The 72089-nt window shown below is 37.0% G+C and overlaps 1 long non-coding RNA gene across 1 annotated transcript; it reads left to right on the top strand.

Annotated features, from left to right (window-relative positions):
• Nucleotides 1-26178: 26178 nt before the first annotated feature.
• LOC149196334 (uncharacterized) lies at nt 26179-29726 on the top strand. The gene is made up of 3 exons (XR_016254634.1): nt 26179-26513; nt 26639-29132; nt 29257-29726. It is a non-coding gene; the product is annotated as an uncharacterized LOC149196334 (long non-coding RNA).
• The last annotated feature ends 42363 nt before the right edge of the window (nt 29727-72089 follow it).

The following is a 72089-nucleotide window of genomic DNA, read 5'->3' as shown; positions in this document are numbered from 1 at the left end:
AATTCGAAACATTGTTATACTAATACTACTAGGCGATTCAGTTATAACAAAATGGAAAAATAACCTTCTATGGACTACCGCTATGCAGTTGTTCTTGTTTTTAAAACAAATTTGAAACATCGTTATACTAATACTACTAGGCGATTCAATTATAACAAAATGGAAAAATAACATTCTATAGACTACCGCTACGCAGTTGCTCTTGTTTTTAAAACAAATTTGAAACATCGCTATACTAGTACTAGGCGATTCGAAAAATAACATTCTATGCACCGGGGATAATAATAATGAAATGCATAAAAAAATTAAGATAACCTCTCGAGTTAAAAGTGATAACATTACTTCATGCACTGTGGTTGTGGATTTCTGTGGAAGGATCAATCATAAAGGACACATTTTGTTTCTTTAAAAGACTTAGGATTCGATGGACACTCAACTTCTTCCTACGATTCTCCACTAACGTTGAGTTTGACAATGTACTATAGGTTTTGTGTGAATATGTTTTGAGCTTAGTTTAAACAATTCACAAAATAATTTAGAAATTTTGGTAAGATTATGAAAAGTTTTGGCAGATATTTTTGAAAAATTGGATTATAGTTGTTAAACTTGAGTGTCTTAGAGCTTTTGATGGTGCTGAATTCATTTTCCCCGTGATAAAAATCATTAAAAACCATTTGTAAACTCTAACTATCTGATTTTTTGAAATTTGTCAGATTCAACAAAAAAAGCTATAGACAAGACTATTTTATTGTATTGGGTTGGTCGACAACGCCTTTATTTTATAATAGAAAACGTATTAGGTCATTTGTTTTGTGATTCATATTTGATTTTTCAAGAGAATTTTTGAAAATTATGAATGTGTTGATTCAACCTTCTAAATATTTTAATTTTTTATTCATCTAACACATTTTTAATCCTAAAACATATTAGGATTAAGTTTTAATGATTGAAATAACTAATATGTAAAATTAATGTGCTTAAATAAGTTATTATCATAGTCAAATATTAAATCAACTTAGTTAATAAATAAACTTTTCCTTTTACTTCAATTTTTTAGGGGTAAACCAACTATTTTTGCCTATTAATTTGTCATTCAATTTTAAAATCAATCTTTTAATTTATTTTTTTAAATGTTGAAAATTTTAAATTTATATTAATATATTTAATAAAATAAAATAAATTCACATATTATTTTATTTTATTTAATAAATTAAATTAAATTAAAATTTATTTAATTAATATATATTATTATACACTAATTAATTTACATAAGAGAATTTGATCATTTTAAATATTAAAAAAAAAAACAAAAACAAAAACCTAGTTTTAAATTAATTCATATAACTTAATTTGACCGATTTAAATAAAGTTTTATCAAAAAAACTTATTTTTTTAATCAAATAAATAATTAAAGAAAACTTATCTTCCTCCTTTTATATTTCTAAAATATAAATGGCAATTTTTATAATTTTATGATACATATAGAAAACACAGAGTACTCCAAGGTGAATTCAAAAGACATTTTTATATATATATATATATATATATATATATATATAAAGGCAGAGTATTCCAAGTTGAATTCAAAAGTCATTATTTGTAAATCATTTTTGAAAAATCTTATCTATACAGATTATAAATTTATTTCAATTATAGATTTTAAAAAACTAGAGTTTTTGAAAAAAAAATTTACAGCGAAAATAGATTCACCATTATGAAGAACTCTTAAAGAATCTAAAATCCTGAAATTTAACAACTATAATCTAAAATTTCAAAATATTCTACAAATTTTATCATAATCTTTCTAAAATTTCCCCTATTTTCCAAACTAATTTATAAATTATTTAGATTAAACTTACTACTAATATCTCTCTAGTTCATGAAAATACCTATCCCATCAATATGGTTCTGGATATTCATACCTTTCTCATCAAATTAAATTTGGAATTTGAAAACTCTCAAAAAAATTAGATCGCATGAATCCGATCGACAAATAAAGACAGTTTCCTACACGAATACCGTAAGCCAAATGGAAGAGGCACTGCCAACCAATCGGTCTGATCCCATGAGTCTAACGTATCAGGCTTCTTAATTAATCTCCAGCAGAAATGTATGATCAACAGAAAATATGATTGCATAATAAATCTCAAGTTGATTTAATAAAAATATACAATTAACATTAAAAAAATTATGATGGTACAATAAGGTTCAAGTTAATTTAATTAATTAGAGACTAAAAGATAAAATTATATAAGAGGTGACTTAAACGTAACATTAAGCCCTGATGAATGCTGGGGATGTTGCAGAAAAAGTGATCCGCTTGCAGATCGTATAAAGTTTGAACTTCTGAACAAGAATCTTGTGGATATTGCTCCATCGAAAATGATGCCTACGTGGGATAATGGTAGAGCAAAAAAGGCGTATATTGCCAAAAGGATTGATCGGTTTATAGTGCATGTAAGCATTATAGATAAAATGGGCATGCCATACTCGTCCATTGGGAATGCATTTGTATCTGACCATAGGCCAATTTTCCTCAGCTGGCGGGAAAAAGGATTCAGAAAGGGGTACCCATTCAAATTCAATAGAACATGTTTAGAAGATCCAGACTTCAATGAAGTCATATCCAAAGCATGGAAGGATTTATCTGCTAGAGATATGTCTCCCCCGTTTATGACTTTTAGAGACAAGCTGTCTGCTTTGAGAAAGGTGGTAAAAGAGTGGCAACTTGAAAAAAGGAAAAGGGACAGACAGGCGCTTCAGGAAACACAGTGGGAGCTGGACAGCATTTTAAAGGCTATGGATGCAAATTCCTTTCCTTTCAACATGAAGTGCCGCATAAAAGAGCTCAAAAGAAAAAAAAATATTTTGCTGGAGCAGGAAGAATTTTCATGGAGGCTCAAAAGCAGGGCAATATGGCTCAAAGAAGGGGACAAAAACACAAAGTTTTTTCATAAGTATGCAAACGCCATGTGCGAGAAAAACACCATATGGAAAATAAGTGATGGAAAGGGTGCTTTTTTCGTCTCTCAACAAGATATCTCAAAGGAAGCTGTAAGACATTTTAAAAGTCAATATAAAAGAAGGGATGGCGGTGCTTTTCAGGACATTCTATGGGGTATCGACTTGGTTCCTCAAATGTTTGATGATGAAAAAAATGAGTCCCTGTTTCAGCCAGTAACAGAGAATGAACTTCTAGGAGTGATGAAGGCCTTTAAAAAGGACAAATGCCCAGGCCCGGACGGCTGGACAATAGAATTTTTTACTCATTTTTTTGATATCATCAAGCAAGATTTACTGAGGATGGTTGAAGCATCTAGAATTTCAGGCAGTATTCATCAACTCACATCATCCACTCAGATTGCTCTAATTCCTAAAAAGGTGGAAGCAGAATCCTTTCATGATTTCAGGCCGATCTCATTATGCAATATAACTTTTAAAATCATCACAAAAATTATTGCTGAAAGAATAAAAGCGACTTTGGCCACCTTTCTCACTAAGGATCAACATGCTTTTCTAAAAGGGCGGAATATTTTGGATGTCGTGGCTAATACTCAGGAGTGTCTGTTTTCTATGATATCAAAAAAATCAGATGCGGCCATCTTGAAAATTGACTTACAAAAAGCCTATGATTATTTAGACTGGGGGTTTATTAGATGTTTATTGGCAAAGATAGGTATGAGATCAAATTCCATCAGGTGAATCATGGCATGCGTAGAAAATGTGAACTACGCGGTCATTATTAATGGAATGCCTTCCCCTTTCTTTCCAGCTGAAAGAGGGCTTCGTCAAGGATGCCCCCTCTCGCCTCTCTTGTTTATCCTGGCAATGAACTCTCTCAGCATCCATATAAACAAAGCAGTTTCCGAAAATAGATGCAAGCCTGTCAAGATTTGCAGAAATAACTCCATATTGCACAACCTCTTTGTTGATGATGTGCTCATATTTGCAATGCTTTGCAGGGTTTCGTGGATATGTCTAAATGACATTCTTAACAGATTCCAAAGATCCACTGGGTTACAAATTAATAAGGCGAAATCCATCCTCTTCCACAATGATACCGACATGGAATTGGTGAAATGGATCTCTGAGTTGTTTGGTATAGACACGACATCACTCAAGGATGGCTTGAAATATTTGGGTTTTCAGCTAAAAGCTAAGGGATATTCCAAGATTGATTTGCAATGGTTAATAGAAAGGTATTACAAAAAGATTTCGGCCTGGGAATATAGGAGTCTATCATTGGCAGGCAGAATTATTTTAACTCAAGCAGTTTTATCGCAGCTGGCTGTTTATTGGGCTCATATATTCTTCCTTCCTGCAAGTATCATTCACAAGATGAACAAGGTTTCTGCTAATTTTATTTGGGGCGGTAAGTCAGATCAGAGGAAATTCCATCTCGCCAAAATGGAAAGGTTTTCTTTACCCAAGCGCCTTGGCGGCTGGGGATTAATGGATTTAAGGGCTTTTGGTAAAGCGCTCCTATGAAAATCGCTGTGGAGAGGTATTTTCGGGGAAGGGCCATGGAGTATCACTGTTAAAATGAAATACATGAAAGGTAAAGATTTGGAATTCTGGTACAGAACAGGAACGATTGGAGCCAAGCATGGATCTGCTATTTGGCTTAGTCTTCGGAAAATTGAGCAATACTTTTTAAAGAATCTGAAGTGGAGGCTCCATTCTGGTAGCAGAATATTAATTGGTATCGACCCCATTTTGTGTGGCCGTGAAAACATATCCTTTCCTGAGAAACTTTTGTCCTTCTTCCACAGGAAAGGTATCTTTACGTGGGACAAGTTCATGACAGCCTGGCATGGCCCAGCCCCTTTATGGAAGGATGTCATTGATCTTCGTATGCCAGAGTCTATGGTTATATTATGGAATTCTGTCAAAGATGCTCTCGGTAGTTGTGGGTTTCATCGCTTCGGGTCGGCTGACCACTTAATATGGATAGTGCCAAATGCTTAACTGCCGGTCCAGGTAAAAGATATTTACTCTGATATGATTAATTTAAAGGTCTCTCACTCTAGCTCTAAATATCCTTCGATTCTCTGGAAGTCGGGATGCCCTCTTAAATTAATCTTTTTCTCGTGGTTGGTGTTTCACAACAAGAATTTGACATGGGATAATTTAAGGAAAAGGAACTGGCACGGTCCAAGCAGGTTCTCGATGTGCGAATCACTTGAGGAGTCCAATTATCACATGTTCTTTCAGTGCAAATCCTCTCTGCAAATCTGGTATGATCTGGCAATTCTTTATGGTTTTCCTCATGTTGTTTTTGTTTCTACCCATGCAGCTTTTGAATGGTGGAGTGGGCAAAGAGAGCCGTGGAGATCTCTCATTATTATTGTCCTATGGTGCGCATGGAAGTGGAGGAATTGTAAAATCTTCAAAGATTCAAAGGAACCCCTAAAGTCTATTCTGCAACATATCATAGCCATCTATGATTCTGTGCCAAAAAAGCAGCCCAAAATGAAGAAAGCCATCATGAAAGAGAAAGAATGTTTCCTCAACAGGTTTCCTAGAGCATTCTTTGACGGTGCTGAACAACAAAACATATGTGGCTGCGGAGTTCACATTATTATGGACGAGAAGCTTCAATATTTAATTTCATGGAACGGAGGAAAAGGCTCTAATAGTATGGCTGAGGCAAGAGCTCTAGCGGGTCTTCTTGCCTTCTGTGTGTTTTTTGATATACAGGCTATTTCAATCTATGGTGATTCCAAATCAGTGATCGATCATGTAAAAGGAGCTTGCCACATAAGAAGCCCTCACCTGGCAGGCTGGATGGACAGGATAATGTTCTTATGGGGGCTCATGAGAGACTGTTCCATGCAACACATTTTTCGTGCTCAGAATCTCCAAGCTGGCTGCCTATCTAAGAAGGGTCTGCTCTTAGGCACAAGGTCATGGTCTATGGAAGTAAGAGAGGGAGAGAATTCCTGTTTTATCCAGGATTTCTTTATCCCTGGATCTTGATGCTCCTTAGTTTTTTGACATGTTCTTTGGTATTATCCTTTTGTTGGTGCATTTGACATGCTTTATGGCTGACCTGCAAATCCTCAGTTCAAATCTGTCATGATCTGGCTTGTGATGTACAGATGTCTGTCTATTTGTTTCTTCTGATGTTTTTTTATGGATCTGCGATGTTGTATATGTCCTCGGTGCTTCTAATCGTGGCTGCATCTTTTGCACCACTTTTTTGTATCATCCGGAGCTTTTATATTGACTCAATATAATACAATGAAGCTTTTTCTCTCTGAAAAAAAAAAAAAATTTAAAAATGAATGTTACAAATTATGATTTGATTTTAATTAAATGAACGATTAATAAAAAAATAGGCGCCCATTATACCTTAGTAATAGGGGATAAATGATAGGTTGAATCTTTGTGTGTAATGTATTTTACCATTATTTAAAAAAATATATATATATATATAATTTTTTATTAAATAAAGTAAATTTAATAAAATTTTATTAAATAAATAAATTTAATAAAAAATTAAAAATAACATATCAAAATTTTTATCATTATTAAAATTCACTAAAACATCGGTTATCCGTAACATAACACATAAAATTAACGGTGTAGTCTATGAATTGGCTTTGCCGGCTATCGTTTTTCTCATGTTCTCCAGCAACACATTGACTCGTTCCATAAACAACTCAACCATTAAAATTTAATTCCAGAAAAATATCAAATATTAAGTAATTGCAGGTCTTATCTCTCCTCACAATTAATAAATTTGGAAAAGGTATTTAAAGTTGAGAGATTTATTAATTGTTATCAGCATTGATTATTTATAATTTTTATTGTGATTTGATTTTGTTATTTTATTTAAGAATAATTGTATTTAAATTTTAAACTTTAAAAAAAAAATAGTTAATTAGTTTTTGTTTGTTTGGTTAGGTTATGTGAGACTTGTGATTACTCACACATTTAACTTATGACATGAGTCATCGGAATCAGGGGCAATTAAGTCATCAAAATCACCTAGTAATCCTAGCAGATCTCGGCCACAAAAACCTTTAGCATGGCTAGATTTTTGCCCACATAATTTTGAATCAATGAAATTTACACCAGAAAATGCTTTAACAAAAAACTCCATAGAAATCTACAATAAACCCTATGGGAAAAAATAGTAAACTATTAATAAAAAATAAATTGGTATTTATTTTTCTATTTTCTTGATTCTTAATCAATACAAATACATCTATCTACATTAGCTTTATAATAATTAACAATTTTCAATAAATATAATAACATTCTTGTATTGAAAGAAATTATTAAACTCTATTTTATATTCTTCCACAAAGCTAGATAATTTATGTCAACATCCAAACACCATATTGTTAAGTAACAATACATGGTATATGAATAAATAGCATTCAAGTTATATTATTAAGTGGCATTACATACATTAAAACACTGATTTATACATACAAGTTTTATTGAGCTATGTAGGGATTCAGTAGAGGCCATAAAAGGGCCTTCTTATGTTGTTGGGAGGTAAACCAAGTACCCAATACCTTGCCTTATCCCAAACAATGAACATAGCAACAACTGCCCCAAACCCTATCCCAATTCCCATCCCTAATGCTATCAAAGACATATTCTCATTTACATGGCTCAACCACCCTCTCTTGATATTACTTTCACTGCCACTGTCTCCACTGGTTGTCTTCATATATTTTTTATTGCATCCTGGAAGAGGATATCCACATAAGCACTTATTCCTTTGAAATGAAGACTCATTAAAGGTGTAAAATTGTGTCCCTCCTGGAATTGGTCCACATAGGTTATTAGATGAAACATCTAGATAAGCCAACATTGATAATTGAGAGAGCTCTTGAGGAATTGCTCCATCCAAATTATTTTTGGACAAGTCCAATTGCTCCAAAGTAGGTATCTCACTAAAAGACGATGGTATGTTTCCTTCCAATTGGTTCCCAGAGAAATTTAGTAATCCCAAGCTTCTCTTGTTGCCTATGCTTTTGGGGATTTCTCTAGAAAGATTATTTCTAAACAAATCAAATATAACATTTGTAATCAAGATATATTAAAGATTATACTCAATCCCTTTTATGTATTCTTTGGTTTGGAAATAAAGCTCAAAGAAATAAAATTGATGTATTGCAAACCCTTGTAGTCTTTCAAGATCATATGGTATGCTTCCATTAAAATCATTGTCTAATAAATCCAACAAAAACAAGTTGGTAAAATTTGTGATCCATTGGGGAATAATACCTTGAAAATTATTATAACTAAGACTTAAAAATCCCAATTTACTCAAATTTGCCAGGGTTGAAGGAAGCTCACCTCTAAATCCACAATTCTTTAAATCCAATATTATAAGCTGGGTAATTTGCAAATGATGAGGTTAGAGTCCCAGAAAAATTGTTAGAATGAGCGGAGAAAATATTTAAAGAAGTGGAGTTATAGATGCAGATACTAGGAATAGGTCCCTCCAAATTGTTTTCTGATAAATATAATGCATTAAGCGAAACCAAATTATTAACATTATTAGGAATCTTCCCAGTGAAATTGTTTGAATTTGAATATAATTCATTCAAAGAATGAAGGTCTCTTATAGCTTTGGGAATTGTCCCTTCAAGATTCTTGTTTGAGAATTTTAAGTATATAAGCTTCTTTAAATTGACAAGGGTTTTAGAAATGTGACCTATGAGTTTATTTTGAGACAGAACTAGGTATGACAAATTAGTCAAATTGAAAATTGTTTTAAATATGTTACTACTCAGATTATTGTGAAAGAGATTTAATTCTGTCAACTGAGATAAAGCGGCAATGTTTTCATTTAAGTGAGTGATGTTGTTTTTAAAAAGATCTAAGTACTCTAACTTAACCAAATTGGCAATACCTTCCAGTATGGTAGTGAGTTTGTTACTAGAGAAATCTAAGTCAGTCAACCAGGTCAAATTGCTAATGCCCTCAGGGATGTGAGTGAGCCCACATTCATAAATTTGTAAGGCAGTTAATTTGGTCAAATTAGCAATGTAATTAGGTATCCTCCCTGTGAGGTTAAAACTAAGAGACAGAGTAGAGAGCGGAAGTCTAAATATTTCAGAGGGAATAAAACCTGAAATACTACGACTAGAAATGGATAGATCTGAAATTTGTGTCAAATTACCCAATTCACATGGAATTCTGCCTGACAAGCTGTTGTCGTCCAGATACAGGGACTCTAGCTTCTATAGCAGGCCCAACTCCACTGGAATAGGACCGCGGAGCGTATTGGAGCTGAGGTCAAGGTATGCTAGTTTCTGTAGCATGCCCAATTGGACTGGAATAAGAGCGTTGAGCGTATTTCTGCTGAGGTCAAGCTCCTCTAGTTTCTGGAGCAGGCCCAACTCGACAGGAATAGGACCGCTAAGCATATTGTCTTCGACGTGCAGGTGCTCTAGCTTTTGCTTTTGTAGCATGTCGAACTGGACTGGAATAGGACCGCTCAGCATATTGTTGCTGAAGCCAAGGTGCTCTACTTTGTGTAGCAGGCCCAACTCCATTAGAATAGAACCATTGATCGAATTGTTGTTGAGGTCAAAGTACTTTAAGTTCTGGAGTAGGCCTAACTCGACAGGGACCGTTGAGTGTATTGTTGCTGAAGCCAAGGTACTCTACTTTGTGTAGCAGGCCCAACTCCATTGGAATAGAACCATCGATTGAATTGGCGCTGAAGTCAAGGTACTTTAGATTTTGGAGCAGGCCCAACTCGACAGGAATAGGATCGCTGAGCATATTGAGGCCGAGGTACAGGTGCTCTAGCTTCTGTAGCATGCCCAACTCAACTGGAATAGGGCCGTTGAGTATATTGTTGGTGAGGTCTAGTGTTTGTAGTGCTTTAAGGTGGCCAAACTCGGCCGTAATTCCTCCACTGAAAGCATTAACGGAAAGAATCAATGTGTTCAATAATGAGAGATTGCCGATAGACAGGGAAAATTTACCTCGCAATGCTCCATCATATGGAGATAGGTCAATGGCCACCACTCTTTTGGTGTTTGCTCTGCAGCGAATACCGAACTGTGAGCACATGTTATCAAAGTTTTCTGCCATCCAGTTGGATAGCAAACCATCGGGATCATGTCAAGATCGTGTGTGATAGAATTTCTGAATGATAAGAGAGCATGGAGGTCACTTTTATGGCGGGCGTCCATTGAAGATACATTGAATTCACGTTCCTCCACCAACATGCATTCAGAATTAGAATTCCTCCGCCTCGCTAGACGACTACAAAGAAATTGGGCATCGCGATTCGCATGCAAAAAAATTGGTGAATAACTCCATTCAAAATTATTGGTGTGGGTAATCCATCCGTACATGATGGTTGTAATGAAGAAATTGGGCATCGCATGCAAAGAAATTGGTGAATAACTCCATTCAAAATTATTGGTGTGGGTAGTCCATCCGTACATGGCAACGGTAATGAAGAAATTGGGCATCGCATGCAAAGAAATTGGTGAATAACTCCATTCAAAATTATTGGTGTGGGTAATCCATCCGTACACGGCGGCGGTAATGAAGAAATTGAGCATCGCATGCAAAGAAATTGGTGAATAACTCCATTCAAAATTATTGGTGTGGATAATCCATCCGTACACGGCGGCTGTAATAAAGAAATTGGGCATCGCATGCAAAGACATGGAGTAGTCTAACAAGGCGGAGGAATTGCCCAGTTTCCGTCGCCGCCCGGAAAAACGTCCGGCTCCGGCCATCGGCAATTCCTCCGCCATCCGCCACCCTTCGCCAGCTCCGCCACCGTTCCACATTAATTGCCAATGGAATCTCGTCTGACAGATTTTCAGATTCCGCTAGATTCTATGATCCATTCCTTTTGAATTTGGACCAAACCGCGGGTTCTACAGCTCCCCTCACCAGCTCGACTCCCGCAGAAACTCCATCCTGGCTCTACAGCTCCCCTCACCAGCTCAACTCCTGCAGAAACTCCATCCCCACTCTGTAGCTCACCAATTGCCTCCACGCAGAAACTCCATCCCGTGCTCTGCAGCTCACCACCATTGACTCATCACCAGGCGACAAATAGGCAGTAAACCAAGCTCCACATCACCAGGCGATAGACAAAGGCAGGTTCAATCATCTGGTTCATTTTTCTACTCTTTTTCGTTGTGTGCATGTATGATCGAGGAACAGGGTCTTACTCTTTTGCTTAGTTCCTAGTGGATTGTTGTTGTTGTCTCAGCTTTACGACTTCCATCATTAAAACGATTTTGTCCCTTCTAAGCCCTTTAATTTCTCCTAGCATACTGTCTAACCTCAACGCAGGCTCCCATGCCCTGTTGCTGGTCCTGCTGGTGATGATGATGAACATTATCACACTGAGGTACCAAATTGTTCGACATAACAACGTTGCAATAAAATCACTGAACCCCAAAAGCTAAAAACTAATTCAATAATTAATTGTGTGGAGGGGTTCGTAGGCAAATGATCCATCGGGGGTCTAAAACTAACATTTGGAATTAGGTAACTTGATGATTTACAACGCTCTCCCTTCAAGCAAGATCTAAAGCCATGTCGATTGGTCTGGTCTGTTGATTCGAAAAATCTTATCATATGTGTGTTTTATTATATATAACCTGTCGTTTCCATGGGTCAAGGAAAATCCATCGCGCTATCGAACTATCAATTTTATGTAAGCAAGTCAATGAGGCAGGATATGCAAACATTGGGGACGAGGAGAAGGCACTTGGTTATTTTGTCTGAATGCTGAGGCCAGACCGGATCAGTTTTGAAAATATTCTAAATTGCATGGTTTCTTTTATCAAATCCAAAAACTATTGAGGAGGATAATGCCCTACTTGATGGATACGATTAAAAGTAGACAAAATATTCTACCAAAATATTTGAGCAAGTCTTTTGTTTCCTATGCAGTGGCTGTAGCTTTATTTCCTAATAGGAAGGCTTCTTTTCATAGTTGTCACTTTCACATAGGTGTAGCCAAACATGGTTTATCAAATATCTAGTGATTCTTGTAGTTTGATTTATTGCCACTACCTGGAAAACTATATTATTAGAAGATTTTTACTGTAGACCTAGAGCACAAAACATTTTGGGGGTTACCATCAGTCACATGACTTGGACTAGGGAATCGACGGGGCAAAGCCAAAGAGCAAGAGTTTGAATCGGTCAGGCCAGAATAGGTAACTCCATGATGGTATTTTCATTAATGTGCAATCAGAGATATACAATGGTGCAACCCTTTGTTTCATTTTCAAAGGGTCCCTTCATCTTTGCATTCTCCTACTTTATTTATTTATAATTTTATTTATAGGGAAGAAATCCCGGAATATTATGTCCAACATAATCGAATTGTGAAAACTCAAGGTTAACATGAGTTACCTTCTTCACATAAGAGTACCATAATACCAGTGGAAGTGGAAGGGATTGCCTAGAATTATATTGATGAGGAACAACACATTTTCAATACATCCACAATTGAGGTGAATTTCAGGAAATTCTAAAACTCAAAAACAACTTAAAATAGGTAAATGTTGGTTGAACATAGTCAAACTTGCTGAGTAAATTTCGTAAGATCAGTCAAACTTGTTGAGTTCTGGTGACTTTGACAAGATTTAACTGAGTTTTGCTAAAATGAGAAGACTTGGCTTGTATTGGAGTTGAGCTGAGTGAACTCACTGAGCAGTCGACAAATTTGACAATCTTGTAAAATTGGTTAGCATGCAACATATTGTACAGAATCAACCCCAGGGAGTATATTCATTAAGTTAATGTATTGTTTGCACAATGTAGAACCTTGCATCATCAAGGAAAGCAAAATGATTGACTGCTAGAATCCAATCTTCTTGTGGAGACCGCCTTCCATAGGTCAAACACCATGTTTTCATAACTAATAAATCAAACCGGCAAGTAGCTTGACATGACTAGACACTCCACCATATAACCATGGGCACGGGATGACTCTTTGATGCCTTACTAGCACTGAACACTTAACCTAGATGGAATTTCATGCTACCTGTTATGCAGCAAATGGGAGCAACAAATACAATCATATATCAATTTTTGGCACTCGTGTGGGTTGACCCTATATGAACTTTGTGGAAAAAAATCAATTGCAATAGACACACACATCAATTTCGACTAGCTAGGTGCTCCATGTGATTAGCAGGGATATTACTATGATGATTGATCTTCCATACCCGTTATATATTCTGGACTTAATAGATCACCCCATGGACTTTCAACCATGGCACATAGTGAAGCATGATGGATGCAAGAAGTTAAAGTGAGATAATTACAATGGTACCAATCAATATTAGCACATGGTGATGATGATGATGTCTACATCCGTACACAAGAACATGGAAATTAGACACAAATGAACCATACTAGTAAACAATAAGTAAAACGGAAAGAATAAAACAATAGGTAAACAATAAGTAAAGGGGAAATAATACCCACTATTTCATAAAAGGTTAAATGCTAGAATGCTGAAGAAAACTGAAATATTATCGTTCATATCTAAAATCATCTTTCCATGTTGGCTTTATGTGGTTGCCATTGCAAATTTGGCTCTTCTGAAACTGGTATGTCTCATTTTAACTTCAAATCTTATGCACGACCAAAGAAATTCCATGTAAGACTACAAATATTCCCAGGTAGCCATAGAAACCGTGTTCTAGATCATGTAAAAATTCCAGATCTAATTCAATTATTCAGCCCATAAAAATTACTAAGATTGAAAGTTCAGTTCTGATGTCCTTGTATATTGTTTGACCAGATCAGTTCAAAATGGGCAAGCAAAGAAAATGGCAATATATCATGGATCTTGAGGTGCAAGACCTCAAAGGCAAAATGACGTTCTCTAGTAAAGACTTGGTTTGGACAGAAATAAATAGAAAAAACAATAGTATTGATCGAGTTTTTGTAATCCCATTACGACGAGTTGCTGACTTTATCAAAGGAGAGGAAGAAAATCCTATTTCTCCATGTAAATTCATACAAAAAAACAAAAAAAGAACCAAAAGAAAGAGCTACCGTTGCATTGCAATATGAGATGTGAATATTTAAAATATGTATTGTTTAGATCTTTTGAAACCACGATTATCTTTCTTTGTATGTACTAACATTTTAAATTTTTGGTGTAGTTATCATTGTTCATTTGGCCCAGAGGACAAAAGAGAAAATCTTCCAACTAAACAAAGGACCTCATTTGTGCAGAAGAGGGGTTGCCAATGCCACTTTATTGTGAAAGTTATGCACGAAATTCTTGATAGAGCAATATTAACTTTCAATATGTATGAACCTGAAGATGGAGAAGGTTGGGCTTGTCATGGTCAATGTGACACTTCAGGTGAGACCAAGACCTTGCATAGGCAAAAGCTTTCAAGTGACGTTGTTGCATATGTAGAGAGTTGTTTCTTTTTGGGAGTCCCTCTTGATGTAGTGTATAGAACCCACATTAAGAGACATGTGGACATCGATGTGGCAGCTTGAGATAGAGATTTCTTCTTATGCAGGAAAGATATTGTAAACATCTATAATAGGTTGGCGAAGGGAAATTATCAATTTCACAAAAAGGATGAAATGAGTGTAAACCTTTGGTATCAAAAGCATCGGGAAGATTTTTTCTTTTACCAAAAGCCAAATGGTGTGGAGGTCCCTTTTATAATAGGGATTCAAACAAAGTGGATGTTGGAGACAATGGTCAAGCTATCGCACAATAGCTTAATAGCCATGGATTCAACATTTAACACAAATAAATACGGGGTAAGTCAGATGCCAATCATTGATTGAATATATTTATTTAAGTTGTATACATTTAGAATGATTAATAACTTGTATTTGACTTTATGTAATGTTGAAAATGACAGTATCAGTTGTATAAACTTGTGGCATTTGATGAACAACAAAGCGGGGTGCCTGTTGCATGGGTCGTGGCATCACGAAACACATCAGATGATATTGCAATATGGCTGGAGCAGCTCATGCGCAAGTGTTTCCAAACCCATCCTGATTGGAAAGTCAATGCTTTCATGGTTGATGATGCACTGGCTGAAATCAGTGCCTTGAGGTAACTTTAACATTGTCATGATATAACCAAACTTGCATTGTTTTCTAAAAATAGCACACTAAAATGCATTGAATATAGCAGGAGGATCACAGGTTGTGATGTGATCTTATGCGTTTGGCATGTATGGAGGGCTTGGTTAAAAAATGTCAATCGGTTGGCCACTAGTTCCATAAAAGCCAATGAGATGTTCAGTGAGTTAGGTTTCATCATGAAATACACTCTCAATTATGAAGTGGAAGATGCAATCAATCAATTTTTTTATCAAATTTGCAGATGAAGAGAAGTTCTTAGACTATTTCAACAAGAATTGGGTCACTGGAGATAAGATTCGTAATTAAACATTTTTTTCTTCTATAAATGTAATATAATGAGACTGACATCATTCTATTTGAAATTAGGTATGTGGGTGAAAGGTTGTCGGGAGTTTCTTCATGCAAATCAGGAGACCAATAATGTTGTTGACTCATACCATTGTTACCTAAAAACAACATTTCTATCTGATAGAAGGAAAAAATGTGCCCGGAGGATGGATTGGTTATTGCATATGCTACTAACAACAGTTGAACCTTGCTATCAGTTTAAGGAAATCTTAAAAGAAGAAGGATTTCTAAACAACTACAAGAGAGAAAAGTAGCTAGAATCATCAGTGGAACAAGCGAGAAAAATTCTGGATACTGATTGTTGTCCTCATGAGAGCATAACCCGTGCTTATTGGGTGAGAAGTGAGACAGATCAAGGTAAAAAATACCTTGTCACCTGGTATCTTACAGATTTTATAACGTGTGAATGTCCATGGTCTATCTGTGGAAACATTTGCAAGCATGCCATAAAGGTTAATTGGTTGTATTTCCACTCGGATAATTCAAATCCATTGCTTCATTAGCATGCAGAGGATAACATATGCAATGACCCACCGAAGATCAATATAGAGCCTCAAAACCACGATGTAGATGTCGATGTTACTCTTATGGCCACAAATATTGTTGATGCAGATGTCGAGGCACTTCATTTGGCAAGGGAGGAGTTGTTTAGCTATACACATCTCATTTTAGATAACCCTCCTACTACTTTGACGAACACAATCCAGTTGACTGGTATGCTTAAAAAAATGTTGGATAAAGCCAATAATTTGCACGTTACTGATTTTGACTTCACAATTGGATTGGGTTATCTTGATCCATCTTTGAAGAGGAAGAAGAGTTTCCTCAACCCCACAAAGAAAAGAAGAAGCAACAGAAAAAACAATGGTTTGGAAATTGATTTAAATGTTGATCCATCAGAATATGAACCATTTGAGTTTCGATACCTCAATAAGCGACGACGTCATCGATCAAATAACGCCCTATCTATGGTTCCAAGTTAGTTTCATGTGTTGAATAGAGTCATGGTTTTAGATTTAAGTATTTAATCATCACCATTCTTTAACATGTGGTATGTTTATTTTTATAGCAATGCAACAATCCCCAACCATGGCGATAACCCAAGACCAAAGAGAGATGCGAGACCATCCAGCTTTACCTGCCATACCAGGTACATTTGACACTCTTTCATTGTGTGTGCACATATACCTTGATGCTCTAGCAAATTTCTTTGCAATAATGTTTGACACTTTTCTAGGTAACTATAAAATAAGTGGAGAAGCATCATCTTCTACCATGACTGATCATTTATGGAAGGACTTCAACTCTAGTGGGAATCAATGAGGTATGCACAAAGAATAGATAAGCTAGGTTTTCATGGCCTCGTTAGGTGGGTTTCCCTTTTTCATATGATAAGTATATTTATGTTTTCCTATTGTTATGTTGTTATGAAAATACCTTTTCATAATCTGTTCATGGTCACTTAAAAATTAGGATTGCCAAATGTGGTCATTGTGAGTGCTTATGTTTCTTCCCATGCATTTCTCACTGAAACAAAGTTCATCCATCAACACCTTTCCCCCACTAAGGTGTTAATTGTATTTCCTATGCCAAAGTCAAGGGCTTTACGTGCCTTTTTATGCTTGTTCATGGTTGAGGAGAAGGACCATCATATGGGTTCATTGCTCATGCTGTTATTTTTTCCCTATCCATCATGCTGGCTGTCAAATATAATCTCTTTACTTATTTATGTTCATGAAACATGTTTGATTTTTATACTTAAACATGTAGTTACTATGTTCTCATACCTATGTTCATGGTTCGGTGTTTATTAGATTTATAGATCTTTATATTTTACATCTTTATAAATTTATGGTTAGATGGTTAAAGGCCAATGAGGTTTGAACCTTATCATTGCGTTTTTTGTTGTTGGATTTTTTATTCCTTGCCTCCAGTCAGAGATCTCGTTGGATTTTCATGACTTCATCAAGCTGATTTTGCCTTCATGGAATATTATATGATAGCGTAGTATATTGTTATGTTATTTTGAACATGCCCTCTTCATGATTTGTTGATGTTCACTGAACATTGTTCTGTCCTTTTATGCCTGCGATAAAGTGTTAACTGTCCTATTACCCAAATCAACGTCGATTGTTATCTTTTAGTTGTGTGTTCGGTGAAAGTGTTTATTTAGATCTTGTGTGCTTGTGTATATATGTGTGTTGAAGTTCTTGGTCAAATATAGTTTATGGGTTGCTGGGATAATGATGGTGTTGATTAATTTTCAAAATTTTAACGTGGATGCCCTTTTTTTCAAGTTGTTCTATAGTTCTGCTTCCAACCAAGATTGTCCATGCATTGAACCTCAATGTGGAAGACATAAATTCTCAGCCAAGCACACAATGTGGTATTTTTCCAAGCATGTAATTCTCATCCAAGCACACACTGTGGTCTTTTGCCAAGCACACAATGTCTATCTATACAAATATTTTTTGTTGTAAAACGCATCATGGAAGTGATGGTCATGGTTGAAGGCTTGTATTTTATCTAGTCCATGGTTTTCCAACTTCCAGTTGTACAGCAATTGATAAAGCTGTGATAGATTAATTTATCTTTTGTATAAGCATCATTACATGAAATGATGCTCTAGAAGCACGAGGGGAGTATTATTCAATATTGTGGTAGTTTCCACAGTCTTGAGGAAACAGTTCTAGCATTTTGTAATAAATTGAATATAATGAAATCCATTGCAGTGAATTTCTTGCTAGCAATCTGTTATATTTCCAAACTTTTGATGTTCAGCTCCACTCCATTTTGGTATCTTCCTTTTTATGTCAGTAAAGCAGATCCGTTGCAATCACTATACTTATCATTCCAATGGTAACCCCTTTAAATTATTAATTAACCAATTTAAGCTAATAAGGAAGATCCTTGCAAGTGTCCACTCTATTCCATCTATGTTCCTCGAACATGCCAATGAAAACACTGATTCATTCTTTGAAATCTGCTCCCTTCACCATATTTCTGTTGTTGATCAAATTGTTTTTTGATGCATATAGTAATGACATTATTCCTATACCCACCTGTCGCTGATAGTTGAAAGGGCTTAGGCATTTTCTAGGAACTAAAAAATCCCATGTTACATTACACTTTATAAATGTTCCAAGAATTTTTGTCCTTGCTCATTTCCCTTAACATAATTTATAAAATTTGACAGCATTTAAAAATATCGATGGGGTTCAATTATTTGAAACAAAGTATTAGGTTCTAGAATTCCACAGAAGGTACATTTAATGAGCTTTTTTCATCATTTTTTTATATTCTGGAGTACCCAAAAATGTGACATTTATGTTGGATTCATTCTGAATCCAAATGAATCCATCTTCCCCAGAATAATTAGTCTCGGGGAAATCATAGACATCTCTGCATTGTCATGAATTTGACATGGCTTAGGCCTAGAAATGGCATTGGTTCTAACATAATTTATAAACTTTTTCATGCCCACAGTGCACAAAAGACAAGTAGAATCCCCAAATATATGGATCCTATGATCTAATCACTTCCAGAATTGTAAAACTCTTAGCCACTTCATAAAAGCAGAGTCTAACTGTTCTATGTGTTTACCCTTTTATAGGCATATTTTCTGGTCATTTACAATATGCTAGTTGTAGGATCCAAATACAAATCCATCATATTAAACCCATCTTTTAAGCTGCAATTTGTACAATAGATTTAGATTCAGTGTAATACGAAAAGATATTGATGGAGAAAATGATAATGGTATTTAATTATTCATGTCCATTTTCAAGACTCAAAACTAAAACTACATGCCTGGAATATCCATGAAATCTTCCCAGAGCATCCCTAAAATGGCCAGCAAGTCCCTGAGTCCCTGATGAAGTTCTCAGCAGTTTGTGTACATTTATTAAGGCTCCCCAAGTTCCTGAAATGGCAGAACAACGGGCAACAGGTCCCTGTTCAACATAATGATTAAGCTATTAATTCTTTCAATGAGTTCAGATGTCAACCAAAATTTGTTTAGAGATTCTGGAACGACTCTTGTTGCTCAAGAAGCTAAGCAGCACTATTAGACCATTTGTAAACAAGGAGTATCTCAACCAGCCTATGTGGATGCTCTTCTAGAACCATGTCTTCATCGAATGCGGTGACACAGCTTCGTAGAGGAATTTCATATCTCCTTTCACTATTAGCTTTTGATATCTTCTTTCAATGCCTAACTTGAGACCCATAAGGAGGCCTTTTGTGACTTGTCTTTACCACATTTTTAAAAATTTTACTCGGGCATTGACAAAAAATATGTGTCCCTCCTCTCATCCTTTAGGAATTTCCTCCACTCTTCGACTTTCCCCTTTGCTGCTTTGTCAAATTTTAATTTTACTCAACTTGTTGGGTGGTTTCAAATGAAATCCTTTCTGGTTTATGAGAACCAGATTTTTTCGACCCTTAAGCATAGATTGAAAACAACTTTCCAAGCTCTTGTTTTTTATGAGATCCCTTTCTACCTTCTCCATGTGCCACATACCTTTGATATGTTCATGTCTTCTATAGTCTCTCTAATCACTTCTTTGATTTTTAGCTTCACTTGTTTCTCTGAATTACTCTGCCCTCCAAAGAACCTATGTTTATCATTGAAGATCTTAATGGATGCTCCTTGAAGATGCTTGACCTGATTCATTGTAGTTTATTTTTTTAATAATATATGCTTTCCCTTTTTCAAGATGCATCAGTAAAGATTTGTAGTCTCTTTATCCTTACATAAGTACATGAAAGTCTATTAACTTATGTTCTCATGTCACATTTTTCCTTCTGTTGACTTTTCAAATAACCTTAGAATTTGGGAGAAGGCTTAACTAGCCTAATGTTTTTGATAATGTAGATGTAATGTTGTTTGGAGAACATCAGTTAACTGTTGTGATGTTTTTGTGAGCTGTAAATACAATGGAGCTCAGAATTGTTTGGAACATGTAACCACTCCTTATTTACGAGGGATTCTAATGGATTATTAGAGCTTTGGTTCCACATTTCCTCTTTTTTGGTTGTCCACGCTTAAAGTTTTTATATTCCTTTGAATATTGGTCATCAGTGTAGGGCAATCTATGTTATGTGTGGAATTGCCTAATATATACAAGCATTGGCAAATTAAAATGGTAATTTGTATGTCAACTACTTTATTGTAGATTGGCTTTTTCCTTAACTTTTTTTGTTTAGGAGATAAGATAAGATTACAATAAGATAAAATGGGAGAAGGCAACAATTATTGATTGTCTTGAAGTTTCTTTGTTTATTCAATCATTGTACCTAAATGAATCTATTTATCTTTTAATTATGTTGAAATGGGATGAGACCAGATAGTTTGCATTTGGTGCATCTACATGCAGTTTATTGGGTCAAATCCTACAATATATTTTTGCACAGACAGATTTGTCTTTGTCGTCCTTTGATGACCACCTTGAATTTGCCTTGGAAACACCACAACTTGCTATTATTAGCCTTAAATATAGTTTTAGGGGATTTACTTAGTTGTCTCTCTCCATGAATGTCAATTGTTTTACTTTTGCTTAAACAACTCTGCTTAACTTATTGCTGTCTATTATGTCCTTGCCTAACGACAAATTACTCTCTATCTCATATATTAAGGAAAAGAAATAAAATAACTAATGGTTATGTGTGTCTGTGTGAGAGAGAGAAAGATTATGTGTGTGTGATAGCCATTCATACTCTAACCCAAGAAATAACAAACAAGGATACAAATAATTATTGTTTTGTCATGAAGGCTTTTACAGGAAGTGAACTTTGGGCCTTATTATGTTGGCATGCAGGTGTCAAGGCTCAAGTTGCATCAACTGAACAAGCAACTGCTGAAACTCCTAAAAAGGTTGAAGCCCTAGTGGCTATTGTAACTGGAGCTTCGAGAGGAATTGACAAAGCCATTTCTCTGTCAGTAGGTAGAGCAGGCTATAAGGTGCATACTTATATCATTGCCTACTTAATAGATGCAATTACAATCGCTGTTTGCACTCATTTATGATAAATTGTTTACAGATTTATTTACTAGAAAAGGAAGAGGGGACAAATGATGCAGCAATTGACGTGATGTAACTTTCTCTCTTGTTGCTTTCGATGAATATAATGCATGAGGAATAAGGCGAGTTGTTTTTTCACTATTAGGAGATGCAATATTTTATTGTTGTAGATGGTATCTGTTTAATACATGACCTTTTTTCATTGTGTATTCATACAAGTCATGTATGACATGACAAAGGAAATGCCTTGTAATTGTAAGAAGGGAAAAGCAGAGCAGAGGGATTTAATGTAATAAAGTTTATCATCTTGAACATCCACTAAGGTCAACGATAACACATGGTAACTGGTACCCTTCGAAGAAGTCCAAGAAAAGTGCAACAAAGAAAAGATGATAAGTTAGTATAAAAGCCTACCATCCCGAATTTTAATGTCTTATGTAATAAATGATGCATTGCTAAAGGAAGAGAGAATAATTTAGTAATCTTCAAGATTAGTTTCAACAATGCTGTTTCATAATCTTGTAACCCCCCATACTGAATTCATAATAGTTTTTTTTGGCAGGTTTTATGGGCCTTATTTATGGTACTTATTTACTACTTTCAATGTATCTTGAGCATGGCATATTGACTGGTTGTGGATTTCATTCTTTATTTGATTTGCATTGTACTTTAAATAGTCCAACAGCTGACTTTTGTTAGGTGCGACTTGAACTTTTCTCTTAAGTTTTAACAGGCGATGTGTGCCATCTCCCTTTGGAAGTTTGTATTCTTATATATGTCTGGGAAATTTCTTTTGTTATAGATATTGGGTTCATTTGTTTTAGCCCTACCATGTATGTACTTTTGCAATTTTCTTTTAAAAGTTGTCTTGAGATATTTTTATACGGCTGGGCAATTGTCTTATGTTATAAGCTATTGTATTATCAAATCTGTTGCATTTAATGCCCCGTTTCTGGTAAAATTTGCTTGCAAGCATTCTTGATTAGGTAAGAAAACGATTTTTGCTTGTTTCTATTTTTCTTTGTCATCTCCCTTTGGAGTCTGCATTCTTATATGTGGTCAGAAATGTTTTTGTTAAATATTTTGTTCTTTGTTAAACCTACCATGTCTGTAGTTTTGCATTTTTCTTTTGAAAGCTATCTCAAAAACTTGTGTTACAATTGGACAGTTATCTTGTGTTATATTCTACTTAATTATCAAATCAGTTGCATTTAGTGCCCCATTTTTTATAAAAATTGCATGCAAGAATTCTTGATCACATAAGAAAGTGATATTTTTCCTGTTTCTTTATTTATATACCTCTATTACAGGCACTAAGTGCTTTATGCTTAATTTGTTTCGTAGCGTTGTCATCGAACTTGTTTGACATGGGTTGGTTATTTTCTAACTGCTTGTGTCTTTCAAATCTATATGTATGTTGACTACCTTCTACTGTTTGAATGAAAAGTTTAATCTCAAAATTGGGCAAGTGTGTAGCAGCAAGTAGTGTAGGATTTTCTTAGTCTTTGATTTGCAGAATTATGTATCATATGTTTCTTCTTTTGAAAATGCACATGATGCATCTATAATAGTAGACTTCTTTCACTCAATAGACATGTTCTTCCTCAATCTGTTATAATGAAATTCATTATACTCCAGAGTCCATACACGAAGAAATACACATGGCAATAATGATATCATTTTGTTGATAGGCTAGGACCCCATACAATTGATTAACACGTTATGTATTTGTACCACTCAGATTCTATTCATATTGCACCTACAACACAAGCATTTAAATTTAGGGTGTGGCTTCATACTTTGAACATATGAAAAATAGACACTCTGACCACTTTCAAGTACCATCCATTAAACTCAGTTACTATTGTTGAATTTGCCAATTATAGTCTTGTATCTGTATGTTTCTAACATGGCATAGCTCTCAAGATGTTTGACATGTCATCATATGATATAACTTTTGATTGCAAGTGATTTCATTATGAACTCTGAATTATCATAATCCTACACCTACCATTTTTTAGATTAAAATGATTGCTGACCATTTATACTTAAGATGATAGTGATTTCTCGAAGGTATCCCAGCATCCTAATCTCTTAAATAATAAAAACTATCCAAAACTCAAATCTGGGTTATTATAATTAGTGATCACTGATCATAGTTCTTATTCCAGTTTAAGAGAATGCAATATACACTATACCGTTAATATATCTCAGTATCTAGTATTAGCGTTGCCCATCAGTTTGTAACTTTGTATTATCGATGTGTGGTATCATGTTGTTTGTATGAAGGTTTAACTTTTATCGTACTTAGATTTCGTTGTGTCATGTTTAAGGAAAATCTTTCATAATAGTCGTGTAGAAATGTGTCTTCTTGGTTTCATATACTTCTTAGTTGCAACTATCATGACAAGAAACAAACAAATTCACAATACCATCATTACTTTGATAAGTAAAGTGAGACAACTCACAATTTTAATTCCTTTCAGTTCAAATGTTTTCTCTGTGAAACATATATTCACTTGAGTCTTGATTAATCATTTTTCTGTGAAGATGCCAAGAAGGATCAATAGGATGAACATGACCATTAAATGCAATCAATGTTTGTGGTAGAGTCCCTAAATGCCAGAGAGTTAGATTGGAATTTAGATTCTAAAAAAGTACCATGTGCATGCTTAGCGAACTGTCAACTTGTAGATCTAGATATAAAATACCAATATATTATGAAAAAATACCATGTGCATGCTTAGTGAACTATTAACTTGTAGATCTAGATATAAAATACCCATGGTAATCCAAAATTTTTAAGTTAAGCTTGACCAAATATTTGTACAAACAAGGATAGTGTTCGACTTAAGTCTTAAGCCAACAATGATTACTTTCATCGATGTTTGTCTTTCTCCAAGCGTGCAAATCCATGATGTTCATTCCATATGCCCATTTACTTTACTCTAGATTAATATTATTTGATATAAGGGTATGAGAGAAATTTAGATAAGTTTCTTATGTAATATTTTTAAACCATTTGGTCATCATAAATCATAAATTTAAAATGCACAGTTAAACTTGCAAATAGAATTGAACAAACTGGAATGTAATATAATCCATGGCACATAATCACAAGTTACGAACACTTATATTTGTAGGACGTATCTACTAACTAATTGTGAAAAAGGGACACTCCACCCAACCATAGGCTCCTTGTTGCACCAACTCTCATTGTAATAGAGGTCGTCCTTTAAGCTAAAATTATAAATCCACCAATTTGATTTAACTATGGTTGAGTTAAACTCTCTTCATATAGTCCAATTCCTCTATTCATAATCAATTCTCAACCTACAACAACCCCAATCCACAACATTCTTTCCTGTCTACTTGTAATCCAAGGAATGGGATCAGTTTCACCAATCAACAATCCATTAGGCTAATGCACTTTCTTTTAGGGCTCCAACATATGATGGCCAACAATTTTCACTGTTGGAATTCCAAACATTTTGAATTGTAGATAACTTTCACAATGATATCAATTTTCATTACAGGTAGTCTTTATTACATTCATAAATATTGCACTATAACTCAACATAATTTCTACATCGATTATATGGTTGGTTATATAGTCAGTTTGTTGTGTCCTTAAGTGGATATACTCTATATACTATCTACTTTCACCTTAGGCTATAAAAAACTAGATTCCTTATCCAAATAGTTCCACCAACTTAAAATTTCTTTTTAAATAAAATAATTCAAATTTATAATTTAAATATTCAATTAAATAGCATAACATATACTCTTTCCTATGCTACAGACTTAAGACGTTTCTTTTGTAACATATTGTCCAATCGGTGGTATTAATATTATTAGATTTAATAACTTTGGATTAATAATTTGAGGAAAGGTTTGTATCTAGATGGATTTAATCCCTTTCTAGGAATTGATAGATTTGTGGTTAGATGGATCTAGGCTCGTTTAAAAACTCTATTAATTAATATTTATCACATCTTCAAAATATATTAAAATAATAACATTCATAAAATAGAAAATCATTTCTTTGATAAAAATAATACATATTTATGTAAACCACCAAATTCTGAGTCCGAATCTCGTGTGCCAGACCAACAAAGAATGTAAACATTTATAACTCATAAATTTTATATATATCAGTACTTATACGCATCAATTAAGAGAGTTTCATATAACGTTTTTTTAATTAATCAATTTAATTAAAATGATGAAAAGAACATAACTATTTTTGAGATAAATCTCAATCTTTTATTTGTGATTATTAAAATATTTTAGAATATTCCAATAAAGTTTCAAATCTCTATCACCCATCTACTTATTATTGATAATTAAATTAATATGTAAATGGATCGTCGCTACACTACCCGTTACAATAAAAATTCTAAAAAACAAAGTGATTTCTTTTCAAGTTGGGATGTCATAAAATAGTAGAATTAGATCTTGTCAAAATATCCCAATTGCCTCCCCTATCACTTAAATTCTCCAATATTACATAATAAAAAACTTTACATCAAATCATTTGCATAATTATAACAACGCCACCTAAAAAAAATTCTAATATACAGTCACATTAAAAGAAATTACTGTGATTAACAACTCGTCTAATACTGCTGTTCCAATGTCATTAATACCCGGCTTAATGTCAGAGGGTTTGATTTTATGGTTGCATACCACGTGGCTTGATTTCCAATACCGATTTGTGTTTTCCTTGTCGCTGTCATCACATGGAATGACATGTCTGATACGGTTGATATTAATTCTTCCTGCCCATCCTGTACGTGGCCCGGTCAGGCCATCCGTCCTCACCTGCTCCACTTGGATACCCCGCCTCATCAACGGAGCAGCTCGTTCCTCGCGATCCAACGGTGGAGCTCTTCTCGGGCTTCCCTCTTCTCCGGATTGCTATGAGATTGACCTCATTCGCTATGCTTTCCGTCATTAGCTTAGAACATATGGATGCTCGGTTCAACGCTGATGAAGTCTTTACTGTTTCTACCTTAGAGTCCGGCAGTGGATAGTTATCTACAGGTAATTAGTTTGTTTCTTTTTTGTAACAGGTTATTCTTTTCTTCCTTAACATTCTTTAGCTGTATGCGATATTTACCTCGCCAGACCCTCTAATCGATTTTCTTGTGACTGCATTTACCACGCAGGTTGTTTGGTTGCAGAAATGTGGCTCTCGGCCTTACCCAGTGGGAAGGCGCTTCTTCAACGTCGGTCTTCATCCACATCCGGGTAAGATCATACTCCGGTTGGGTGTTCTCTGGCTGAAAGTGGAAGACTTAGAGCGTAGGTTTGGCCTCAGCCTTCTGCTATTATTATGGTGTCCGCTAGTTTGACAGCATTTTGGTCTTTTAAATGTTAGGGCTTTAAGGGGTTTTGCCCCCTAGGTTGTATATATCTTGTACTATGAGGCTACGACCTCGCTTCTATCTCGGAGTTTGCTACTATTCAGTACAGTGTAGTTCTCCTGCTGTTTTCATCATGTATTATTTGAGGGTTTCATTGATAAATGTTTAATAGTTTGCCATTGTATTGAATGTTCTGGCACACGATTGAAATACCACTTGCTTGCTTCGAACTTTGATTCCGTTATTAATATATTTATGATTATGGGTTTGGCATTCTTTGGTCTTCCAAGAGAATTATATGATGGAATGTTTATTTGGTTGTGTTTCCACAAACTTGATAATATGGTTTTGGACGCGCATGTTTTCTGTTACCATCTATTTAATTTTAATATATCAGAAAGAAGGTTCTATGGTGACCGCCATTTAGGGTCTTAGTCCTTCCACTTAACGGCTGGAGGAATTTGTTAATTTATTACCAGGGTTAGGCTTATATCACTCTTCGGAAGCTAATTCCATTGTAAATGGCCGCCCTTGATACGCCGAATTATGAAGAGTTATCAGCAGAGGGTTTCATCCCTCATCAATCTTCTGGTTCGACGTGTAGAGTTCCGAAGAGGTTTATCAGTCTCTGAAAAATCCGAGTCCCTTCAGGGTTCGAACCCCTGAGCCTTATGTATGACCTATGCTCGTTGACGGCTACTCCTTAGTTCTATTCTTTTGCACTTTTGTTTCATTTTTTTTACATGCATGCAAATCTGTTGTTTATTTTCAACTCTTTTTCAGAATGCACGAAATATTTCTTTGGGTTACAGTGGGTTTATTATTTAGAAATTCCAAAACAGGGTCCTGTCATTCTTTAACATTCAACTGTCTTATTTTATTCGATTCTTGTATGGTTTAGCTAGGCGGTCATTAACATGCTTTATCACTGTAGCCTATTTAATTTAGCATTTTACAGAACTACTTTTAACTTTCTTTCCACTGAGAATATCTGTCATTCTACCTGCTCCTAAATAGAGCTGTAACAACATTTCTATATATAGATTGTCTGTCAGACTAAACTGTAAAATTATTTCCTTTTTAAGGCGAATTAACGATACAGAACTGAAATGTCTTTTTTTTTTTTTTCTTTTAAAATCAATACAGATTTGTAATATCATTTTCTTTCAAGTAATCTGTCAATACAGAATTAGAATATCATTTCCTTTCATTAACTGCCAATACAGAAATTATAATATTATTTTCTTTCAAAGCTAACTGTCAATTTTACCAGGTCCTATAAAGATGACAGTACTGTGTTTTTTTTTACAATTAACACCACCAGAATTCACAATGGGATAATCCCACCTTGACAGTTGTTTCTTCCTCTAAAACCCTCACGTTGAATAAAACTCTGTAGTTAAATGTAACTGAGTTCTTCCATAAAAATTGATATACTAGCTAAGAATTTTTAGAAAAACTATTTGCTTGCATAACTTTCTTCTAACACGGTTCAATAATATCAACAAAACTTCCAGAAGATACCTCATACCTGAGTTGCTTTCATTCAAGTAACTTCACAGGAAGAGGTCACCTCTGGTTGTAGCTAGTCAACCACCCAACCATGAGATTGTCTTTCGAGACCAAATCTCCCCCCTAGCTTGTTCACAAGACCTTCAGTCTTCTGCAATTTGCTTGCTAGAGGCCGCATTTTTGTAACTCGGCTCTGATACCACTTGTAATGACTCCACCTAACTTTTTTTTTTTCTAATATACAGTCACATTAAAAGAAATTTTTGTAATTAATAACTCGTCTACAATGCTCTTTTAGATATATATGCACGTCTAGCATTTACGTTTAATATTGTTGTTCCAATGTCATTAATACTTGGCTTAATGTTAGAGGGTTTGATTTTATGGTTGAATACCACGCGGCTTGATTTCCAATATCGATTTGTGTTTCCCTCGTCGTTGTCATCACATGGCATGACATGTTTCATAAGGTTGATAGTAATTCTTCCTGCCCATCTTGTACGTGGCCTGGGCAAGCCGTCCGTCCTCACTTGCTCCACTTGGAAACCCCGCCTCATCAACGGATCAGCTCGTTCCTCTTGATCCGACGGTGGAGCTCTTCTCGGGCTTCCCTCTTCTTCGGATTGCTATGGGATTGACCTCATCCGCTATGTCGCTCCCCTGCGGAGCTTGCTCGGGTAGGGGCTTTCCTTCAGTAGCTTCGAACATATGGACGCCCAGTTCAACGCTGAAGAAGTCTTTACCGTTTCTACCTTAGAGTCCGAGAATGGATAATTATCTATAGGTAATTAGTTTGTTTCTTTTTTGTAACAGGTTATTCTCTTTTTCCTTAACATTCTTAGCTGTATGTGATATTTACCTCGCTAGACCCTCTAATCGATTTTCTTGTGACTGCATTTACCACACAGGGTGTTTGGTTGCAGAAATGTGGCTCTTGGCCTTACCCAGCGGGAAGGCGCTTCTTCAACGTGGGTCTTCATCCACATCTGGGTAAGATCATACTCTGGTTGAGTGTTCTTTGGCTAAAAGTGGAAGGCTTAGAGCGTAGGTTTGGCCCCAGCCTTCTGCTATTATTATGGTGTCCACTAGTTTGACAGTGTTTTGGTCTTTTAAATGTTAGGGCTTTAAGGGGTTTTTCCCCTAGGTTGTATATATCTTGTACTATGAGGCTACGACCTCGCTTCTATCTTAGAGTTTGCTACTATTTGGGACAATGCAGTTCTCTTGCTGTTTTCATCTTGTATCATCTGAGGGTTTCATTTATAAATGTTTAATAGTTTGCCATTGTATTGAATGTTTTGGCACACGAGTGAAATAACACTTGCTTGCTTCGAGCTTTGATTCTGTTATTAATATATTTATGATTCTTGGTTTGGCATTCTTTGGTCTTCCAAGACAATTATATGATGGAATATATATTTTGTTGTGTTTCCAAAAACTCGATAATATGGTTTTGAGAAAGATCTAGTCTCACTAAGTTAACCAAATTGGCAATACCTTTCAGTATGGTAGTGAGTTGGTTACAAAAGAGATCCAAGTACGTCAACTAGGTCAAATTGGTAATGACCTCACATATGTGAGTGAGTCCACATTCAGAAAGCTGTAAGTCAGTTAATTTGGTCAAATTGGCAATGGAATTAGGTATTCTCCCTGTGAGGTTAAAACTAAGAGACAGAGTGGAGAGGGGAAGTCTAAATATTTCAGAGGGAATAGAACCGGAAATACTAAAACCAGAAATGGATAGATCTGAAAGTTGTGTCAAATTGCCCAATTCAAATTGAATTCTGCCTCACAAGGTGTTGTCATCCAGATACATGGACTCTAGCTTCTGGAGCAGGCCCAATTGGACTGGAATAGGACCGCTGAGAGCCATGTTGCTTGGGAGCGGGAGCAACCATTTTCAGAAGCTCCCTGTTTGGGAGTGAATTTTTTAAAATATATATATTTTTTAATTTTTGATACAGATATGTCAACAAAAACATGTAGAATGATGAATTAGACATAAAAAAACATAAAAAAACATAGATTGATCATTGAACCAAATCACATCAATCATCTAGAAATTATAATGGTCATTAACCATGTCCACAAGTTAGTAAAATACATATTACAACTGCAACATATTGAGTCTCATGAATCATGATTCATCAAATTCAATCTTAAAGTTTCAACTCAAGCTTTCAAAATTGAAAATTGAACAACATTTATCATCATTGATCACCAAAGTTGTACTTGTAAGCTAAGTTTAACCATTACAAGAAGTAATATCTAAGATATTTCTAAGTCCTAACTTCTAACTATTAACATGATATGAAATGTTATAAATTTATAAAATGAAACATGAATAATGAAATGAAATGAAACAACTTTAGTCTTTCACGAAGCATCATATTCATAATTCACAATCATTACCAGTGAGTTATAATTGCCAAGGCCCAACTTCAAACTTCAAATTTTCATTGTCACGGTGATATATTGTTTACAAAAAATATCATTATGATATGAAAGAGTCAAGAGTCAAGATTCAAGGACTTAAAACTCAAAAGTTATGAAAACTAAAGTCTAATAGAAACTAAAAAAGACAAGTAAATTGTAACTCTACATGTGGCCCTTGCCACGAGAGTCTCCAAGAGTATAAGCAGGTCGTGGTGGTCTTCTAGGAGTCTCCCGCATAGACTGACGACTAGAACTAGAACCTCCACGTGAGGGTGTAGATGGAGGTGGCGACAACAAAGGAACAAGACTTGGACCTCGAGCACTGCTATTGGATGGTGGAGATGGAGGTGGAGGTGGCATGGCTGTTGCAGCTGCTTCATCTTCATCCCTTACAAGTTCCTCTTCTAGTTCTTCAATATGTACAATGCCATACTTCAAATTGTCATCCTTTGGGTGATTGTCCCAAATTTTACACGTGGGATCCTCATAAGCCCGATCATAGTAATGACTCAACAACCTCAAGTTGTAGTGCACATAAACCAAGCTTTCTTCTCGGTTTTCATCGAGTCTGTTTCTTTTCACATTATGTATGTAGCCTGCAGAAGAAGTATTTACAACCTGTGAAAGAACTTTTTTGCCAATTTTGGAAAAATTCCATGCCCGTCATATGTTTCCCACCATGTGAGAGTATCAAATCTATCTCTGTCGTCCATTGCATGGAAGTTACCATACAAACCAGTGCCATTGAAGTATTTGCCTATTTCAAAGCGCACAACGGCACATTCCTCCCTGTCAGGTACCAACTTTTCTAATGCTTCCAAATATCCTTTAGTTACCTTTGGATCTAAATGGGGTTTGGTCCTAACCCCACCCCCTGCTGCAGGTTGGCCCAACCAAGATGTAGAGTAGTATTTTGGCGTAAGGATATACGCCAAGCAATGTAGTGGAAGATTAAGCATATTCCACCGTTCACACACACAATCATGAATCAGTTTGTACAAGTTGGGATCTCTATTATGAACAATGTCTTTTATTTTCCCTAACATGGTATCCATTTGCTCATACACCTCGCCAATCACTGGTTTGTCTGTATCTGCAAACCGAATCATGTGATAAATTGGCTTGGTGAAATCCAATACCTGCCTCACACATGTCCAAAACTGCCCATCAAGAGCGACCTCCTCCACCATTTCAAAACCTGCCATGTCAGCTACATTTGTAGCGCTTTCCTTCAATACTTGCCAATGTGGACTTGATACCATGCTAGCTAATGCCTCTCTTACCTTCAAAAGGCGCCTGAAGGTGAGGTAATAGCTACCAAATCTGGTCTTCGCAATCTTCAACAACTCCAATCTCGAGTGACTGCGGAAAAGTCCATGGGTATTGCTATGATTTGTAATAAATTTTATCATTTGTTTGCCTTGTACAAATCACCAATCCATTGGTATTGTTCATTTTTGTTCTTGACAATATCATGCAACAGAAGGTTCAATGTGTGAGCCAAACATCCAGACCAAAATATGTTGGGGTATTTATCCTCAATAATTGCTCCCGCTGCCTTACAATTAGGAGCATTATCAATGATGACTTGGATGACTTTGTATGGGCCAATACACTCAATTGTTTAGAGTAATTCTTCTGCAATGTTGATGGCGGTCTTGAACTTGTCTAAGTAATTATGTGTAGCTAGAAAGTTGGGACCACTAACAGACACAGCAAGAATACTTATCAATGGCTTGCCTTTTACATTTGTCCATCCATTAGATACAATGGACACCCCATGGTCAGTCCAAGAACTTGTCATTCTATTCAAAGAATGTGATATTTTTGCTTTTTCATGATCAAGGCCAACGGTTCTTGCCTTGTCATACCCAGGGCTCTTGTATCCTTTAGGGGCATCATTTATGGCAGAAACCATTTCGTGCCAATAAGGTGAGGAAGAACATTGAATGGTATCCCACATGCATAGAGAAACCTGTAAACTTTTGAATCCACATCATTACTACACCCCTCATCAAGGAAATCTGATATGGTTCTACGCCTTAAAGATGATGACCCTGTGCCTCCATATCCACTTCATTGGTAGGATGCTGAAGGAGTTCTTTGTGATTGTGAGCTTGGTTCAAAGAAACCCCTTGATTTTTTTGATCTGTATTGGGCTTCCTCCTCTTCCCTTATGTATTTGGCTCTATCCGCTGCTGACATCGCTGTACAAGTTTTGATTCCTATTTGTTTCTCTCCATCCCATGGCCTTTTCCCGCATAGGTGTCTTCTAGCACGGGTGTATGAACCTGTGTAATCAGTGTTGCAATGGGGGCAATGGAATTTAGTGGTTCCACCCCCTCTCCCTGTTTTAGCCTTGTTAACATATGTCCACAATGGAGTTTGGTTTTGTTTAGTTTTTTGAGGGTCATGTTCACCCTCCTGCAGCTACTCCTCACTGGGGTTTTCACCAATTTGACTTTCTCCAGCTTCTTCATCCCCCTCTTAAGTTTGGCCCCTCCGTTTCCTACTCTCCAGCACCATAATAACCATAAAAGGGACCAGGAAGAGGAAAATGCCCAGAATCTGCAAATTAATTTAATTTATTGGGATTAATTAATTTAATTTATTAATTTAATTCAAATTCATAATTTTTAAATTCAATAAACTAAATTAAATTAACTAAATTACTACCTAACTAAATTAAACTAACTAGACTCACTAAATTACTAAGCTATTTACCTCTGCAGGCTTGCTCCTTGCTCCTCAGCACTTGCTCCTTGCTCCTTTGCTCTTGCTCTTTGCCAAGCTCTTGCTCAATGGTTTGATAATGAAATTTTTTATGCCCTTTGGGCTTTTAAAACAATTTTTTTTTTGGTTGTACGTCCGCGTAATTTTTTTTGCCTAACCGCTCCCGGCGCCGCGCGAATCGCTCCGGAGTGATTTTTTAATGCTCGGGAGCAATCGGGAGCGATTGCTCCCCGATCGCTCTCGGGCTTAAAAAATCGCTCCTGGAGCGACGGAGCAACCGCTCCCCTATACGCTCCCGAAAATGGCAGGGAGCGCAAATTTTTTCAAGGGAGCGTGCTCCCAAAAATCGCTCCCGGATTTCGGAAGCGCGCTCCGGAGCCGCTCTCGCCTGGAGCTTGATTCAGGAGCGGGTTCGAGGGGGGGCGTTCCCTCGCAACTATGGTTGAGAGTATTGCCTTCGAGGTCCAGGTGCTCTAGCTTCTTGAGCAGGCCCAACTCGACTGGAATAGGATCGTTGAGAGTATTGACACTGAGGTCAAGGTACTCTAGTTCCTGGAGCATGCTCAACTCGACTGGAATAGGATCGCTGAGCATATTGCCTCCGAGGTGCAGTGGCTCTAGTTTCTGTAGCATGCCCAATTCAACTAGAATAGGACTATGGAGCATATTTTCTTGGAGTTCCAAGTCCTCTAGCTTTTGTAGCATGCCCAACTCGGCTGGAATAGGACCGTTGAACATATTGAATTCGAGGTGCATGTTCTTTAGTTTCTGTAGAAGGCCCAATGCCACTAGAATAGGACCACAAATCAACATATTGCTTTCGAGGTTCAGGTGCTCTACCTTCTGTAGCATGCCCAACTCGACTGGAATAGGACCGCTGAGAGTATTGAGACTGAGGTCAAGGTACTGAGGTCCAGTGTTTGCAGTGCTTTGAGGTGGCCAAACTTTGCGGGAATTCCTCCAGTAAAAGCATTACCTAAACGAATCAATGTGCTCAATAATGAGAGGTTGCCAATAGACGAGGAAAGTTTACCTCGCAATGCTGCATCAGATACTACATTAGAGAGGTCAATGGCAACCACTCTTTTGGTGTTTACTATGCAGCGAATATAAGAAAAGGATATATGAGGAGTTTATAAGATTTAAAAAGCAAAATAAAATATACGTAAAAGAAAAGGATATACGAGGAGTTTATAAGATTTAAAAAGTAAAATAAAATATCCTTTGCTCGGATGCTTAATGATATATTAAACTTCAAATTGAAGTGAAAATTGTTATGTCCATTTATATCATAAAAAATTACGGAGGAGTTATTGTAAAAGTTTGAAATAATAAGCAAACGAGAATTAAACATTAGTCGAACATATATATATAAATTGGTATTTTCTCTTTAATAAAAATAATATGACATATATATAAATTATTATTTTCTCTTTAATAAAAAATAATTTAAATTTCAACCTTAATGAGATATAAATTTAAATGTCAGTGTTTGATTTCATATTTTTGTATTAATTTTTAAAAATATATATTTTACATTAAAAATAAAAAAACCGAACATTTATTATTCCAAAATGTTTTGAAATTATATACTTTTGTTTATGTTAATTTTTTTTTTTTTTTTTTTTTTTTTTTTTTTTTTAATTGTTTTACGTTTTTTTAATTTTATTTTCTTATTTTTGTTCTATTGATGTTTTGTTTCTATTGTTCTTTCTTCTTTTAGTTTAATTTTATTTATAGTTTATTTGTTTTCTTTTAATTTTTATTTTAAATAAATAAATTATATTATTTTAAATAAAATTAATTATATTATTTTTTCCCAACTATATATATATATTTAATGCCTCTTACACACCTTTATATACAATGCGATTGTGATAAAGGAAGAGCCGTGTGCATAGATAGAAGTCACGTTGAGGAACGGAGAATGAGAAGTATGAAATGGTTGAATACCCCCACGGCGGCAGTTGGTCTTCTTCGCATGAGAGAAGGAAAACAAATTAAAGATAGATCCATCCAAAGCACGTGAGCTGCGTGTTCTTGTTGATGTACACGACGGCTGTAATGAAGAAGCCGTGTAAGTCATGTTGAGGATGGAGACGGAGTGGGCATCGCATGGAATGAAATTGCGATGCCATCAATTCAATCCATTCAAGATATTGATGTATAACTCCATTCAAAATTATTGGCGTGGGGTATTAATTCACTCGTATAATGTCAGCCCCACGTTGGCTGTTGGTCTTTATGGCACAAGAGAAGTGAAAAAATCTGCCCTTCTAGAAAAGGGTGTGTGTCTAGTTTATAAGTTTTAAAAATCAAACAAAATATACTAACTACGATTAATCATTTTTCAATTTAAATTTAAATAGGTATATTAATATCTATTATTTATTATTATATTAAATTATATTATATACACATATATATGAATATTAGATTTTAAAAAATTGATAATTTCATCTATTATAATAATTATTTAGAGAGATTTTTTATACAAATATTCAAATATTGACATTTATTAGCTCAACTAGAATTGTAGTATTGACAAAAAATTATTGAAGGATGAAAAAATTATTATGAGGTTTGGAGCAAAAAAATGGTTTTTCTTTGAGACTATTGTCACCCCTATTATTTTATATGTTTGTGAGGTTTGGGGTTTTAATATATCTAGAGAATCATGGAAGAAATTTGAGTTGATCCAAAAATAATTTGTAACCTACAATCTCAAGATGAAAGGAAATACTTCCCATCCTAAACTCTTGAGTCAAGCTAGTTTTAAACCCATTCAAAGTATGGCCATGGTTAGGTATCTCATGTATAAGAAGAAGCTTTACAACATGGATGCCACGAGGTTCCCCAAAACTTCTTCTAACTCTAGCTAGAACCCCTACCTCTTGGTCAAGCCAGGGTGGCATAAGGATGCGTGGATTCAAAGTATGGCCATGGCCAGGTATATAATGTATAAGAAGAAGCTTTACAACATGGATGCCATGAGGTTCCCCAAAACTTCTTCTAGCTCTAGCTAGAACCCCTACCTCTTGGTCAAGCCGGGATGGCACAAGGATGCGTGGTCTTGGCTTGACCATTGGGGGATAAAGGAGGAGATCTTCTTGGAGAATTAAGATAATATAAAAATACTATTCTTCCAAATTTAAAGATAAGTTGTGGGATGATAAGGAGCTAGAGGGGAAAATGAAGCTAAGGTATTATAAGGAGGTGATCAACCTCACTCTTTCTAACTAAATGTATCCTTTTGTCTTGGCTTGACCATTGGGGGATAAAGGAGGAGATCTTCTTGGAGAATTAAGATAATATAAAAATACTATTCTTCCAAATTTAAAGATAAGTTGTGGGATGATAAGGAGCTAGAGGGGAAAATGAAGCTAAGGTATTATAAGGAGGTGATCAACCTCACTCTTTCTAACTAAATGTATCCTTTTGTCTTGACGAGTGCTAATAAGAAAATGAACATTGTAAAAATAATAACTAATTCTTATGAGCTCCCCAAAACTTCTTCTAGCTCTAGCTAGAACCCCTACCTCTTGGTCAAGCCGGGATGGCACAAGGATGCGTGGTCTTGGCTTGACCATTGGGGGATAAAGGAGGAGATCTTCTTGGAGAATTAAGATAATATAAAAATACTATTCTTCCAAATTTAAAGATAAGTTGTGGGATGATAAGGAGCTAGAGGGGAAAATGAAGCTAAGGTATTATAAGGAGGTGATCAACCTCACTCTTTCTAACTAAATGCATCCTTTTGTCTTGACGAGTGCTAATAAGAAAATGAACATTGTAAAAATAATAACTAATTCTTATGAGCTCCCAAGTGAAACTCAGAGTTGCTCTATTATTAACACCTTCGGATGAAAGAGGTTGTCACTTTTACAATACTAAGAGAGTTCAAGATGAAAAACATTTTTTTCTCATTTCCAACACACGTTACAACTTTATTGACTTGTTAAGTCAACAAAACTATAGTGACCTAGGAATGCTTCTTTCCCTTTTTTTTTTTTTTATCATAGAAATAAAATATCAAAGAGTCTCAATTAATCTCTTATTTTCTTAAAGTTCAATAGACCACATTGATCTTAGTGGATGTTAACATCATTATCATGAATTAATTATCTCATAATAATTTTGAGGAGATTTAAAATGTTACAATAATATTTACAAAATTAAAATAATAACTAAAAAACAATTAAATCTATATAAAATAAATAGTATAAATTAATTTATTACAAATATTATACCTTAATTTAATAAATATTATAGATTAATTTATTACAAATATTATATATTAATTTATTAAGTTTTATTTTTATTTAGCAATATGATTTAATTTATTTATTTTTAAGTCATTTTAATTGATTTGAATTGTATCCATGAAGAGTTATTAGAGAACCATGACTCTATCAGATTGGGATAGACTTCAAAGAATTAAGAGCAGCGATTAGAAACACCTGTAAATAGTGGCAGTTAGCAGCCAACGTGGAACGACAAGGATTTCGGTCGAAGCGCGCTGACTAAGGCCCATGGACACTGCAGAGGTTGCGAAACTAGCCCTGGGAAAGCCCATCTCGCTCTAATCGTCGAGCAAGTCAATCGCTCGAAATGTGCGAATGACGTCGGATCTGGAGGGCCCCAGATCTAACAGCTAAGAATGCGTCCGATGGGGAGATCGGATTTAATAGGGGATTAAGCTGCGGCATAAAGAATTTTGAAGTCCAATTTGACCGCCAAGGTGGCGGATGACTCATTCCATGACGTAACTAAAACTCTGAACCGATGAAGCGAGCTGGCGCAGTTGCGGGAGGACAAGTGGCCGCTCCTTGTGAGCCTGATGTTGGCGCCGAGACAGGGAACTCCAAGCGAAGCTGTAGCAGTGATCTGACGGAGGTGGAAGGGGAATCAAACAGCCATGAGACCGAATGGCTTTAAAACCATGAACACACAAGGCAGAAGACACTGAACATGAAGAAGAAGAATAGAAGACAGAAGAGAGAGAAGAGAAGAAACAGTGAAGCAACAAGCAGCAAGAAGACAGAGGGTCGAGCTGACCAAAGGCAGCGTCGAGCACCAGAGAGCTTGAGAGATTCGAGCCATCCCTGAGAGGATCTATCAGGACTGAGCACCACATTGGGCTCCTTCCATTAAAGATCAGAGAGGTCAAAGAGTTGGTAAGGAAAAGAGTCTGTACACTCTAGTGGCTTGGGGAATCCAAGAACCACCTTGCCAAGCAAATTCTGTTTCATGAGACACATATTGAGCTCCTTCATTGTAATTCTCTGCTTAAGACACCATAAAATCAGGCCACCATTGAGAGCTAGACTGGAGATGTAGCCCTGGAGGATAGGGTGAACTCCTTATTAATTTCTTGTGTCCTTGTACTTGCTTACTGTATTTCTCTGCTGTTTTCCATTTCAAGTGTTTGTGTATTTGCAATTTGATCGATCTGTTACTTAAATAACATAGACACACACCAATGCATGAGTTTGTAATACCTTCATTCAAATAAATCTTTAACTGAGATCACTAATAGGGTGATTTTCAGATCAAGTGGTATCAGAGCTTTAGGCTGTAAGGTTAGACAAGCTTGTGTTGGTTTAGCTGTGGAATGCTCACTAGATCAAAGCTCAAATTAGGAGGAGAGTTGGTCAAAACTAATCCTGAAATTGGGAGAGTCTATCTTCGGAAGACAATGTGAGAGGAAGGTTCTATGGGGCTAGACCCTCAATTCATATAAAGTTTCCTAGCCATAAAGTCCATGGTAGAAGAAATGTATAGGGACTTTAGAAAGCATAAGGATGAAGATTCATCAAGTTCTAAGCAAGACAAAGAAAAATATGACTCTCACTTCCATGACCGCTCAAAAGGAAAAGGGAAAGAGGAAAACTTTCTCACACCTTCTAATAGCCCTGTGCATAACAAGAAAGAATCTTTGATCAAACTAGATGTTAAATTTGATTTGCCTATATATGATGGAGAGTTAAACTCTGAAAAGTTGGACAATTGGATTAGACAAATTGATGTTTATTGCAGAGTACAGAACATCAACTAAGACAAGATTAAGATTCAACTGGCAAGCCTATGCCTAGGAGGCACTACTTTGGTTTGGTGGGAAGGCAGAACACAAGCTGGCATGAAAAGACATGGTAAGACTATCTCTGTCTGGAATGAATTTGTTTCTGCAATCAAAAAGCAGTTCTATCCATTGGCCTACATGCAACAAGCCATGATGAGTTGGCAAACTCTTCGGTAGTTGAAAGGGCAAAGTGGCAAGGGTACACTCAAGAATTTAGAAAGAGCACATTGATTCTAGGAATCTCATTAGACCCACCAGAGACTCTTTTGAAGTACATTGGTGGTCTACACAGCTACATGAGGCATACCATTCTCATGTTTAATCCTACTAGTATAGATGAGGTATTTGTACAAGCTACTCATCTAGAAGCTAGAGGAAAGAATGGAAAACCAGAAGTTGAGGGACCATCCCAACCCACTGCAAGCAAGAGCAAGGAGAAAAGAAAGAAGTGGAAAGCAAGGAAGGTTAACACTGCACAGAAAAGCAAAGCTTCATGCATTCATTGTAAAAAGGATGGGCATGTTGATGAGCATTGTTGGATTTCGCATCCAGAGCTGAGACCTAGGAAGTTCCGGGGCAAGAAGAAGAAGGCTGTTGCATCTATTCAGAAAGATTCGGGGTCAAACTCGAGAGATGAAACCACCATTGCAGCCATAGGTATAGGAGGTAAGAAATCTGAAGCATTTACTAGTAATTCTGCTCAATCTATTATTGATGAAGAACATGAGAGAAAAAGACATGGGCTTTTCCATATTCGAGTTGTTTTTTAAATATCAAAAGATTGATACTTTGTTTGATAGTGGTTCACAAGTAAATCTAATTTCTGAAGCAATTGTAAAGAAATTGGGATTAACAACTACACCTCACAAGAAACCATACCCATTAGGATGGTTGAATGATAAAGCACAACTACAAGTGACTAGACAGTGCAAACTCAAGTTTTCTTTTGGGTCAGCATTTGTAGATGAGGTTGAGTTGGACATAATTCCTTTGGATATATGTGGAATTGTTTTAGGAAGTCTTTACTTGTATGATAGAAAAGCTATTTTCTATAGAGTTGAGAACAAGTATCTACTTGTTAAAGATGGAATCGAATACTTTGTAAGAGCTCATAAGTTCAAGAATAATTATACTCTCATAAACTCAGGGCAGATGAAAAGAATGATAAATTCATGCAAACAATTCTTACTGCTGGTTGTAATAGAAAAGAAACTTGATAAAACCAATGTATTTGAGGGTTGTAATGCTAAATAGCAAGTTGATATAGAAAGGTTGTTTCAAAGTATGATGTCTTGTTTCAAGAACCTAAAGGCCTGCCACACAAAAAGGAAATAGTACATGATATTATTTTGCAACAAGATGCTCCATTGCCTAATATTAGAATGTACATGTTGTCTGCTTTAGAGAATGTTGAATTCAAGAAGCAGATGCAGGAGTTGCTCGAGAAGGGGTTCATCAGGCTTAGCACATCACCATGTGGGTCAACAATCGTTTTGGTGAGAGAGAGATGGCTCGTGGAGAATGTGCATTGACTACTGAGCACTGAATAAGATAACGATAAAAAATCGTTATCCCCTTCCTCGCATAGATGATCTTTTAGATCAATTAAAAGACGCTGTTTATTTCACCAAGTTGGAATTGCATAGGGGATAACGTCAGGTCAGAGTTGCAAAACAAGATGCATGGAAGATTGCTTTCAAAACAAAGCAGGGATTGTATGAGTGGCTCGTTATGCCTTTTGGCTTAACTAATTCTCCTGCAACTTTCATGAGATTAATGAATGATGTACTCAAACCCTTTCTTGATGATTTTGTTATTGTTTATCTAGATAAAATTCTGATTTTTAGTAAAATGTGGGAAGAACACTTGAAGCATGTTAAGCAGACATTAGATGCTTTGAAAAGAGAAAAACTTCATATTAAACTCTCAAAATGTGAATTTGGCAAAACATTTCTAAATTATTTGGGTCATATAGTAGGGGGTGGTGAATTGAAAATAAATCCCTCTAAAGTGGCAGTGATTGTAAACTCGCCTAAACCCAAGTTTGCTACAAAAGTGAGAAGCTTCTTAGGAGAAACACAATATTGGAGGAAGTTCATTTCTAACTTTTCCTCAATTGCACCTCCCTTACATGCTTTGACAGGATTGAATAAGGTGTTTCAGTGGGGAGGCAAACATTAGAAAGCCTTCGACACCTTGAAAGAAAAGATTAGTACATCAACTGTACTAGCACTGCCTGATCTGCAAAGACCATTTGAGATCCAAACAGAGGCTAGTGACTATGCCATGGAAGCAGTGTTGACACAACACAATAAACCCATATGTTATCATTCTGAGACTTTTAATCCTACAGTGGTTAACTATCCTACATATGATAAAGAATTGTATGCATTAGTTCAGAGTGTGAAAAATTGGAAACATTACTTAATGGGCAAACAAACAGTAATACATACTGATCATTAACCACTTCAATATCTACACTCCCAAACTAAGTTGCAGCAATGAAGACACTACATATGGATGGGTTTTCTACAACAATTTCATTTAGTCATCAATATAAAAAAGGCATACATAACAAAGTTGCAGACATGTTATCTAGACCCATTATAAATGCATCTACTATACTTGCAGCAAATATCCTAAGCTTTGGGATGAACACTTGTGTTATGTGCAGCATGCTTACAACATAGCAAAACATTCTTCCACACAGAGATCTTCTTTTGAGACCTGTTTTGGTTTCACACCAAGGTCTCCTTTGGATTTTGTCTTTGGTAAAGATACCACAGTAGATGGACACAGTGATGTGAACAAGGCAACTAGGTTCATTGAACAAATCCAAGAGATCCACCAAGCAGTACAGGAACAGCTGGAAAAGAGCCAAGCCAAATACAAGGCTAGGCATGACAAGCATCGGATGGAACATAGTTTCCAAGTTGGTGACCAGGTCTGGCTGTATATCAGCAAGGACAGAATGCAAGGTGAAGGTAAAATGCTAAAGCCTATCAGGTATGGACCCTTCAAAATACTTGAGAAGATTGGTGAAAATGCTTTTTGCCTTGATCTACTAGCTTACATGCACATTTATTCAGTGGTAAATGCAAACTACTTGAGATTGTTTGAACCTTCAATTATTGAGGATCCCAAAGAGCAGAGTCAATTGCCTTCTATTGATGACCTGCTACCTGAATATCTTAATGAATTGCAGGAAGACATAGTGTTGGACAGGAAGGTGAGGACAACGCGCAGAGGAGATGTTGAGTAACTCAGAATTGGGCTCAAATGTTCAAAGCCGAGCAGTGCAAAGTGGATTGAGATTGGACAAGTGAGACAATAGTACCCTCACTTAGTCGATGTTTGAAAACCAACTTTTGGTTGTCCAAAAGCTTTTGTTAGTGGGAAGGTCGTGATCCGAATTGGATCCATGAAGAGTTATCAGAGAATCGTGACTGTATCAGATCGGGACAGACTTCAAAGAATTAAGAGCAGTGATCAGAAACACCTCTAAATTGTGGCAGTTAGCAACTAGCGTGGAACGATGAGGACCTCGGTCAAAGCGCGCTGATCGAGGCCCATGGAGATTGCGCAGGAGACGAAACTAACCCCTGGGAAGCCTGGATCGGGAAAATGAGGCACTTTTTGATGCGGTTAGCGCTAATCGCACATCGTTGGGCAAAACCCTTCAAGAAGGAGAGGCCTCGAGCGCTCGGTCGCATGAGAGCCTGAAAAATCGTGAGGAAAAAGGCTAAAGGAAAAGGTGGGACCCACGCTCCAAAAATCGGTTGTATATATCGGGGGCACCCTTGGGCGGTAACCAGATTTGGTGAAAACAAAGCGATTCCACTCAACGCCCGAAGCGTGGCAAGCAGAGGAGAGAGAAAACCGCCTCCCATCGCGCGCTAACAGTCGAGCAAGTCAACCGCGCGAAATGCACGAATGGCGTCAGATCTGGAGGCCCCAGATCTAACCGCTGAGAACGCGCTCGATGGGTAGAACGGATTTAACTAAGGATTAAGCCGTGGCATAAAGAATTCTGAAGTTCAAAACGAAGCAAGTTGGCGCAATTGCAGGAGGACAAGTGGCCACTTCTTGTGAGCCTGATGTTGGCGCAGAGACAGGGAACTCCAAGCGAAGCTGTAGCATGCGATCCGACGGAGGTGGAAGGGGAATCGAACAACCATGAGACCGAATGGCTTTAAAGCCATGAACAGACAAGGCAGAAGACACCGAACATGGAGAGGAAGAACCGAAGACAGAAGACATAAGAGAAGAAATAGTGAAGCAACAAGCAACAAGAAGACAGAGGGCCGAGCTGACCAAAGGCAGCGTCGAGCACCAGAGAGCTTGAGAGATTCGAGCCATCCCTGAGAGGATTTGTCAAGACTGAGCACCACATTGGGCTCCTTCCACTAAAGATCAGAGAGGTCAAAGAGCTGGTAAGGAAAAGAGTCTGTGCACTTTAGTGGCTTGGGGAATCCAAGAACCACCCTGCCAAGCAAATTCTGTTTCAGGAGACTCATATTGAGCTCCTTCATTGTAATTCTTTGCTTAAGACAATAAAATCAGGTCACCACTGAGAGTTGGACCGGAGATGTAGCCTTGGAGGATAGGGTGAACTCCTTATTAATTTCTTGTGTCCTTGTATTTGCTTACTGTATTTCTCTGTTGTTTTCCATTTCAAGTGTCTGTGTATTTGCAATCTGATCGATCCGTTGCCTAAATAACATAGACACACACTAGCACATGAGTCTATAATACCTTCATTCAAATAAATATTTAACTGAGATCACTCATAGGGTGATTTTTAGATCATTAATAGAGAAAAAAATGACGATGGTACTTACCTTCACTAAAATTTCCTTCAAAATTATTGAGTAACTCCATTCAAAATTGTTTGTGTTGTATCAATTCAACCCTATATAGCGTTATCTTCACGATGGTTGTTGGTCTTCATGGCACGGGAGAAGGAAAAAAAACGTGTCTTTATCAATAGAGGTTTACGAGAAAATGAAAGGGCCACTAGAGTATAGAAAAAATGCAGTGGAGTTTATATCGCAAAAAAAATTATATCATGTGTGGATGGATATTATATTTATGGTATTATTTATTTAATTTGGTTTTGATTGTTTTAGTTTGTTTTTATCAAAAATTTATGTTATTTATTTATAGTGCAGAATTCAATTATTTTATTTATTATTATTTAAGTTTCTTTATTTAGAAGATGATTGACTGAGATCTTATTATAGACTCTTTAATAACTTGTAATTCTACTAGGTACTAATTTTTTGTTTTTAGTTTTATTTCCCTTTCAATTTTAGTTTTAACTTTTCTATTTTTAATTTTTTCATGTTTATATTATTTTTATTTTTCTCCATATTTTCAATTGAAAACGATTTATATATATATATATATATATATATATATATATATATATGTTTCTTTATATATAAATGTACATGTCATGTTTTAAAATTTCTTGCGATAAAATTTAGCAATATAATATTTTATTAATTATTTTATTGTTGTGATGAACTTTTTGTCATTATTATTTTTAGTTTAATTAAATTATATTTAAGTTAAACAACAGGTACTAGCTACTATATAGTTTTTGTTTATTAATAATATGTTAAAATTTGAGTGAAAATTGTTATATTCATTTATATTATAGATTATCTAAATTATTTAAAAAATTTAAAATAATAACCAAATAAAAATTAAATTAAGACAAAATTAATATATATAGGCATTTTCTCCTTAATAAAAAATAATATAAATTTAGATGTTAATGATTTTTTTAAAAATTGATATATATATATATATATATATAAACAAAAACTTATTGTTTTGAAATGTTTTGAATTTATTTCCCAATCATTTTTTTTCCAAAAATTCGATTAGTTAATGTTGAGTTTATATAATTCATATATTAAGATCTATGTGAAAAATATTAGAAAAAGTTTAATTTATAAATAAAAACTTATATCTTCTTTCTACTATAGAAGGTTTATAATATTTATGTGACTAAAGTGATGGAAAGTCAAGAAGAAAGTTTTTTATGTAAAAATGAAATCAATTTTATATTTTATATGCGGACATAGTGAAAAATGATAAAAATGAAAGTATGATTTAATCAAAAAGAGTTATTTGTTTCCATAAGGATTTTCATGTGATTATTTTTAGGCGTTTTTTTAATGTGAAGATGAAATCAATTTTATTTATAGTGAAAATGTAAAAAAAGAAATTGATTTAATTAAAAGAAAGAAGTTAGTTATTTCTAGAGGAATTTTCATGTTAGATTTTAGATTTTTGTAATTCATATTGATAATGAGATTGCTTTTTAGAATAATTATATTATTGAGATTTGGTTGAATTTTCTAACATTTATGTGAGATGTTAGCTTTAGGGATTCTGACCCAAGTTTGGAGTTAGTTGTGCCAAGCAACAAAACCCTACACTACTGGTCCTTTTGGCAGCAACCCAAATAGCACAAGCTGCAATCTCACTTGAAGTAGTACGGGGCGATGCAAGTACCAAGTTTCTGCATCCATAGACTAGTGTGATGTCTTTTAGCGCCTTCGATCTTCTTTCGCGCAGATCGATAACCTCTTATGGCACGTTGCTGCAACTACATTAAAATAGCATTAAGACCTTCGCGAAGGTCTACGATCAGTCCTTGTGGACCTTTATCAGTTAAATTGCCTACCTACGCACATCAGAGAGTAGTCTTATACTAGTGTTCACACAAATTTACTTAAAGTTATTAGTAAACATAACAAAATTCATCAGAGTCTTTGCCAAAGTACTTAGACATGCATTGCGTACATCATTGACACTTATTCAAGAGAATCGTGTAATATTCAATCAATATTCCATAAAACACGTCATTCATTGAGAACATATAACATTAACAGAGATAAACAGAAATACGCAAGAATTCTTTGCAAAATTGTCTTTATTGATCTTCAATTTAGGTTACAGACTCAAAACTGCCCTGTGCACACTGCTGCAGGGGTCCGCGCACTCAGCTGCTGACTCTACCTAGGCGTTCGTGCACTCAACTGCAGAGCCTTTCTTCTCCTCTCTTACCCGCTTCTCCTTCTTATCACTTACTCCTTGTCTCTATTTTCTTCGACTCTCTAAGAAACACCTATTTATAGTCTTTTTCATACAATTCCATGGCCCACAAACCATGGGTTAATCTCAAAACTGACTAAAACTTTACATAAGACAAGGGGCTAAGCCCCTATGACTCTTATTCATCTATGTGCTCTACATCCACAAATCACGGAGAATTTACATTATTTACAAAATTGTATCAAAATTTGGGTTAACTTAACCCCAAACTAACCCAGGGGACCCCATCCCAACAGGTCCGTAACACAAATAACGTGACACGCCCTTTAGTCACTCTTTTGACGCGGCGATCTTACTACGAAGAACCCCAACTCTATCTGGATTACTGCAACTTCAACAATGCTTTGTGTTGTTGCTTGTTGAACTTCCTTGACTAATCTTTTAGTGGTTGGTCCCTCTATTGCCAACTTCATCATTTGTTGTGTCTGTTGTACTCGCTTACGCTTATCCTGAATGGTAGTCGTGATCTAATAAGCCTCCTCCAACTAAGGCGCCAACTTCATCATTTGTGTGTCTGTTGTAGTCGCTTACGCTTATCTTGAATGGTAGTCGTGATCTAATAAACCTCCTCCAACTAAGGCTGCAACCTGGACTTTAGAAAGGCCTCATTCTTCTACGCTTCCTCCACTTGTGTCAGCCGCTGTTTTCCTTCCTGTAAAATGGCAAGGCACTGTGCTGGTGCTAAGGAGCGCGCAGTCACCCTGACCTCGTTATATCAACGTTGCAACTCCCTTACTTTTGTATTCAATGTCTGCAGGTTTGGATCCTCTTACAGAGAGGTCACTAGCTCCATAGCTTGCTCAAACAATGCCGCACAGCTAGTGACTGTGGCATCCAAGGTATCCATGCCTTCCTTTGTTGCGACTCTACGCTGCTCCTAGACCTCAAGCGAAGTCGTGGGATGCAACTTTAACTACAACTGCACGATCTTCATGTTGAACTCAAACGTGACGCATCCAACCTCGGCTTTTTCTTCACTCACACTAGCGGCTAGTTTTCTGATCTTGGCTTCTGGTTGGGCATCCTTTGGGATGTGAAGTTTAGGCACTGTCTTACATGCTTATGCTGTTGCTGACTCCATACACGAATTATGTGCCTGTAGCGCCTCATTTTCGTTAAGAGCCTACGCCTTTTCGACGAACAATTGATGATTATTGACATTGATTTCACTGACAGCAGAGAGTGCTCGTTGCTCTCTGATCCTGAGCTCATTTGCGACTCCATGTAGTAACTTATTCAAAGATTCAAGTGATAGCGCAGCAAAGTTCAATCCCATTTTTGTGACTTTGTGAAGCAGTGTGCGTTGTTCATCTATGTTGGCTCGGACTGGCCCTTCAGGCAAAGTGAAGACTCTCACATCTTGCGGCTGGGACATCTCCGCAACTATATTCTATCATCACGCCAGACTAGCTTACGCGCTGCTCGTCTCCCCAACATCCTTGTGGATTCTAGTTGCTTGGAGTTGCAACTCTCGCAGATCCTTCTGAACACCTCCTAATGTCTGCATGCATTGCTGCTCGAACTGTTGCAACACTTCTGTTGCGGTGTCTTGAATTTTGTCGCAGATCTCGTCAAGATCGCCTTATGTTAATACCATGGGATCAACTCGTGTTCTCTCGGATTTTGGCTTCTTTCACGTTTCTTCCTGCTGCTCCGTGCCACGTCTTTTCAAAATGAAGGGGGTGCTCTGCCCCTCATCACCTTTGCCTCCTTGTCCTGAAAGTTTTTCTTCCTCTGTCTCCGGCGAGGGTGGCTTGTCACCTTTTTGTGACTCGTGTTGTACTTTTTCTGTCTACTCCTTGTCAGCGTGTTCTGACTTTATGCGAGCCTTTTCTGCAACTTCCTTCTTTTTCTTCTCTGCTAGGTTATGCGCAACTTTCCTAGTAGCCTCATTTCATTTTTGCGCAGTTGAACTTTTCGCCCCCATGCTTGCTCCAACATGTAAGTCTGACGGGGAGCGCCACTCTGTAGGCCATTTCACTACAACCTGATGTACGCCCGTTTTTGTCACCAAATATGGCAACTGGTGCGCCCGTTTTTGTCACCAAATATGGCAACTGGTGCCATTTTTGCTTTGGATCCTTCCGCGCTTGGATATAGATTCTATGGAAGTCGGCCTTGAATGCCGCTTAGGCTGATAGCTGTGTGAACAAGGTTGGGGACAACCTTAGATGTTGATTGATTGTCATACAGAGATCCATTTCCATAAGAACGCAAAATTCCTTTGTCTCTGTAATCTATGTGACATCCTTTGTAGACCATAAGGAAGTGAATTGTTACCTCCGGTAATCCTTCCTCGAGCAGAGGAAATTATCTCTCCTCCGGAAATATCCATGCAACGAGCATAATTAACAACAACAACTAAGCAGAGTGGAATGGCTTAGTTTCATCCTGAGCCTTGTGGCAGTTTGCTAGGAACTCCTAACAGAGGTACCGTGCCCAATTAAATTGCACGCCCTTCGCGCACTGCGTAGTAAGGGAAACTACGAGTGTTGGAACTTCGTCTGCGTGACATTTTCTCGTCACCTTCCCTACCAAAATGTGGGCATCTAATTGAACTGTTGGGTATGTTATGGAAATAATGGAATACCCTCACGACTTCTTGAGGAGGCTGTAATCCCTCTCCATCCTTTTTGCAAGGTCTTTCTCCCCAGTCTTTCGGCCAAACTCTCTTTCGGCCAAACTCCTTAGCTGGGTTCAGGCCTTTTTAAGGCAGTTGCGTGATTCTGTGAATTAGCATGTCTATAATGAGGATAGGTTCCCCTAGCCACAAACATCCATCGTGCACTAGTGTGGGAAGCTAGCGCACACATATCACATTAATAGGGGTGCGGTGGTAATGTGGCACCCATAGCAGATTGAGTAACCCTGATTGCTCGACACTGTAGACCCATTCCTCCATTTCCAGTGTTGGAACGCTTGTTTCTTCATAGTAGACACTCCACATATACTTGTTTTTTGCCAAGTGTGGAAACTTACCGTGGTCTGCAAGGTCCTAATCCTCCATTTTCAGCGGCGAGACTCTTGTGAGTCGAGGGCCTTCAATAGGGACCTGCTCAGGTATCAGGGGCTTGGATATTGTAAACTTCTCGACATCTGGTTCCTTTGTGACCTTTGCTTTTCCCTTCTGCAAAGGGATATACTTAGGGAGCCTTGTTAATGTCCTCTGTTCCCTAGGCTTCTTCCACCTCTAGGTCTACTACTTTCGCTGGCTTCTTATATTTCTTCTGCTTCTATGTCTCGGTATGCTTCCTTGGGGATGTGCGCACCAACACTGGATTTTTTTTCTTTTCCTTTGCTACAGGTTGCTTCTCTTTAATGGCAGGTTGTTTGTCTTTTTCCATGGTCTGTTTCGGCTTGGGTGACCTCGGCACCGTGAGCATCGCAAGTGTAGCCTATACACTTCACACCTCTAGTCCTCGTGTGCCGGACACAGCTACTTCTGAACTCAGGGCTTCAGTGGGGTTGGTGGCAGTCATTTTCTCCATAAACAACTAGCGGGCTTAATAAGAAATGTTTGTTCGCGATATGAATTCTTCCCAAAACGCTTGACTCATAGGCGATAGATAGCAAAATTCACTAACAATTTTGAGAGCGCAAAGTGTTCTCTGTTGGAACGACAAGCGTAATTTATAGGAAGTTTTGAATTCCAATCTCACTGTTCCCCCCATTTTTTGATAATAAATGTTGTTTTGGTGGAAGATATTCAAAGATTTTTGCCTTAAATGCAGCCACCCCGCTCCACTTAACCGTCTTCTCGTTAAGTCAAAAACAATAACTTCAACAGTGGGTTTCCTTCTGTGTTGCACGGTACCTTCCGTCATGGCACAACTTCCTTAGCGGTGCTTCATAGGTTGCATCTTCGTCGCTCTTTGCGCAACCTGCTCGTTGCATTGTCCTCCAAGTGGGGTAGTGTAGTTTATAGTCCCGCGCTCCCTTGCAACTTCCTGGATCACTAAGACTATCTTGTTGCCATATAGTCATTGTGCAGGATCGTCTGTATACAACTTCAACCTGCTCCCATTCACTCTTCTTGGGAAGGATTCCCCATTCAACTTCACAAGCTGAACTGCGCCTCCATCTGTAATTTCTTTGACAACATATGGCCCTAACCAATGCATCTAGAATTTACCCGGAAATTTAGTGCATTTACTGTCATATAACAGGACAAGATCATTTACCTTGAATGTGCGAAGCTTGATGTGGCAATCATGCCATGCTTTTTTGTGTTCCTTCTGTAATTTTTAATGGAAGCTCGCCAAAAATTGATCTTCTTCGAGCTCTATCAGTTGCGCGAGCCGTTCCTCCAAGGCCTCATGATCTGCCATACCCGTGAGAGCTTTTATGTGTAGACATGCACAATGTACTCCATCAGCATTACGGTTTCGACCCCATATACTAGTCTGAACGACATTTTCCCTGTCAGCTTCTTACAACTAGTCCTATAAGCACATATTACTGCAGGTATGCGCACATCCCAGTCATTCTGCTGCACATTGCAGATCTTCGTTAGAATTTTCTCCAAAATCTTATTAAAGGTTTCCACTATTTCATTGGCCTGAGGGTGATATGGAGTACTCTTCTAGTGGTAGACATGGAATTCTTCAATCAACGTGTTGATCGTTTTGTTCAGAAAGTGCGTACCCTTGTCACTCATCAACACTTTCGGGCAGCGAAATCTGGTAAATACATACTGAAACAAGAAATTTTTAACCGATTGTGCTTTCGCCCATCTGGTTAGATATTTCGTCACAGTGATAATATAGCGCACACTTGTTTTCTTTCTCGGGGCTGAATTGGCCCAACAAAATCGATCGCCCACTTCTCAAATGGCTGCAGGGACACCTGAGGATTTAGTGGTAACTCATCCCTTTGCAAGGGTCTTCAAGGGTCTTCTAGTTCGTTGACATGCATCACATGCCTTACAATACTCCTTGGAATCCTTGTGCAGAGTTGGCCACCATAGACTTGCACACAAAATCTTTTGCGTAGTTGCCTTGCTTGCATAATGGCCTCCCACAGCGCCCGCATGAGCTTCAACAAGAATTGTGTCCCGCTCAATGTGTGCCACATATCTTCGCAATATTTCATCAGCCCCTAATTTATACAAATGTCCTGCAATGATTGAAAAATCAGCCATGCGCACTACCAATTCCTTCTTTTGCTCGCCTATATATCCTTCCTGTGCCATCCCCATAGTCAAGAAGTGAATAATGTCTGCAAAGTGGTCATTCGCTACATGCACCGTGAAGAGTTGCGCATCTGGCATCCCTTCCTCTAGATTATTAGGTTCCTCCCCTGTTTTGATCCGTGACAGATGGTTAGGTCTCGCATTTAACCTTCCTGGCTTCACAATGACTTCAAAGTCATACTCTTGAAATAATAAAAACCATCTGCAAATATTCCCCCCAACACAGGCTTGTTGACCAATTATTTCAAGGCAGAATGACCTGTGTACATCTTGAAGTGCCCTCCTTACACATAATGCTTGAATTTTTGCAGCGTGTACACCATAGCCAATCCTTCGCGCTCAGTCGTTGAATAATTTTTCTCGGCCTTCTATACATTCCTACATGCGAAGGCTATAGGATGGTCCATTTCTCCTTCCCCTGCTTGTGTTAGTACTGCACCCAACGTAATGCAAGGGGCACCCACATGTACGTGAAAATCCTTTTTCCAATCAGGGAATACCAAGATTGGTGTTGTGACCATTTTTTCTTTCAACACATCTAAGTTGCATTGGCATTTTTCGTCCCAAAAGAATGCTACATCCTCCTTTAGTAGTTTTTGAAGGGGCGCAGTAATTTGAGCATAAGCTTTGATAATTTTTCGATAGTATCTTGTATGTCCCAGTGTCGCACGCGGTTACTTAACGTTCCGAGGGGCCTCCATATTCACAATTATTGCAATATTTGTAGGGTCCACTATCAATCCTTGTTTGTACACCACATGACCCCGCAAGATTCCAAAAGGAACACAGAATATGCATTTTTTCAAATTCAGTGCGATCTGGTATCTACAACACGTATCCAACATCAGGGGCAAACTTGGTACATGGTTGTTCACTAATCCAAACACTGTCCACTCATTAAAGTATACTTTAGGAACTTATGAATGAACTCGTTGAACACTACTATGACTATGCGGGAAATATCGCAAGCGCATTCTTAAGGCCAAATGACATCAAAGTGTATTGAAAACAACTCCACGTTGTTGCGAAGGTCATTTTGCTCCTATCCTTTGGCGCGATCTTGATTTGATGATACCCATAAAACCTGCCAGTAAAGGAATAGGCCTCCTACCCTCCAACATTATTTAATACCACATCTATAAACATTGTTTGGAATGGGTAGTGAACACACGCATCATTAAGCTTCTACAAATCTACACAAATCTTTTTTTCACCTTTTTTCCTTCTCCTGAACCACCATTGGGCTCACCCAATCAGATTCTTCAACCGATTCTATGATACTCGCCTCCAACATCTTATCCAACTCTTGGCGAACCTTTTCCTTGTATTTAGGATTAAGGTGATACGACCTCTGTTTAATAGGCTTCGCGTTCGAGTGATCCTCATAACACCCACATCACCAACAATGCCCTTCAAATCTGAAAACTTAGTGCGGAAGAGATCCTTGTATTCGCAGAGTAACTCAACAACTTTATCCATGGTAGCGTCGTCCCAATAATCTACAATCTTTGCGAACTTTGGTTTTGCTTTAGTGCCAATGTTTACTTGCTTTGTCTTCAACGATGCAGAGATGTCTGAGTTTTCTATTTGTGGGCCTTTGACTTTGCGATGCCCTTCTGCCTTTGGAATATTAATGTTTCTCTGATCTTCATCTCTCTTCAGTGGCTACATTGTAGCATTCCATCGCATGGCGCAGCTAGGTGCTCTATCCTGGTTGGGTCCATTCCATAGGTTTCGTCAGCGTTCAAAAGATAACCACCTTAATATCTTGCAACGCTTCATCAATGCTTGGGAAGCCATCTTCAAAGATGAACTTCAATAAGAACCCTTCCCTCAACACATCTTATTCCGCGGTACCATGGCCGAGCTCTGTTTCCAGATACCAGTTCATGGGAATAATATCTAAAATATGGAGAAATATGGGTACCCATTCCGGCTACAGTTCTGTTCCCCATGTTTTATTCCATTTCACTAGGTGATCGCGTGGATCGTCCCTTCCATTATATTTCTCAGTCATTCTGGTGTTAATATGCCCAAACCGAAACTTCATCATTATTCTTTAATCTTGCCATCTAGCAAAGTTATCCTTATGCGTTCCCCACCATCGTGTAGGCGTCACTTACAGTGCCAACTCTAACGTTTGGAAGCGGCGATCCTCGAGGATTTTGTGCTAAAATTTATCCAAAAATAGATCTACATCAGTTAAACCATCATGATAGGTTAACTTTCTTACCTCCAATGAAACACAGTGTAGCGACTTAGTCATCATATTGCATCATAGTGTAGATGCTTCATGCAAGCAATTCTACCAATGCTCAAATTGTTCATTTGAATGAGAGGTGCAGGAACATTCCCGATCCCATGCAATCCTCCCATTTGTTATCAGATTGATCCAATCCTCATCTTGCGCTGTTATTTTGTAGATTTGATCCAGTTCATCATCACTTTCGTCGTAATTGCGGACTGGTTCAGTATAGCGTGCCCCTTCTATAGGATCTAGTGGCACTATAACTCGTAGCGACTTTCTTTCAAATGATATTGTCCTCTTCTTCAAATTAATTATCCCATTCATATCAACAACCCAATCAATTCCCAAGAGCGCAGGGTAGGGATTACTGTCATCAGCAATTTATATAACTTCAAACTCTGCTACTGCGCTCGCACCTTAAATATCAATTGTTACTCCATATAATTGTCCCATGGGGATGATTTTCTGTTGGTTCGCCATTCTGAGTTGAATCGAAGATCACTGGAGCGCAGGTCTCCCCATTCTTTCCCATGTTTGTTTCGGTAATACGATTACATCGGACCCCAGATCCAAAATGACTTGGTCTGTCTCATAATCACCTATCTGCGCGGTGAGCCTCATCTTGCGCCCTGTTCGTGCTTGATGTTTGCAAATTTTTCTGACCAGTCAGTGTCCATCAGGGACTTTCTCTTTGCTGGCACATTTATTTATTAATTCCTGAAGGCCTTCCACAACTTTGTTTTCATTGCAACACTTTTATGCAGGTCTCCAAAAACATAGTGAGTACAAAGGCATCAACCTCTGCAGGCGCGTTGGTTTCTTGCACCTTGTCCTGGCTTCGTGAGGTGGAGGCCTCAACGAAGCTCTTTTTGGCTTCCATAAATGTTTCCTTAGCGTGATCCAAATCAAAGCCGACTTCTTTCTCTTGGGCCTTGCAGACCCATCCGTCCTCTTCAGGATGTTTACCTTTATCATCGCTAGTCGTTATTGCACTTCTCAACACTATATTCATGCTTTGATCCTCCTCGCGGAGCGCAACTATCATTATCTGTAAGTTCTACGTAGGTTGTTGAGGCTGCGCTTTCTTCTCCTGCATCTTAGCTATCAACAATGGGCATTCTTCTATACCATGTTCAAATTGGCTACAGTATTGACATGATGGGCGGATTTGATTCTAGCACTCTCGTGCATAGTTCCCCGGTTGTCTGTGGTTGTAGCAGATAATCTCGCTGCGACTTCTACCAGGTCCTCCTCCCTTGCAGCCTTGTCCTAGACCCTGATATCCGCTGTGCGCTCCCCCGACGCCCTGATATGGAGATCGAGTTTCTACTTACATCTAGTATGTAGGCGTCCTTTCCATCATCAGCTCATAGCTTCGACAGTGGCGCTCATCGTGGCCCACAGATTTGCAAAAGTTATAGAATAATTGCTGGGGTGTCTGGAAGAATTTTTGAAGTAAATAACAATTGTCCGTCGTATGTTGTCCAACAACTTGACAAATAGTACACCATAGTGCAGCCCCCACGTTCAACGTTGCTGGGTCTTCAGGTTTCAGGGGAATTGCCCCCACTCTTGCAATATAATTTGTGTATACAGGACAATGATATTTATCATGCCCCTGCCCCTTTCACTTCAAACACCAGACTTCAGCGCACACTTTTGGTTTAGTGTCCTTGTCTTTCTTCAAACTCTGTAATTCTAGGTGTAGGCGTTGTAACTGAGAGTGGATTTGTTGTATCCCCAAGGTCACATGCTGAATAGGATGCATGCAACCTCATCGTGATTTCCAAGGATTTTGCCTGTGTTTCTATCTTCTGTTGTGACAAAAAAATTCTCAGATGGGGTAGAAGCAAAGCTATGCTGACTATCTTTGAGCTGCATGTTAGCTTCTCGAATCTGACACTTCAACCTTTTATCTAATTCCCAAGTCGTCTCATCGACCCTCATCATGATTTCTTTGAATCCAATTACAGAGTGTGAGTCAGATTTAGGCTTACTAAACTCCTTGTTTAAAGCTGCCTTAGTCTCTGCTAGCATTGCAAGTGGATTAGCATTGTAAGTGGATTATTGGAACAATACTTAATATACTAGGTTAGCGCATTATCTTGCAGAGAGGTAACCAATTATGCCTTATTTATATTGTCATAAGTAATTTGTTGCACTGTCCATACAACATTCGCAACAAACCAAAACTACTTTGCATCTTCACTCCCTATGCCCTTGAAAATCGGTAGCTTCATCGTGTTCACAATGTTGAATGGTGGTGGTTTAGGTGGAGGTGTGGGTGAAGGTGTATGCAGTGGAGGCGAGGGTGGATATGGAGTGGAAGGATGATTTTCTCGAGGAATCCCCTGAGTGATTAGCTGAACAACGCTTCGCGGCGGAGTTCTTTTCGCCCCTTCGTCGTTACTTAAAGGAGGTCCAATCAATGGACTATACTCAGGTCCTGATCCTTCACTCTTTCTAAAGAGTCATCCACTTCACATAGCTACGAACATCAAGGTAATGGAATCACCTGTTTTTCACATAACAACATTTTAATCCAAGTATTCAATGATATTAAGTACTTACCTCACGGTCCTTTGAAAAATCTTCGCTCCGCTTCGCTATAGCTGACTGAGGTATCAACTGCAAATTTTGTAACAAATCCTTCTATAATTCGATCAAGCCAATGATCGACAGCCCGCGTGATCTTGTTTTTAGAGGCTTCTAACCGTCGCACTAATTCTGGAGTCCACACTATAAGATTATCGAGCTTCCACCTTCCTTGGCTATTTGTCAATTTAGCCAACCATTCATACAGTTCAATGGGGAAGGTGCAGAAGAAGATCTTGTGTATCTCCGTATACAAATACCTGTTCAACCACTCTTCCTTTGATAGGTGCGGATTCTTGTTTTCTTGTGCCGCAAACTCGTGAATCTTTCGATCCAACCACTTTTCAATCTCTTTCTTGGTCAGATTCCAATGATACGACATCACACATCTTCTTCAAATAGATCCGAGTCCTGGCAACGGATCCATTTGTTGGCTTAGGGGGTTTTTACCCAGGGTTAGAGTTAGTTGCGCTAACTAAGAAAACTCTACACTACTGGCCCTTTCGGCAACAACCCACGTAGCGCAGGCTGCAGTCTCACGTGAAGAAGTATGGGGGGATGCAAGAACCAAGTTTCTATATCCAAAGACTAGTGTGATGTCTTTCAGCGCCTCATATTTGTCTTCATGCAGATCGATAACCTCTTAAGGCACATTGTTGCAACTCTGTTAAAATAGCCTTTAGACCTTCACGAAGGTCTACGATCAGTCTTTGCGGACCTTTATGAGTCAAGTTGCCTACTTATGCACATCATAGAGTAGTCCTATACTAGTGTTCGCACAGATTTACTTAAGTTATTAGTAAACATAAGAGAATTCATCAGAGTCTTCGCGAAAGTACTTAGACATGCATTGTGTACATCATTGACATGTATTGAAGAGAATCGCGTAACATTAAATCAATATTCCATAAAACACGTCATTCATTGAAAACATATAACATTAACAGAGATAAAGATAAATGTGCAAGAATTCTTTAGAAAATTGTCTTTATTAATCTACAATTCAGGATTACAGACTCAAAACTGCCATGAGCACACAGCTGCAGGGGTCTGTGCACTCAGTTGCGGACTCTACCTAGGCCTCCGCATACTCAACTGCAAAGACTTTCTTCTCCTCTCTTACCCGCTTCTCCTTTGTATCACTTACTCCTCGTCTCTATTGCCTTCAACTCTATAAGACACACCTATTTATAGTCATTTTCATACAATGCCATGGTTCGCGGACCATGGGTGAATCTCAAAACTGACTCATACTTTACATAATACAAGGGGCTAAGCCCCTATGACTCTATTATCTACACGCTCCGCATCCACAAATCGCAGAGACTTTACATTATTTACAAAATTATATCAAAATTTTGGTTATTTGAATCCCAAACTAACCTACGGGACCCCATCCCAACATGAGATCACTTTTACATTTATATATAGATTATTTATATACACATAAGTGAAGAATTTTAAAAAGGTTTTGAATTATTATGAAGAGTCATGCATTTCTCACAACATAAAATATTCACAATATTTATTGCTACAGCTAAAGAATTCGAAGGAGGATTTCTGTGTGATTATGAGATCACTTTTATATTTAGGTATAGATTTATTTTGTTTTGGAAATTTGGTAGGACCTTTCCATTAATTTTCTATTAAAAACGAAGGTTACATACACATGTCTCAAGGTTAGGTGGTCTCAACCTGCCCTGAGGGAAACTAGGTTTGTTAGCCACTTGATAGCAAAATAAGCTATCCAAAAAATTAAAATAAAAGTCTTGCTAGTCACACTATATATGTTTGAGAGCCTTTGTTCTTCCTACTAGCTAGATACCTATAAACATAACTGCTAATATGCCTAGAAATTTGGAACTTCTTCATACAAAACTAAAACTAGGGGTGCACTGTCACTCTACTCGTCATCAGTGGAATCAATAGGGGTAGGGTCCTTCATAGTGGAACCTCGCATCTTCGTGTGGGGAATGCATGGGATGTGTTTCTCAATGCGGTCGAGGCGTTCATTTTGCTAATTGAAATTGGATCTTTCGAAACTCTTTAATATAATCCAAGAGCCCATGGGAAGACATGAATGTTTGGTGGAAATTGCTCCAAGGCTTTATCCAGAAGGATCTTCATCATCCAATATAGGTGGACCGTTTTCTTGTATTGAGTAGATCATTCACGGGTATGACGAGGGTCAGGAATAAAAAATTTATACTCATCCAAACTACTTTCAAAACTTTCCTCTGTCTATTTATTCTCCTCTTCCCAATATTCTCTGAGCTGCTTGAATGGGTTCAAACTGCCCAAATGATATGCTTGAGCAACTTCCTGGATAATTCGACATGTCGATTTATAGTTCCCCCAAATGAGCTAGGTTCATTGGCCTGGTAAGGGGATGCTTTCCTCTTTTTCCCACGGTTGCAACCTCCCCGACTATTCCTTCCCTTACTAGAGGCATGAGCTATTTTTCTACACCTGCAAATCAAATAATGGGTTGTCTCAAAATATGGAGGTTGACCCAAACATAATCTAGGCTCAAAAGTAAGACACTTCCGAGGGTTGCTCCAACCCTGAATACTTGCCAACGAAATTGCATAAGAAACCAACAAAATAAGGAGCCAGTTAGAAAAATTTCTGTCAACAGACGACCGCAAGGAGTTAGGGTCCCACGTCTACTATTTCTCCACCAATTCCTGAAATCGGGCCTATACAGACAGACTGAAACATCCACATGAAGAACGGGAGAGTGGGCCACGTGAATCTTATCTCTAATTAATTTGAGCAACAAAACTATACGTCGGATAAAGAAAGAATAGTTGAGTCGTGACCTACCCTTAGACCAGGATCCACACACAACCATGCGTCGGAGCTATATGCAATATACCGTTACCACATGGACATGATTAACACAAATCAACTGAAAATGATTAGTGTGGTATCAATTCACTCCTACATAGCATTGGTATCAAGAGGTATATGTGGAGTTTATATTTAAATGTGAGATGTGCAAAAATGTTAACACGTTTGAGTTGTGTGTTCTACATGGACCTCTATATATACACTACATTCCGATCAAGGAAGAGTCGTGTGCGTAGAAGTCACGTTGAGGATGGAGAACGAGTGGGCATCGATTGATGTGCCATGAAATGGAAATAAATTGTGGTATCAATTCACTCCTACATAGCATTGGTATCAAGAGGTATATGTGGAGTTTATATTTAAATGTGAGATGTGCAAAAATGTTAACACGTTTGAGTTGTGTGTTCTACATGGACCTCTATATATACACTACATTCCGATCAAGGAAGAGTCGTGTGCGTAGAAGTCACGTTGAGGATGGAGAACGAGTGGGCATCGATTGATGTGCCATGAAATGGAAATAAATGGTTGAATAACAACTCCACTGAAAATGATTTGTGTGGTATCACTTCACTTCTATATCATGTTAACCCCACAGCGGTCATTGGTCTTCGTGGCACGAGAGAAGGAAAACAAATTAAATATCCATCCTCTTTGTTTCTAACCACAGAGTCTTCCAAAGCACGAGCTGTGTGTTCTTGTCTATATACATGGCGGCTGTAATGAAGAAGTCATGTAAGTCACATCGAGGATGGAGAAGGTGTAGGCATCCATTAGTGTGGTATCGCATCTAAATAAATTGTTGTATAACTCCATTCAAAATTATTGGCGTTCTATCAATTCACTTGTATAACGTGAGCCCCATGGTGGTGGTTGGTCTTCGTGGCATGAGAGGTGAAAAAATAAGTGTCCGTTGGCCTTCTAGAAAATGGTATATGTAGAGTTTATAAGTTTTAAAAACAAACAAAATATACCAAGCAAGGATGGTTGATTAATCATATTTCAATTTAAAATTTAAATATGTATATTATTATATATTATTTATTACTATATTAAATTATATTATATAGTCAATATTAAATATATGATAATTAAATCTAAAAAAATTAATTATGATCATTTCATCTATCATGATAATTATTTGGAGAAAGTTTCTTCATACAAATATTCAAGTATTGACATTTATTACATTTATTAGCTCAACTGGAATTGTAGCATTGACAAAAGGATCATTGAAGGATGAAAATTTTATTATTAGCTTGAAAACAATTGTAAGTCGACTTATCTTTGGGTTTGGAGCGACAAATGGTTCCTCTTTGAGACTCTAGAGAATCATGGAGGAAACTCGAGTTGATCCAAAAACAATTTATAACCTACAACCTCAATATGAAAGGAAATACTTCATATCCTATCCTCTTGATTGAAGCTAGTTTCTCCCCATTGAAAGCATGTCCATGGTTAGGTATCTAATGTATAAGAAGAAGCTTTACAAATGGATGCCAGGACGTTCCCCAAAACTACTTCTAGCTCTAGCTAGAATCCCCACCTCAAGATCAAGGGAGGATGGCAAAAGGATGCCTAGTCTTAGCTCAACCATTGGGGGATAAAGGAGGAGCTAATCTTGGAGAATAAAGATAATATAAAAAATATTATTCTTCCAAATTTAAAGATAAGTTGTGGGATGATAAGGAGATAGAGGGGAGAAGGAAGCTAAGGTATTACAAGGAGGTGATCAAACCACTCTTGTTAACCAAAATTATCCTTTTTTCTTGAGCAATGTTAATAAGAAATGAACATTGTGAAGATAAGAACTAATTCTCATGACCCCCCAACTGAAACTGGGAGTTGTTCTATTCCCAAAACACCTTAGGATAAAAGAATCTGTCATCTTTACAATACTAAGAAAGATGAAAATCGTTTTTTCTTGTATTTCTCAGCTCTTACCCACATCCCTTCTCATTAACAGAACATTTGCCACACTACCAACTTTCTTGACTTATTAAGTCAACATAACTATAATGACTTAGGAATGTTTATTTCCCTTTTTTTTATCATAGAAATAAAATATGAAGGTGTCTCAATTAATCTCTTACTTTCTTAAGGTTTGATAGATGACGTTGATCTGGGTGTTAATCATCAACATTATTATCATCTTCATAGATTAATTATCTCATAGTAATTTTCATAGACTTTAAAATGTTACAAAGATATTTACAAAATTAAAATAATCACTAAAAAATAATTAAATACCCATGAAATAAATATTATAGATTAATTTATTACTCGTTATTTTTATTTAGCAATATGATTTAATTTATTTATTTTAAGTTCTTTTAATAAAAAAATAAAATTGATGATGATAGTTAGCGTTCACTAAAATTTTCTTAAGAAATAATGATATTGCAAACTAAAGATCCATTTCTCTCTCTCCCACTAAAATCTCTCGATATTTACAAAATTAAAATAATCACTAAAAAATAATTAAATACCCATGAAATAAATATTATAGATTAATTTATTACTCGTTATTTTTATTTAGCAATATGATTTAATTTATTTATTTTAAGTTCTTTTAATAAAAAAATAAAATTGATGATGATAGTTAGCGTTCACTAAAATTTTCTTAAGAAATAATGATATTGCAAACTAAAGATCCATTTCTCTCTCTCCCACTAAAATCTCTCGAACGTCGTGTGAGTTGTGTGCTCTACATGCATCTCTATATATGCACAGCGTGTACTTATAAATGTACAAGTCACGTTCAAGTTGAAGATGGAGAACGAGTGGGCAATTCTTAAAAACAAGTCACTAAGCCAATTATTGGTGGCTTAGTGCATCACACCATGCCATAGCATATGATATATAATTACACATGTCCATACATTTTCACGAGGTTTTATCACTCCAACTCCAAGGGCTCCATGATTTAGTGTAATTAATGCAGATAGTGATTATTAATGTCCATGATACCATGTTCATGCATGCTAATTCATGGACCATTCATTTTTTGATAGCTCCATCTTTCGAACGTCATTAGACCAGGCCAATTTGACTTTAACTCTTCTAGCGTACTTAGTCAATGTAGTAAATGTAATTCGTTGAAATATATTTCAAACTCAGCTAGTCAAGTGTTGAAGAAAGTGTAACTAGGCTTACAAATTTAACATTGATCTTTGTACTCGTCAAGAAAAAGAAATATTATTTTTTGTAAATTATAAGAATGAGTTTCTTGCTTATTCCATAGGTCTAGGAAAGTCCAAGAGTCAAAGACATGTACAGTGATCTTTGTGATCATATGTGTAGATATATATACTAGTCTAAAAGTCCTCCAAGACAAGCACAATCCTCCAAAGACAAGCACGAACATGTCTTTCAGCAAAATGATGAAGAAAGGAAGTCATATCGGCCTCAAGATAAATATAGATGACAAGTCGAATCACAAAGGAGACACAACACTTTTGTTGGACATGTTGGCTCAAATAAAGAGAGCTATATGCATGTTCACTTTCTCGAAGAAGCATATACATGCAGGTTAACAGAAAAAAGGAGCATATAACGTATGCACCTTCATAGCAGGAAAAGCGCGTACACGTTGGAAAACCAAAATTTTGGTCTGAGGTATTTGGTTCAAGGTATTCACCCTAGGTATTTGGTCCAAGGTATTGGTCCTAAGTGGTTTTGGTCCAAGGTATTGAGAAAGGCCTAAGAGTATATAAGGAGGAAAAGATCATTAGGCCAAGAGTGCAAGTAATAAGATTCTAAGGAATACTTCTATTTGAAGTATATGTTATGTTGCAGGGTTATGTTTGGGACTAGATCTAAAATATTTATGTGCACCTTGAGTTCAATGTTGGGTCAAGATCATGAGACGTGAAATGACTTATTCTTGAATGATCTGATATTGGTTGAGACTAGATTTGATGTTTTGCGCTTGTTTTATTCGTTATATATCAAGATCTGGGTTTGTCTGAAGTCTGGAATTGCAGCGAAGTTCCAAGTCAATATTTGCAGATTTGTATGCAGGTTCGTCTCGGCCAAAGAGTGTATACACGTAGGTTCGATTCTTTCAAGTAGCGTATACAAAAGAAAAGCTTCCTTTTTCAGATTTGACTGATCTATCTGATAAAATTCTGTTGTTTTACTGTTGTCTGTCAATGAAGTCTTCTTAGATTTGAATGTAAAACTGAATGCATAAGGAGGCTGGCAATTGATTGATTGATTGTATAAGTGAGAATAAGTGATCTTTGTCCCTTCATATGTAAAGCTTTGAAAGTTGACAGTAGATACTCAGTGTATTGATAGTTGGTACAAACTTGATTCAAAAGTTTATGTTCGCAGTAGTTTTGAAGGTATACGTAGGTTCAATTAACGGAAGTAGCGTATACACAGTTTGGTTTCAGCCAAGTAACGTATACACTCTAATGCATGATTTTTAAGGTTACAACTGGTTTTGAATGATGATGTAGGGTTTTGGGTTCAACACAGTGTTTCTGGTATCAGTGATTTGATTGTTCAGATCAACTAAATATTGTTTGATGCAGTTTAAGTTTAAAAGCATTGATGGGTCCAGTGTGAAGATTTGATGAAACGTGGCTTTCAGATTGTGGTGTTGTGATCCAGGAGTATCCAGTCTGAAAATTCATGAAACGTGGTCCCTGGTGGAAGAGTGGAATTTTTCTGTACGCTGGAACCTACGTACTAGTAAACATATTGGCTAGTACAAGAGCTAGGTGGTTGTAACTCCCTTCCAGTAGAAGCTGGAGAACGAGAGAAGGTTGTAACCTTTTGCAGGTAGAAGCCTACGTACTGGTACGAGTCTGCACCAGTACAAGATTGTAAACAAATTTTCTTATTATTAAAATAAGATAGAGACGACAACAACAAGTGGTTTTTATTCACATTGGGTTTCCACCTTACATCTTGGTGTTCATTTGTGTTGCTTATGTGTGAAGCTTTATTTTGCTTTTACTACACTATCTAATAAATCTCTAATATATTGGTTTAAGCTCAACACATGATAAATTGTCTAAATCACAAGTTCTCCGGGTATATGTTGGTTTCCTTAATCACAGTCGCATTTATACGTTAGTTCACTTCACTGAAGTAACGCATATAAATCTGTTTGGGAAAAGTGCTTGCCATAGAAGAAAAACAGGATCTGCAGAATATCACTATCACGCGGCTTCACGACATCTTAACTGCCTTTGAGATGAGAAAAGGAGGACCCTCAGATATGAGAGAAGCCTCATTTAAAGCTCCAGCGAAATGAAAGGAAGAACACAATGAATCAGGACATATTTCAGAAGAATAATATGAGGTAAACTTTGTCAAGAAGCTTCAACGAGGTTCTGGAAGGTTTAGAGGTATGCTACCCTTCAAATGTTTTGCTTGTGGCAGAGTCTGTTGTTATGCTACTAGATGTCCTCATAAAGATAAATATGAAAAAGAAAAGAATATGCAAAAGGGAATAGAAAACAAGTTGTGAATAAAAAGAGTTACTATACTCATGAAGATAGTGATGGTTTATCTAATAGTGATGAATATGAAACTGGACAAGATTACAAACTTCTCATGGCTTCTGATCGCAATGATTTTTGGGATAGTTTAGAAGAGGATAGTGATGGTTTATCTAATAGTGATGAGTATAGACTTCTCATGGCTTATGACAATGATAATTTTTGGGATGCTTTAGAAGAGGAAGACCTTCATTAAGAAATCTCTAAACTTAAAATCTGTTTAGAATAAAAGAATATGATTATAGATACCTCGACATACGAACTTGATGAAAAGTAAAAACACAATGAAAAACTAGAATGTGAAATTGTGGGTCTAAGAAAGGATATTGAGAAAACGAAATATCTCAATCTTGGATTTGCTAAAGGATCAGAAACTTTAAATGAAATTATCAAAGTTCAGCGTTCTCCTCTGATAAAGATAGGTCTTGGATATACTGAAGAAGCATCTCCATAACAAACGCTGTCAAACTCCACCAAAATATATCTTGATGCAGCAAAGACCAGTGAACAATATGTCAATCGCCAGCAAAGGCATAACGCTGATCACCAGGTAAATCATACTCAATTTACTCCAAGAATGAATAGAAGCCACAACCAACCTCAGGCAACTCATACTCACTTTGCTCCAAAGATGAATATCAGTAGAAACTACAATCATCAGGTTAATAGATTTGATAATTGTGGGAATTTCTTTAATGGGCAATGTTTTTCATGTCATAATTTTTGGCACAAAGTTGCTCAATGTGTTGCTTACAAAACCATCATGACTAGAGAAGCATGAAATCAATTCAATGTAACAGGGATCAAGAGAAGTTCCTATAATAACTTTTCTCCTCTTGAAAATGAAATAGAATACTCAATCTGTAACAACTTTGGTCAGGAAGAATCTGAATGCAGGAGCAAATTTCAGCAAACATCTCCAAAGGAACAAACGTCATTAAATCCCAAGATATGGAGAAGGGAAGAATCTCAAACAGAAAGATGTGGTATAGCCTTGTGTGCTGAAGGACAAGAAAATCAGTGGTGCATCGACAGTGGATGCTCGAAACACTTGATAGGTGACAAAGAAAAACTTCACTCATATAATGCCCCTTAGAAAAGGAAAAGAACGTCTCATTTGGAAATGACACTCTTGTTGTCATAAAAGGTAAAGGCTTTGTTTTCTTGAAAGAAAAGGTTAAAGCTAGAAATGTTATGCATGTAGATGGTTCAAAGCATAACGTGTTGAGTGTCAGTCAAATGTGTGATCAAGGAAATGAAGTGATGTTTCGATCAAACATATGTTTTGTTCGTGAGCTTGATATAGGTGAGATCGTGATCAAAGGTACAAGAACTCCAAACAACTTATACATACTCAAGGGAGGACAACAACAATGATATCTAAGCAAAAATGATGAAAACTGGTTGTGGCATAGAAGATTGTGACATCTAAGCTTTTCTCAAATAAGAAAAACATGCATACTTGAGGTTGTTCGTGATCTTCTAGATATCAGCATCCCAGAAAATACAATATGCAAACCATGTCAAATCCTTAAGCAAACCAGAGTTCACTTCACGGAAAAATAAGGGTCAGCTAGTAAGCCTCTTGAACTTGTCCATACTGATTTATGTGTACCATCACGGAAAAAGTCACCTCGTGGAGAATAATACTTTATTTTGTTCATTAATGATTTTTCCAGAATGTGTTGGATAGGTCTTCTAAAGCATAAAGATGAAGCATTTGAAAAGTTCCAAGCCTTGAAAGCTTTGTTTGAAAATGAATCAGATCGAAAAATTAAAATGCCTCAGATTTGATCGAGGAGGGGAGTTTACATGGGATGAATTCTTTGACTTTTGTGAACAACATGGAATAAAAAGGCAATTCTCCACCGCAAGGACTCCTCAGCAAAATGGTGTGGTAGAAAGAATGAATAGAACAATTCAACAAATGGCTCGAGATATATGCTAGATGAATCTGGAACTCCTCCAACCTTTTGGGGTGAAGCTGGAACTCCACATGAACTTTTGTATGGTAAGACTCCTACTGTAAAATAATTTAAAGTTTTTGGAAGCAAATGTTTTATCAAAAGGACTGATGAAAAACTTGGTAAGTTTGAACCCAGAGCAGATGAAGGTATTCTTCCAAAAGTAAAGGATATAAATGCTATAATAAAAGACTTTGAAAAATTGTTGAAAGCATTGATGTTGTAGTTGATGAAGAATGCAAAAATCCAAAACAGATAAAATCAACAGAAGATTATGACGATGAAGAAGATGGGGATTATTTTCCCATATCAAATCAAAATCATATTGAAGAAGAAACTAATGAAGCAACAAAAGAAGGGATACTAGTAGAAGAAAAGACTTCGTCCAGGTATGTTCAAAAAAATCATCTAGAAACTCAAATTTTAGGGGAAAAAGAGGTAGGTGTACAGACAAGAAGAACTATTACAGGGACCTCAAGCTATCTAGCATTACTATCTTCCATCGAACCTCAAAATGTAAATGAAGCATGCAAAGATGAATGTTGGGTCAAGGCCATGAATGAAGAACTTGAGAAAATTGAAAAAAATGATACTTGGGAATTAGTTCCTAGACCTCATGATAAAAATATTATAGGAACTAAATGGATATTAAAAAACAAGCTGAATGAAAATGGAGAAGTCATTAAAAACAAGGCCAGACTTGTTTGTAAAGGGTATGCTCAACAAGAAGGTATAGATTTTGAAGAAACTTTTGCACCAATTGCCAGACTTGAAGCCATAAGGATGTTTCTTGCTCTTTCTGGCTTTCAAAAATTCGAAGTATACCAAATGGATGTAAAATCAGCCTTCCTCAATGGAGATTTAAAAGAAGTAGTTTATATTGAACAGGCAGACAGATTCATTCTTGCAAATGATGCAAAACTTGTATGCAGACTCGAAAAGGCTCTCTATGATCTAAAATAGGCTCCAAGGGCCTGGTATTACCGCCTTGACAAATATCTACACCAACAAGGTTTTACAAAAGGTTTAGCGGATAGCAATCTATATACAAATATTGAAACTGATAAATTTCTAATTATTATTGTCTATGTTGATGATATCATTTTTGGTAGCAATGAAGAATCCATGAGTCAGAATTTTTCTTCAGTAATGCAGCAAGAATGTGAAATGTCCTTGCTTGGTGAACTTACCTATTTTCTTGGTCTACAAGTTCAACAAAATAAAGATGGTATTTTTCTTTCACAAACCAAATATCTCAAACAGATCTTGAAAAGGTACGGAATGGAAGATTATAAATCTGTATGTACCCCAATGGTAATAAGATGCAGTGTCAACTCAAATGATGAATCAACACCAGTACATCAACCAACTTAAAGATCCATGATTGGCAGTCTGCTTTATCTAACAGGTGCTTGACCTCACATCATGCATGTAGTAGGAATAGTTGGAAGATTCCAAGCAAATCCAAAGGAATCACACCTTGAGGCAGTCAAAAGAATTTTCAAATATCTTCAAGGAACTCAGGACTTTGGTTTATGGTGTATCCTAGAGATGCAGATCTTACTCTTCATGCACATACAGATGCAGATTGGGCAGGAAGTGTTGATGATAGAAAAAGCACTAGTGGTGGTGCATTTTATATGGGTTCCAGGTTAGTGTCTTGGTTCAACAAGAAACAAAGTTCAATTGCTTTCTCTACAGCTGAAGCAGAATATGTGGCTGTTGCATCTTGCTGCACACAACTACTTTGGATGATGCAAACCTTGCAAGACAGTCAGATCACATGTACTCCACCCATCTCCATTCTATGTGATAATACAAGTGTCATCAGTGTTTCAAAGAATCAAGTCATGCACTCCAAGACGAAGCACATACCCATCAAGTACCATTTTCTACGTGAACAAGTGCTTGAACAAAAGGTCAAATTGGAGCATGTTCCTTCCAAAGAATAGGTTGCTGATATATTCACTAAAACACTGCCCAAAGAAACATTTGAATATCTTAGACAAAAGCTGGGAGTAGTTGATGCATCATCATGTTGTTAAATCCATTTTTTATTTTTTTGTTTTTCACAGAGGTTATTATACGCGTGTTTCATGAAATATAGTCGCTTACATGGGCGGGTTTTTGTGGGTCAAGGAGCATATATGTTTTTCAAATAGGAAAAACAGTGGGGTAGGCTCTAATATGGGTGCTCTGTCTGATGTTGATGACTACAGTCTATCGATATGCTTTGTTCATTAACTTTTATTGACTTGTTAACAATGCACAGGTAGTAAAGGTTCAAGGCGAGCATTAGCCTTCACGTGCATTCTTCATTGTTGGCATTATAGTTGCTGAGTTTAGCTATGACTTCAAAAATTTATACCATTTGTTGCTCAAGTCATGTAAAAGTCTAGGGTGTGATATGTCTTCTCATACATTTGAATGAGTCCTCTTGGACAAATGATGTAATTAATATCCCCACTTGGTTGGTGGATGAGTCAAATTTGGTGTATCACCACTTGGTTGGGAGATTGATGTATGTATGAGTCATTGGTGATAGGAAGGTCATACTCACCTAGTTGATTTATAGAGTCATGTTATTCCTACAGTTTCTGTATGTGCTCAGGGGCAACATGGGTCTTGCATGGACGATTTAGTACATCTTAGCATAGGGGGAGCTTAATCAAAGAATTCAGCATATACTCGGGGGGAGCATGGACATCATAATGTATATCAAAAGGGAAGAATATCTTAGTCCGCCCTTTGCCCTTGATGATAAAGGGGGAGAGTGACTTGGTGTTGTTGTTGCCATCAAGTCCAAAGGGGGAGATTGTTGGCATTATGATACAGGTGTTGTCCTTAATGGCAACTCACTTAGATGACAATTCACAGTGCAACATGTTAATAGTAAAGGATTACATATCAGACTCCAAAGAATGAAGAAATAGAGGTATACGCATGTTCACTTTCTCCAAGAAGCATATACACATGGATTTACAGAAAAAAGGAGCATATAACGTATGCACGCACTTTCATAGGAGGGAAAGCGTGTACAGGTTGGAAAACCAAAATTTTGGTCAGAGGTATTTGGGCCAAGGTATTTTGGTCCGAGGTATTTGGTCCAACGTATTGACCCTAGGTATTTGGTCTAAGGTATTGGTCCTAAGTGGTTTTGGTCCAAGGTATTGAGAAAGGCCTAAGAGTATATAAGGAGGAGAAGCTCATTAGGCCAAGAGTGCAAGTAATAATATTCTAAGGAATACTTCTATGTAAAGTATATTTTATGTTGCAGGGTTATGTTTGGGACTAGATCTGAAATAATTATGTGCACTTTGAGTTCAATGTTGGGTTAGGATCATGAGATGTGAAATGACTTATTTTTGAATGATCTGATATTGGTTGAGACTAGATCTAATGTTTTGCGCCTGTTTTATTCATTATCTATCAAGATCTGGGTTTGTCTGAAGTCTGGAATTGCAGCAAATTTCTAAGTCAATATTTGCAGATTTGTACGCAGGTTCGTCTCGGCCAAAGAGCGTATACACGTAGGTTCGGTTCTTTCAAGTAGCGTATACAAAAGAAAAGCTTCCTTTTTTAGATCTGATTGATCTATCTGATAAAATTCTATTGTTTTACTGCTGTCTGTCATGAAGTCTTCTTAGATCTGAATGTAAAACTGAATGCATAAGGAGAGGCTCGCATTTGATTGATTGATTGTATAAGTGAGAAGAAGTGATCTCGGTCCCTGCCTGTCTAAAGATTTGAAAGTTGATAGTAGATACTCAGTATATTGATAGTTGGTACAAACTTGATTCAAAAGTTTATGTTTGCAGTAGTTTTGAAGGTATACTCAGATTCAATTAACGGAAGTAGCGTATACACACAGTTTGGTTTTATCCAAGTAGCGTATACATTCGAATGCATGGTTTTTAAGGTTACAACTGGTTCTGAATGATGATGCAGGGTTTTGGGTTCAGCACAGTGTTTCTGGTATCAGTGATCTGATTGTTTAGATGAACTGAATATTGGTTGATGCATTTAAGTTTAAAAGTCTTGATGAGTCCAATGTGAAAATTTGATGAAACATGGCCTTCAGATTGTGGTGTTGTGATCCAGGAGTATCCAGTAGGAAAATTCATGAAACGTGGTCCCTCGTGGAAGAGTGGAGTATTTTTGTAGGTTGGCACCTACGTACTAGTAAACATATTGGCTAGTACAAGAGCTAGGGGGTTGTAGCTCCCTTCCAGTAGAAGCTGGAGAACGAGAGAAGGTTGTAACCTTCTGCAGGTAGAAGCTTATGTACTGCTATGAGTCTGCACCAGTACAAGATTGTAAACAGATTTTCTTATTATTAAAATAAGATAGAGACGACAACAACAAGTGGTTTTTATCCACATTGGGTTTCCACCTTACATCTTTGTGTTCATGTGTGTTGCTTATGTGTGAAGATTTATTCTGCTTTTACTGCACTATCTAATAAATCTCTGATATATTGGTTTAAGCTCAACACATGATAAATTGTCTAAATCACAAGTTTTCCGGATATATGTTGGTTTCCTTGATCACAGCCGCATTTATATGCTAGTTCACTTCACTGAAGTAACGTATATAAATCTGTTTGGGAAATAAAATTATTGATCTGATAATACTGATTCACCCCCCTCTCAGTGTTATTTCCAACATGGCCTACCAACCTGTGCATGTCAACTTGTTTGTCTATTACTGCAGGCTCTCATTTCGGACTTAATGAATTTTCTGGGTGAGATGCTCCCCTTGAAAATTGCGCAATTTTGGAGGGGAACTAGCCTTCCCTCCAGAAATTGTGCAATTTTGTTGGGTTGCCTATTGGGCTCTAGAAATGCGCAGTTCAGCCAGGTAACCTTCCCTCTGGAAAATGCGAAGTTCAACCTGACACCGGGCTTCAACTTATGAATTGTGTATTTCTGGCTGACATCCATGGGATCAATCCATAAATTGTGAAACGCATGAGGGACAAATAGTATAGCT

This window comes from Pinus tabuliformis, chromosome 2_2 (assembly GCF_031772625.1).
Source record: "Pinus tabuliformis cultivar Carrire ecotype Pingquan chromosome 2_2, CPIR1, whole genome shotgun sequence".
Taxonomy (NCBI): Eukaryota; Viridiplantae; Streptophyta; class Pinopsida; order Pinales; family Pinaceae; genus Pinus; species Pinus tabuliformis.
This window is presented reverse-complemented; position numbering and strand designations above follow the sequence as displayed.